This window comes from Thalassophryne amazonica, chromosome 17 (assembly GCF_902500255.1).
Source record: "Thalassophryne amazonica chromosome 17, fThaAma1.1, whole genome shotgun sequence".
NCBI lineage: Eukaryota > Metazoa > Chordata > Actinopteri > Batrachoidiformes > Batrachoididae > Thalassophryne > Thalassophryne amazonica.
In genome coordinates this window covers 69,538,330-69,607,135 of record NC_047119.1, presented here as the reverse complement: position 1 = coordinate 69,607,135, position 68,806 = coordinate 69,538,330, and the positions used below count along the sequence as shown (strand labels likewise).

General features: G+C 41.5%; 1 protein-coding gene across 1 annotated transcript; it reads right to left on the bottom strand.

Annotated features, from left to right (window-relative positions):
• Window positions 1–31,226: 31,226 nt before the first annotated feature.
• On the bottom strand, window positions 31,227–65,299 carry spra (sepiapterin reductase a). The gene is made up of 3 exons (XM_034192841.1): window positions 64,906–65,299; window positions 55,294–55,584; window positions 31,227–31,443 (listed from the first exon to the last, which is right to left on the bottom strand). The coding sequence occupies exons 1-3, from the start codon at window positions 65,222–65,224 to the stop codon at window positions 31,253–31,255; spliced, it is 801 nt and encodes a 266-aa protein (XP_034048732.1). The 5' UTR covers window positions 65,225–65,299; the 3' UTR covers window positions 31,227–31,252.
• Between the last annotated feature and the right edge of the window lie 3,507 nt (window positions 65,300–68,806).

Genomic DNA, 68,806 nt, shown 5'->3' with positions numbered 1-68,806 from the left:
GGATGACTGACCTTGAGAATATGTATGACGCCTTCTAAAGTGTTAGCTTCCGTTGCTATACTGATTAGCTCCACGTCTTCTGCATTTTTTGTATAAGTGTTACAGCGCTACATACAGGATGTTCTACGGCATTTTCATGCAGTGTCACTGGATCTGTGAAAACAGATGTATTTCTTGAATGGAACACTTCTTAAAAATGACAAAGAAAAAGACTGTAGCCACCCTTTTCAGGTTTCAAATCCCACAAAACCTTGGAGAGGTCGCTGCACTGCGAGATCTCAGTAACACTGAGAACTGCATTGATACACTCTGATCACGCTGCACTTTAACCGCAGCACACACACAACACCATTAACAGCGCAACATAAAACTATTTATATTGTGCCTAAAACTCTCATGAATATATTCTCTGGGTTTATAGACGTTGTTATTGCATTTGTTTTATGTAAACATGCGAGAATCACAGACTGTCTCTCTGTTATTTTCAATGGGAGCTGCTGTGAGCTTCGCTCGCTTCCTGATCATGTCGTTCTGGGGGAAAGTGAAGTTTGCTCTTTAACGTCTTGATTATTGTTTTTTACAACACTGTTTGTCCTCTTTGTTCCAGACTAATATATATATAATATGTCTGAAATTTGGTTTGCATTTATTAAATTCCACCTAGATTTAAACGTAACAGACATGGATTATTCGTTATAATTGTTTTAGCAAGTTTTCAGGGTAACATGCAGCAGTCTCTTATTAACGTGATGAAAAGCATAAAAAAATAACATTTATGTAGTATAATATTCATTTACAACTGTCATCATGTAGATTCTCTATGTTGTTCTGACTGCAGCGACTCTCTGGCGCGCAAGGGATTATGGGATACATGAAAACCCTGTATAGGGGAAGTTCAGTTTCAGTGTGGACAAGGCCTTAAAAACATGGGATGAAACTAAATTAAAATAATTAATGAGGAATTATTTTCTTGGGGGTACTATGGAGGTGCTATGACTAATCCAGGGGGAGCTATAGTGCTCCCCAGCACCCCCTATGCAGTCACACCACATCAAAAGCGAGAACAGCTCGATTCAGCTCTGCACCTCACCAGCTGTAGTGACCCCTGCCACCCCCCCCCCCCAAAAAATAAATCATTTTTGCAGTGATCGGGTTTGCGATAAAGATTTCCTGAAGTAATTAACCTGTAAATTACTTAAACTGAAAGAAAATATATATCATGAATCATATTCACTAGGGATGAGCGAGTACACCACTGTCTGTATCTGTATCTGTTCAACCATCTAAATGATCTGTATCTGTACTCTGAGCAGGCGGGGCCTACCCTGGAAGTGGGCGTGGTTTAACCAGAAATAGGCGTGGCTTAAATCTGTACATTATTTTAAGCCTGAAATTGATATGGATTGATCAGAAGTTGCTATATTTATTGTTTATTTGAAACCTATTTACAGAACAGTCTCAAAATTGAGAATCAAATAAATGATTTTGATCACAAAAGTAACAGAACGATTTACAGAACAAGTTTTTTTTATGAACTTAGAACATGAATATTCTTAAGTGTATGACTGAATAGTTACAGAACAGCCTCAGAATTGAGATCCAATGTTTTTGATCACAATAATAAAGGAACTATTTACTGAACAAGTTTTTTATAAACTCAACATGAATATTCTTAAGTGTATGAATGAATAACAGCTTCAGAATTGACATTCAGTGTAGTAGGAAATTATGAAACTATGCATGAACAAGAATGGTCATATTCAATACTTTTATTATTATTATTATGGCTGCTGGGATAGGCTCCAGCCCCTCGCGACCCTTAAATCGACTAAGCAGTGGAAGATGAATGAATGAATTTTTCTTCTATGATCAAACTGTGATTTTTTTTTTTAAATTATTTATTTTTTACTACTGAATGTTCTTGGCATTTTTTTTCCACACAAAGTTAAACAATGTTGATTAAGGTGTCTGTGTGCATGTGTGCATGACTGAGTGAGAGGGAGAGAAACAGACTGAGACAGAGAGAAATAAGACTGTTTATTTTTTAATGATCTGTGTAAACTTGGTGATTCATGCAAACATCCAGTGATGGCAAACAGGGAAATAGCCTTGTTTACTGTATTCTTCTCAAAAGCACATCATTCAGTACGAGCAAAGTTTTCCAACTGACTTTATATCACCAGCCAAAAAAGCAAACGAACTGTTAAAAAAAACCCGCGGAGCGGAGGCAGTGACTAGTGGTCTGAAACGAGTATCCGGCTCAACCCTAATATTCACATTTTGCGACTTAAATTTTGCGAGACCTGTGTTCCTGTTTTGTGGGATATTTTATTCACGGTTTGCAGAAAAATTGTTAATCGTTCATGAATATTCACGATTTGCGTAAATTTTCGTTAACGGTTTGTGGATAATTTTCGATTTGCATCAGATTCACATTTTGGGGGTCGACACGGTGAGTCAGCATCAAGTATTAAAATTAAAGACACCTGGTCTAAGGAGCTGGTATCATCATATCTGACAAAGTATGAGAGAATAGTCTATGTTCAATAAAGTCTAGGGCTTGTATTCACAAAGCATCCTAAGGCTAAAGGTAGCTCTTAATGATGTCATTCTAAGAAAAATGTTAGACTTCCTCAAATTCTCAGACATTTCTTAGAATTTTCCCTTGTTTAGATAAATGTGATTCACAAAGCATCTTAGGCATCAAGAGAGCTCCTCAGGTTAAAAACTGTTGAGAGGGGGGAGGAGGACTTTTAAGAAGCCTAAAAGTGTCTTAAACAGACAAGATGGCAGAACAACAGAGTGGAAGGAGAGATATTCTCTGTATGTTGAATGGCAGTGATTCAGTAACACACTACCAGTGTGATCGTACAGGGATAACGTTTGTGGTTGACATCATCATGAATGAGCTCAATTTTCCCACCCAGCGTAGTAACATAATAACGCCTGAGATGAGGGCCGTCACAGTGATACCTGGCTATGGGAAAAATGTAAATCGCATATACATGCTATAACATTCATACAAATAATATGTATATGTCACGGACATGAACAAGAAAAAGCTCTTCAGCATCTCACCATGTCATTTAGGTCCTTCAGCCTTTTTTTTTTGAGTAAATACTTCAGGGGAGCATAACCCACAGTAGATCAGTCTTCGCCCTCACCATCATCATCATCATCATCATCGTCACAGTCAGCCGGAACAAACACCCACTCTCACCGTCCTCCCTCCTTCACAGCAGACCAGGTCAGGAGAGAGCTAAGGAGACTCCACCCCAGGAAGGCAGCAGGCCCGGATAAAGTGTGTCCCAGAATGCCTAAGGCCTGCGCCAACCAACTGGGGGAGCCCCTCCAGCATGTTTTCAACCTGAGCCTGCATTTCGGCAAGGTCCCAGTCACGTGGAAGACATCCTGTGTCATTCCAGTTCCTAAGAAGGCACACCCGAAGGAGCTGAATGACTACAGCCCGGTCGCTTTGACATCCCACGAGATGAAGACCATGGAGCGACTGCTGCTGAGCGTCCTAAGACCTCAGGTCAGACATGCTGAGGACTCACTGCAGTTTGCATACAGGGAGAAGGTGGGAGTGGAGGACGCCATCCTCTACCTCCTTCACAGGGCCCACTCTCATTTGGACAGGGGTAACAGCGCTGTGAGGGTCATGTTTTTTGACTTCTCCAGTGCCTTCAATACCATCCAGCCCCTGTTACTGAGAGACAAGCTCATGGATATGGATGTGGACACTCATCTGGTCACCTGGATCACTGATTATCTAACTGGAAGACCACAATACGTTAGATTCAGTAACTGCACCTCAGACAGTGATCAGCAGCACTGGAGCACCACAAGGAACCGTGCTCTCTCCAGTTCTGTTCACTCTGTACACATCAGACTTCAATTACAACTCGGAGTCGTGCCACATGCAGAAGTTTTCGGACGACACTGCTATTGTGGGATGTGTGCGAGAGGGACAGGAAAAAGAGTACAGGGACCTGATACAGGACTTTGTGGAGTGGTGCAAATCAAACCACCTGCAGCTCAACATTACCAAAACAAAGGAGATGGTAGTGGACTTTAGAAGGTCCGGGCCCACTCTGCAGCCAGTCTCCATTGAGGGGGTAGATGTGGAGATGATCCGGTCTTACAAATATCTGGGGACACTTCTGGACGATAGAATGGACTGGTCAGCCAATACTGACACCCTCTACAGGAAGGGACAGAGCAGACTGTACTTCCTGAGGAGGTTAGGGTCCTTCAGGATCTGCCATAAACTCCTGCGAATGTTCTACCAATCTGTGGTAGCCAGTGTCTTCTTCTCTGTGGTGGTCTGCTGGGGGAGCAGCATGAAGAGGAGGGACGCCGGGCGACTGGACAGGCTGGTGAGGAAAGCTGGTTTAGTGCTGGGAACAGAGCTGGAGACACTAACATCAGTGGCAGAGAGAAGGACCCTCTGTAAACTGCTGGCCATCATGGACAATATTGAGCACCCTCTGCACAGCACCATCATCAGGCAGAGGAGCTCATTCAGTGGCAGACTGCTGTCCCAGTCCTGCCACACGGACAGATTTAGGAAGTCTTTTGTCCCTCAGGCCATCAGACTGTTTAACTCTTCCCAACACAGCAAAAAATAATCCTGTGATACATCTGATTAGACCTTTTGTTGCTTTTTCTTTGCACAACCTACACTGTTTACACTGTGTACTGTTTACATCTGCACTACCTCTTCATTACTGCATTACTACACTACATTTACTCCTCCGTCATATTCTGTGAGACTGGATGCTGTATTCGCACACAAAATTTTTATTTTTAGTTAGTGGTTTTTATTGAGTAGTCTATTTTCTTTTATTTACTTAATCTTATTTGTGTGTTTGGTGTAATGTGTGTGTCTTGTCTCATGTGTAAGCTGCTGGATGCCTTGAATTTCCCTCTGGGATCAATAAAGTATCTACCTATCCATCTATCTTAGCATGGCCTTTCAGATTCAGACCCCCTGCCTTTTAAGCATTTTTTTTTTGCTTTTCAACTTTGGTGGGGGGGGGGGGGGGCTCCACCCCCACAGACCGCCCCTAATTACAGCCCTCTTAACCCCCTGCCACTTTAAGCATTTTTTAAAAAAATGTAGATGTTAATTACTATTCAAAGTTTTCAGCTAATTGACAGTTGGGCTGTACAATATGGCAAATTATCGTATCTCAATATTGTCAAATCAATGATATACGATATGACTGATTTCACTTAAAGTGCAGCAACAGTGAAAATTAAACATTCTTAAACAAAACAGTAATAATACCATACTCATTTTGCACTCATCATAAGGTTAGGATACTGTGCCCTCCAAAAGTATTGGAACACTTGGAATTTCACACATTTTAATTTATGCCATTTCAAATACAAGAAATACAAAAGAAAATTTTTTTTTTCTAAAATTATCTTCCTCAAACTCAAACTGAAAGCAAATCTCTAAAACTTGATAATACCAGTAAATATCAGTTTTATTGCCAGTTTTCTTCAGACAAGTCAGTTGATGGAAACATGAACATGTCCAAGTCACTGAATATGTCTTGGACTTTATTTACATCAATTATGAAGAAATACAAAAGTTTCTTTCACCAAAACATCAAATCTAGGCCTTCATCTCAAATGTACTTTCTGTCAAATTGTAGCTGAACTTTCAGGTCTTTTTAAGAAAATCCTCCTCTACACCACTTCATCAGGAAGCTGCAGTTTATATTTTTAATTAATTTATATCAAGTTGTAGACATTTGCTTTCAGTTTGACTTTAACCCTCTAGGGCCCGAGATTTTTTGGACAGTTCATTTGCCTGGCATAAATGTTTTATTATTGCTCTTAAAAGCACGCTGCATCCCCCAATCAAGTGGTATGTCTCCTTTTTCAGGACAACCTGTACTTTCAGAATATAAGTGCTACAGTGCTGTTTTATAAGTGTAATAGAGGTTTACAATCAAATAAGAAAGGAAAAAATAAAGCGGAAAATAATTTTAATACACATTTATTCAAAACACAGCAAACTATAATAAACAACAATTTTGACACTTTATAAAGGTAGTTTGGGATCTTGTACAAAAGAATGTACAAAATAAAGGTTCTAACAATAAACACAAATACACATTTTGAACAATATATACAAAATGGTCTATGTGTTTTGTTTGTCTTTATGCCACATCTCAAAGCAATTTCTGTCTGCTATTACACAAAGGCTTACAACACAAACTTTTTAATTCCATGGAGTTGACTCCCTCTTGGAATGTGTTCCTGCAGATGTAAACAATCTCTCTTCACAGTTTGAGGCCCTGTTCACACACCCCCTTCATCCATATGCATAAACGGCACTTTACGAGTGAGAGCAAGAGAGGCTTATTCAACAATATTCACTGGCCAAGTAGTGAATCATTCCTTACAGTGACACTCTTTGGTCCTCCACGTGAGGTTGTATGAGGTCCTCTTACGCTGATCACTTTCATTCATATGCGCAATGCTGCGCTTTTACACATGGAGCCAGCAGCCAGAGAGCTATTCAAACAGCATTCACATGCCAAAGAGTAACACATCGCTGCTCCTAACAATCTTTGGCCTACCATGTGAGACTGCTCTGCCCTACGATTGGATAAAACCATGTGACGGTGAACTAATTCCGATTGGACACTCACATTGCGCATGTCATCACCTAGCTTCTATTAGGACTACAAGCATGGAGGACGGCTGAACCGAAGTCCGAGGAGTGTACTTTTCAGCAAAAAAAGTAAGTTTCTATCTCGTGTCATTAAAAAAACGGACAATCATTTAATAAAACTTGCACGGCATATACGACAGCACCGACCCCAGAGGGTTAAGGAAGATAAGTTTAGATTTATTTATTTGTATTTGAAATGGCATAAACAAATTAAAATGTGTGAAATACCAAGTGTTCCAATACGTTTGAGTACAGTTGAGAAACACTCCGTGGCATGTGTACTTTTAAGTAAAATGCATCATCCTGGTGTCACTCAGAGAGCAAAATTAAGAGGTTATTTAATCAACAGCTGCCTGCTCGTTTAAAAATCACTGGAGACACATGCATATATAAGACAACCTGAATTAAAGGAGAAATAGCGCGTTTAACAACCTGGACCTCATTTCTGGCAAAAAATACAGTGGTTTACTCAACAGTATAACTTTGGTGTAATTTTTAGTCCATGGTTCAAATGACATGTTCAGTTCAAATCTGAGGCAAACATTTTTCTTCTTCTACTAAGGCAGATTAGAACTTTTGTGGTACACAGCACCAACTATTGGACAGGAGGAACCTAGCAGTCTATATAACACTCATTTCAAAAAGCAGCTCTTTTCAACCAGACGTGTGGTGCCGTGACATGTCAATCATCTGTGTCCAGTCAGATTTCAGGGGAGTACAGTGCAACCCTGGCCTCTGGTCTAGCTCCACCCATGCCAGGAAGTGTTCAACATTTGACATTTCATGTTTCACTGTGGACTCAAAATTTGGCACTTCCTGTTTGAGACTTGCTGTACCATGAATGAGCTTTGCGCTTCTGCGTGATGCTTTGCTCATATAATGACCATTAATCTTTGCAAGGTAACCCAGATTAACAAAAATTTGAGACATTTTTTACTGATCTAAATTTGCCACAGCTTTCAGTTAATGATCAAGAGTTTTTGGAAGCTCCGACAAAATAGAGGAAATTTCTCACGCGATTAAGAATATGCCACTTAATAAGGATCCAGGATTAGATGGACTACCGCTAGACTTCTGTAGAACATTTGAAGATGTGTTGACCTATTTGGCTACAAATAGACAGAGGCAAACAGCGGTATCTGTCCCTGGCTGATGTTGTTTGGTCTCACCCCATAATTGTGACTGCAAACTCAATACGGTGCAAATTACACAGGGCAGGCCACTGGGACTTTATTAAGTTCTCTTTGGCACCTTTGTGGAATGATAAAAGAATTTTAATTGGACGGACACCACTTTACTGGTCACAATGGTGTAAAATTGGCATCTCCCATGCATATCACTTATTAATTTCTAAGTTTTGATCAGATTGATAAATACACTCTGCCACATAATCAGTTTTGGAGATATGCCCAAATGTGCAGCTCTTTAACTAAATGTCTAGGAAGCCCCCTTAGTTGCCCCATGGGCAGTCCTGTGGAAGCAATGCTCTCTAGGTCATCTCTTGGTGAAGGCATTACCTGTAAAATCTATAAATTTACTGCAAGAACAATTAGCTGACCCTCTTTCTAAAGCTAAGGCATATTGGGCTGAAGACCAGGCAGAGGACATATCTTCAGATGAATGGGAATTGTGACTCTATAATATTAACACCATGTACAAGGAAATAAGCAGCAGGTTTATTCAATTAAAGATAATCCACAGATGCGTTAACACCACAACTACACAAGTGGAATTTAATAACTACCAACACTTGCTGGAGATGCAAAGGTCAGGGTGCCTCAATTCTACAACTCCTGGCAATAATTATGGAATCACCGGCCTCGGAGGATGTCCATTCAGTTGTTTAATTTTGTAGAAAAAAAGAAGATCACAGACATGACACAAAACTTAAGTAATTTCAAATGGCAACTTTCTGGCTTTAAGAAACACTATAAGAAATCAGGAAAAATAATTGTGGCAGTCAGTAACAGTTACTTTTTTAGACCAAGCAGAGGGAAAAAAAATATGGACTCACTCAATTCTGAGGAATAAATTATGGAATCACTCTGTAAATTTTCATCCCCAAAACTAACACCTGCATCAAATCAGATCTGCTCGTTAGTCTGCATCTAAAAAGGAGTGATCACACCTTGGAGAGCTGTTGCACCAAGTGGACTGACATGAATCATGGCTCCAACACAAGAGATGTCAATTGAAACAAAGGAGAGGATTATCAAACTCTTAAAAGAGGGTAAATCATCACGCAATGTTGCAAAAGATGTTGGTTGTTCACAGTCAGCTGTGTCTAAACTCTGGACCAAATACAAACATGGGAAGGTTGTTAAAGGCAAACATACCGGTAGACAAAGGAACACATCAAAGACAGAAAACTTAAAGCAATATGTCTCAAAAATCTAAAATGCACAACAAAACAAATGAGGAACGAATGGGAGGAAACTGGAGTCAACGTCTGTGACCGAACTGTAAGAAACCACCTAAAGGAAATGGGATTTACATACAGAAAAGCTAAACGAAAGCCATCATTAACACCTAAACAGAAAAAAACAAGGTTACAATGGGCTAAGGAAAAGCAATCGTGGACTGTGGATGACTGGATGAAAGTCATATTCAGTGATGAATCTCGAATCTGCATTGGGCAAGGTGATGATGCTGGAACTTTTGTTTGGTGCCGTTCCAATGAGATTTATAAAGATGACTGCCTGAAGAGAACATGTAAATTTCCAGTCATTGATGATATGGGGCTGCATGTCAGGTAAAGGCACTGGGGAGATGGCTGTCATTACATCATCAATAAATGCACAAGTTTACGTTGATATTTTGGACACTTTTCTTATCCCATCAATTGAAAGGATGTTTGGCGATGATGAAATCATTTTTCAAGATGATAATGCATCTTGCCATAGAGCAAAAACTGTGAAAACATTCCTTGCAAAAAGACACATAGGGTCAATGTCATGGCCTGTAAATAGTCCGGATCTTAATCCAATTGAAAATCTTTGGTGGAAGTTGAAGAAAATGGTCCATGACAAGGCTCCAACCTACAAAGCTGATCTGGCAACAGCAATCAGAGAAAGTTGGAGCAGATTGACTGCAAGCTGTTATAAAAGCCAGAGGTGGTGCAACAAAATACTAGTGATGTGTTGGAGCGTTCTTTTGTTTTTCATGATTCCATAATTTTTCCTCAGAATTGAGTGATTCCATATTTTTTTCCCTCTGCTTGGTGTAAAAAAGTAACCGATACTGACTGCCACAATTTTTTTCCCTGATTTCTTATAGTGTTTCTTAAAGCCAGAAAGTTGCCATTTGAAATGACTTTAGTTTTGTGTCATGTCTGTGATCTGTTTTTTTTCTACAAAATTAAACAACTGAATGAACATCCTCCGAGGCCGGTGATTCCATAATTATTGCCAGGGGTTGTACATATTCTATGGAGCTGTCCAACACTTCAGGACTGATGGAAAAACATTTCAAGAGGTTGCTGTGCGCCAGTGGCGCTCTCTTAACCTGGGCTTGCTTCGCCGGGTTCCGAACAGTGAGACTGTCATCCCCACTGAGGTCCTTACCCTGGGTCTCCTGAACATCAGATCACTGTCCTCGAAATCATTGTTGATTAATGATTTAATCATGGATCATCATTTAGATGATTGGCTTGTGTGAAACCTGGCTCAAACCCACAACTCTCCTTCCTTTGAATGAGGCCTGCCCACCAGCATACACATTTAGTCACGTGTCTCGTGGTGTGAAGCAAGGCAGGGGTGTGGCTTTTATTTACAAATCTAGGTTTTCTTTATTAGCTGTTGGGGGTCACAAATATAATTTGTTTGAGCATCTGACTCTCCATTATGCTCATGATGCTAAGTACTGTCAGGGTCATAAAACTGGAGCTCAGCTATGTTATTTTGTCACTGTTTATAGGCCCCCTGGCCCATATTCTGACTTCTTAGATGAATTTGGTGCGTTCATCTCTAGTTTGTCAACTAGTGCAGATAACATTTTGATTATTGGTGACTTTAACATTCATATAAATAAGCCCTCTGATCCCCTTAGCAAATCATTTATGCAAATTGTGGATGCTTTAGGATTCCAGCAATGCATTCAGGACCCGACACACATTAGTGGAAATACCCTGGATCTGGTTCTTGGACGTGGATTTCCTGTCACAAATATTGACATTTTGCTTCTCGCATCTATAGTCTCTGACCATTCACTTATCAGGTTTACATTTACACTGCCGCGTTTAGTGGAACAACAACCTTGTCTACAACTGCAGTGTCGTATTAAACCCTCAACTATGACTGAACTTGAGGCCAGACTACCTGATATTTTAGCTTTGAATCTGGAGAATGCTAAATCAGTGGACAGCCTCGCGGATAGTCTAAATTTAACGCTTAAAACTACACTTGATAAGATTGCGCCTCCTCTTTTAAGGTCACGCCCTCCTAAGGCACAGTCACCTTGGTTCAATGATTATTTGTGTGACCTCAGGCAGAAGGCTACAGGTTTGGAACGGAAATGGCGTTATTCCAAATTAGAGGTGTTCCGCCTTGTGTGGCGGGATGCTATTTTAGATTATAAGCATGCACTACTGGCCACGAAGCGGACCTATTACTCTGATTTGATCAGTAAAAAAAACATAACTCAAAGTTTTTGTGACACGGTCGCATTTCTTATTCACGGGCAGCCACCTGTTAGTTGTTCTCCCTTTTCAGCACAGGATTTCTTGGATTATTTTGAGAAGAAAATAGAAGATATTAGGCTGAGCATATCTCAGCATGCCTCGGCTCAGCCATTAAAACCTGCTATGGAGGTGGGCGCTACCATTGAAGTGTTACCTAGATTGACAGAATTTAATAGTGTCAAGGATTTTATATAGTTCATGCTCTTATTATCATTTATTTTCTTTAGTTTATGCTTATATTATTATTATTTATTTTCTTATAGTTTATGCTTATTATTTTTCCTCTTTGTGAGAAGAGGAGGTTTTAGAAAGAAAGACTTGTCTGCATTCTTCATGATTGAGCAAACTATTTTTCATTTTGCCTTATCCTGCTTTGACGAGCGCCAAGGCTCATGTTGCAGGAATGGAAGGTTTCAGCTGTTACCTCACTTTGCTATCACCCTCTTGCAGACATGACTCATGTGTAACCTCTCCCGACTGTCCTTGTTTGTTTTTTCTCATGTTGAACTAAATAAAAGGCTGGGCCAGAGGAGGGGATTTTAGGAGAGCTTTGTAGCTGAGCACTTACAAGCTGCTTCATTGTTCTCCTCCTCTGCGCAGAGCAAAAAATATATATATTTGTCTCTCTCTGACTGGTTTCTTTTCAGTGTTTGTGCCTCTCATTTCTTTAAAAACAGGGTGCAAACCCAACAGTTTTTTCTTGGCGCCCAACGTGGGGCGTCGACAGATCTTCTCGAGCGAACGGAGGGAGACACGCCGCAGACCGTGCACGGCCGATTCCACTAGAGGGATTGAAGGAAAGTCCTGAGGAGTGAATTCTCCGTCGGGCCGGTGACTATAGACGTCCACCTCCGCTCGCTGCAGTAGATTGACGACGCCTCCGAACCAAATGAGGGGCGCAACAAATTAACGTAAGTAATTACTGCCTGCCTGTGAGGAAAATATGTTGAGGAGGGGTTAGAGTCCCCATCCAGAATAAAGTGCGGGGGAGGGAGTTAGAGTCTCCGGTCCTGCCGGCACAGGTGGCGGAGGGGTTAGAGTCCCCATCCGGAATAAAGTGCGGGGGAGGGAGTTAGAGTCTCCGGTCCTTCCGGCACAGGTGACGGAGGGGTTAGAGTCCCCATCTGGCTGAGAAATACAGGAGGAGTAAGAATAAATTTCAGGAGAAGCAGTTAGAGAGACGCGAATTAATTGATTATTTCAAAAGTGAAACTAAGTGTGTTTGTGGTATGAATGAGAGAAAATTCAGTTTTTGTTATTTTGTTGTAAGGATTTTGTTGTGTTATTTATGCATTATTATTATTATTTTTTTTTTTTAGATGAGGGCTTGTGTTGTGTGTTGGGGGGGCGTGGCTGGCTGTGTTGGTGTTCTTTTCTTTTCTTTGCTCTCCAGGTGGCATGAGGGCTGATTTGTCTGTGGAGAAAGTGCTGGCTGAAGAGTCCTCACCCTTATTAGCGTCATGTGGAACACCTGTGGCAGGGGCTCACGTGCGGCCTTGAAGACTTGCAGCTGAAGCAGATAATTGGATGGCGTTCTGCATATAAGTCATGTGTGATTTGAGCAGAACTGCCGGGAACTCAACCTTGTGACGTTCGTTTGCAGGGAAGGGTGAGGACACATGCTGTCAGCACACGCTAAAGGTAATTAAGTGATTAAGTAAGTGTTGATAGTATCTTGGTGTTTTGTTACACAGTAAACTGAGATTGTGAAGAGAATTGTGCAGCTTGCTTCTCACTGCGGTGGCGTGCACGATAAGTGATCCTCCACTTGTTGTGAGAGGCTGTGTTAAGGATTTTATATATATATATATATATGTTATCACTGTTAAACATTTGTACCTTCGTCTTCTTTCTTATGAAAACGGTGTTGTGCTGTTTGCACTTCACCCTGAGAATGTACGTGTTATTCAACCTTGTTTTAGCTTTGTCTTCTTTCTCATGAGAACGGTGTTGTGCTGTTTTGCACTTCACCCTGAGAATGTACGTGTTATTCAACCTTGTTTTAGCTTTGTCTTCTTTCTCATGAGAACGGTGTTGTGCTGTTTTGCACCTGTCTTAACCAAGCCTGAGAATTCAATTTTGTTTTAGCACTCTGGGGTCAATCTGAGCTGGGAATAAAGGGCTGGATGTACTTATTATTATAATATAACTTTGTTTTCGCAGCCTCTAACGACTGGGAGTAAGAGAACGTTTTGACTGTTGTGATGTGGTGCTTAGTGTGAAGGACAGGACACTTCAGGCAGATGCAGAACAGCTGATAACTGCAACAGACGAACGAGATGTGCTGACCTGTGTAAAAGAAAGTGTCCTTCCTTACAGCTGCACTTATTGACGTATGCGTTTATGTTACGGGAAGAAACTTGTCTTGCGTCATCACCCCCACCCTTAGGACAAGTTTTTTGTTTATGTGATGAGGGCGTCTCTTAATAAAAAGAGCGGAAAAGCAGGCCAGACTTTAGTGTAGCCTTGGTGTACAGCCTGACTGCACTCCGCGCGTAAAATTTGACTTTCTGTCTCACTGGTGTTTCTTGACTGTTTGTCTTGTTAAAGGTTTTAAAAATGTTTGGAGGAGAAAATACCCAACAGGCTGCTCATTTGCATAAAGTTAAAAAGAAACATTGACCTGAGTGTGTTGCTGATAGCGTGTGTTATGCGAAAGATAGAGTTGTATCTGCTGACTCACCTCACCTTCTCTTTGCTCCACAGAGAATCGGTTCGTCGTGTCCACCTGGGGGGTGTTTGGCGGTGGTAGTGAGTCCAGGAGCGCCGGGCTTTAATCCTTGCGGGCGCTGGTGAACGTGCCACTTATCACTCCACCAGAGGGACGCTTTTATGTTTTACATTTGTAAGCACAGGTGAAAAATAAATTGTTTCTGTTGGGAACCGCCTTCTGGTTATTTTTACCGCTGGGTTCTGTCAGACGGGTAGTCAGTCAGAGGGGAAAGTAATGTTTGTAAAACCTGAAGATAATAAGACGGCCGTGAGAGGGACATTTACAGGACGTGCTGCAAACGGCATGGTCCTGCCATACGGGAATGAGGGAATGAGGAAGATTTGGCAGTGGCGTTACAGGCTCAAATAACCGATCTAATGACCAGAGTTAAAAACAAGTTTAAACAGAAAGCGGACTATGGTAAAATAAATGCGTGTAAACAAAAGGCAGATGAGGATGTGGATGATTATAATCAGCGTTTAGGGACAGTTTTCCGTGCAAACAGCGGTATACCGCATAATGATGATCAAGCGGGAGCATATCAAAATCAGCTGAAACAAGCCCTCCTGAATGGTTTGAAGCCAGAAATTAGTGCATGGATTAGAAAGCACAATGTGACCACTGACTCAGATGATATGATTAAGATACTGGACGTAACAACAAACACACCAATAAGTGACAACATTAATGAGTTACCAGAAAAACAGATAACAATCACAGTGGATATTCATGGAGCATGGTCATTACCACTCCTGAAAGAAAGACCTGTGGTGACTCTAAAGGTAAATGGACAGGACATGGATTTTCTCTGTGACACAGGAGCATGTAGGACAGTGATAACAGACAGACCTCCCGGAACTAAATTTGCAAAAGAAGTCGTTTGGGTAAAATCTGCAAATGGACAGGTGAATTCAGAGAAAATATTGAAGTTTGTCAATTTTGAAGATCCTGAAACGAACCAAACTGCTTGTGTCTCTGTGGTTTATTCGCCCCATTGTCCAGTAAATTTACTGGGACGAGATTTGATGACTGCCTTATCTATAGGAGTCACACCAACAGTAGGTGGTATGAGAGCTGTGAGACAGCCTGCTACTGTATATACAAATTTGGCCCAGGCCTGGCAGTACTCTTTGGATCTGTCGGAGTTGAGACAAACTGAACAATTATTGGAGGAAGGTCTGATGACCTGTGAAAACAGAGAACATGTAGTAATGATGTCACCAAAAGATCTACACAACTATGCTATTCACTCCACAAAAGGATGAAAGGTATGGAGCAGGATTTCTGAAAATTCCATCAGAATTACAGACAGTAGCACACCTATACACAGACAGAAAAACCACCTCTGTGTGTAGTGTAGTGCTGACCCAAAGTGCAGACAAATGGTACAGAGGAAAACCTGAGGCTGTGCCGCATATTTCACTGACAAGGGCAGACACTCAGTCCTGGAAGGACCTTGGAGGAATTGCTAAAACAGCTGAGGAAGCAACTGATTGGCATGAAGCAGATGCAGTGTCGGTGTGAGATTTCAGTCCATCCACAGGCTTGTATCGGAAATACATGTTTGTAAGTGCTTGGACGACACCGGTGATACATGAAGTAGATCTGGACGATTGAAATTTAACATCTGTGTTGTTGACACAGGAAGATGAGACTTTATTGGCCAAACTGCCTCCTCATCTCTGAGTGAATACACCCACAGATGTAGGACTGTTGAAAAATATTCCGCCAGTCAAAATTAAGCCACGATCTGATTTGAGACCACAGATCAAACAATATCCATTAAAACCTGAAGCAGAAAAAGGAAATGATGACTTTCTTAGGTATCTGTAATTATTGCAGAGCCTGGAGTCCATGTTATGCAGAGAAGGTGCAGAAATTGCAGGATTTAATACACTCTATACCAATGGCTATGACTGACAAAATACAGTGGAATAAAGAAGCTGAAGAACAGTTTACAGCTCTTAAACAAGAACTTGTGAGTTCCACAGTATTATCTCTGCCCAATTATGCTAAGCCATTCACTCTCATGGTGGACACAAAACAGGGATTCATGTGTGCAGTCTTGCTACAACAACATGGTAATAAAAATAAACCAGTTGGCTATTATTCCACATGTTTGGATACATTCTTATCGCCTGCTAGACAGACAGCTTATACAGCAATGCTATTGTCTCAGCCACATATTACCATTGAAAGATGCAACACCTTGAATCCCGCCACGCTCCTACCTACTGAGACAGATGGTGAACCGCATGATTGTTTGGCAGACACACAGGAACAACAATTACCTCGACCAGACTTAACAGACGAACCATTTACAGATGGACTACATTACTTTGTGGATGGCTCATGTTTCAAAGATCAGAAAGGACAGACATTAACAGGCTATGCTGTTGTTCAATTACCAAATACTGTTATTGAAGCAAAACAGATTGATCATTTTAAATCAGCCCAAGCTGCAGATCAAAAAAATTTTTTGTAAAGCCTGTGTTACCTGATTGAAAGACAACCCACAGGGAAGTATAAGACCCCGGAGAGGGCAATTCCCAAAACCCCAGTATCCTTTTCAAACTGATCATATGGACTATATTGAACTAAATCGATGTGGACCTTATCAATACTGTCTAGTATTAATTGATGCCTTTTCAAAATGGGTAGAAATCGTTCCATCACAAAAAGCAGATGCTTTAACAGTAGCAAAAGCACTGTGTAAGACAATTATTCCGCATTATGGAATACCAGAGACATTGTACAGTGATAATGGAACACATTTTGTAAATGAAGTTGTACAAAGAGTAGCAGAACACATGAAAATTAAGTTAAAACATCATTGTGCTTACCACCCACAAAGTGCAGGATTAGTGGAAATGACAAATGGCACAATAAAAACAAGACTAAGGAAATGTATGGAAGAGACAAAACAAACCTGGATTGAATGTTTGGACCTAGTAAAATTGTATATGAGAATAACACCAACACCATCAGGTTTAACACCATTTGAGATACTTTATGGACGACCAATTTTTGACATGGATACTAAAACAGCAGATGAGGAACAAACATTAGCATTTTTTATGAAAAAGACATTAACACAGAAAGAGATAACTCAAACACATTTACTGCCGAATAATTTTGATCTTCCACAGGACGGCCTTCCAGTAGTCCAGCCAGGAGACTGGGTGTTCATCAGAGTGATTAAGAGGAAGAACTGGTCCAGTCCTCGTTGGGAAGGTCCATACCAAGTGCTGTTAACAACACCAACTGCAGTAAAGATAGCGGAGAGATCAACGTGGATACATCTAAGTCACTGTAAGATACAGCGTGTGTTGGCTGCCTCCACAGTGTAAGGGGAAGTCTGGCTACAAAGGGAGTCTATTTAATTAGCAATAGATTGTCTCAACGCCAGTGAAGCAGGGAGATCCTTGCACTATTAGGTGAGGTTGGTTAACAACACTGTATCCTAGCAATCATGACTGAACTACAGCAGACCCCGGAGCGGCGTGCTCAGCGCCGCCGCTGCCGGACTGTTGGTAGGGCAGCCGTTTGCATTGTGATCTTAGTGTGTTTCGTACTCCTCGGATTCCTGGCCTGGTGGTTGACCCAAGAATTGCAGCTCACTGTAGACCGAGCCAGAGAACAACGCAAGCAACGTCAGAAGAGGTTTATTCATAATGTGAATGAGACAGATGGACACCCTCATATATACCATACTAATATGTGGTACAGATATGTTCATTTATTGGCTATGGAATTACATGTTACTAATTGTTATGTTTGTTCGCAAATGCCTATATCCTCAACACACCCAGCTCTGACGGCTAAACCGTACCCTGCTAGGGTGACAGAATGTCTTATCATACGGATGCATAATCAAACTGTATTTCGGGGGCAACAGTTCTCAGCAAATCTGATAAGATGTAACACCACTTGCCTCAGTGCAACCACTTATATGATAGGGATTTCAACAGAGGACGTACAAGCGTGCCCAAGTGCTGCTCCATTGACTAGACTGAAGGGAAACGCAAAAATATCATCACGTTAAATTGTCATCACAACGGCCATTCCCGATTTGCTTTTACGGGACAAGGAATAAAACTGTAGGTAAAATTAAGAAATGTCTGTGTACCCAAACGTATGTTTTATCAAATAATTTAAGCCTAACCAAAACATATTATGAGAATGATACTTATTTTCATCGCATGGGGAACGGATGAATCATGTGCTTATGTTAGTAAGTTTTTGCTACCACCTGTAAATGGTACTCCGGTGTATGATGACATCTATTGGCTTTGTGGTTCCAGACTGTACATGAGTCTCCCACCAAATTGGGGTGGTGTGTGTGCACCTACCCAGGTGACTGACCATACATATGTGGTAGTGCCAAGGACCTCCACAGAGAAGAATGGCAGCACCAGACGGAGGAGATCGATATACCCAGATGTGTTACCACATGATCACATGTGGGGCTCGGATGTACCAAAGGACCAAAAATTGTGGTCTGTAGGAGATACAATAGCACATTCATTGTTCCCCAGGATAGGAGTGGTAAAAAATTCATTAATGATTGAAACTCTGAATTATTGATTGGGTCTGTTCATGAATGTAACTGAGAAAATAGTAGCAGCTCAAAACACTGAAATAGATGCTTTACGTACCATGGTGATGCAAAATCGCATGGTTTTAGACTTGCTTACTGGTTCACAGGGAGGAGTTTGTGTTCTGCTGAACACAACATGCTGTACTTTCATCCCAGACTCCATTCATTCAGTGGATGTGCAGGACGCATTGGAAGAGCTGACTAAACTTCATGATGCAATGCATAAAGACACCCTAGCCGTGAACCGGTGGGATCCCTGGTCCTGGTTAACTTCAGGACCATGGTGGCAGTTACTATTGAAAATTGTGACACCAGTTATTATAGTCCTAATTCTGATTGGACTTTGCATGTGTTGTGTGATCCCTTGTATCAAAACAATGGTTGGCAAAATGGTGTCAAATACATTTGTACAGTGTAATCTGGCTTTCCAACAAACTATGCCAAAATATCAAGCATTGAAACAGTCAGACCTTAGTGGAGAAAACTATAATGACTGTGTTGAGAATTATGATGATATTGAAAAGCTCACAACTCCAGTTCAAGCTTGAACTGTTGACGTGATGAGTTAACACACTCTTAGCCTATGAAGCTTTAGCTGAAAATGTAATAAGACAAGTGGTTAAAGTGGACAAATTTTCTATTGAAGTGTGTTTTGGACATGACTTATGTAAATAAACGATAAACAGGGAGGATTATGTCAAGGATTTTATATAGTTCATGCTCTTATCATTTATTTTCTTTAGTTTATGCTTATATTATTATTATTTATTTTCTTATAGTTTATGCTTATTATTTTTCCTCTTTGTGAGAGGAGGAGGTTTTAGAAAGAAAGACTTGTCTGCATTCTTCATGATTGAGCAAACTATTTTTCATTTTGCCTTATCCTGCTTTGACGAGCGCCAAGGCTCATGTTGCAGGAATGGAAGGTTTCAGCTGTTACCTTGCTTTGCTATCACCCTCTTGCAGACATGACTCATGTGTAACCTCTCCTGACTGTCCTTGTTTGTTTTTTCTCATGTTGAACTAAATAAAAGGCTGGGCCAGCGGAGGAGATTTTAGGAGAGCTTTGTAGCTGAGCACTTACAAGCTGCTTCATTGTTCTCCTCTGCGCAGAGCAAAAATATATATATTTGTCTCTCTCTGACTGGTTTCTTTTCAGTGTTTGTGCCTCTCATTTCTTTAAAAACAGGGCGCAAACCCAACAAATAGTATTTCATTGGGCGTGCTGACGAAACTTGTGGCATCTACAAAAAGCACAACCTGTTTATTTGATCCCATACCAACAAAATTGTTTAAGGACCTGTGGCCCACTCTTGGGCCGACTGTGCTGGAAATTATTAATCTGTCATTAACCTCTGGATCTGTTCCAAAATGTTTTAAATCAGCAGTGATTAAACCATTACTTAAGAAATCTAATCTTGACCCTAGTGTATTGAAAAATTACAGGCCAATATCAAATCTATCATTCTGTTCCAAAATTTTAGAAAAGGTGGTTTCACGGCAGCTCGTAGACCACCTTACTGAGAATGATCTTTTTGAGCCGCTGCAGTCTGCTTTTAGGAAATATCACTATGATCTTCTGTGAGCAATGGACTCAGACACAACTACGGTTTTGGTGTTGTTAGATCTCAGTGCTGCGTTTGATACTGTGGATCATCATATTTTGCTCAGGAAGTTGGAGAATTTTTTGGGGATTACTGGAAGTGCCTTTGCCTGGTTGATGTCATATCTGTCCAGTCGTTCTCAATGTGTCTTGTATAATGGCACTCCCTCTGACCTTGCTGACATGAGATTTGGGGTTCCACAGGGATCTGTTTTAGGCCGCTTGCTTTTCTCCCTCTATGTAGCACCCCTTGGGCGTATACTGCGGAGTTTTGGGATTGCCTTTCATTGTTAATGCTGATGATACTCAATTGTACATGCCGATAACTGTGGGAAATCTCACTCCCATAAAATCCCTGGAGGACTGTCTTCTATCAGTGAGAAGTTGGATGTCTAGTAACTTCCTACTTTTAAACTTTGATAAGACTGAAATGATGGTTCTTGGTCCAGCGAGACATCGGCATCAGTTTGACCAGCTGGCGCTCAGCCTGGGTTCCTGTGTCATACATCATACGGACAAAATGAGGAACCTTGGGGTAATTTTTGATCCCACGTTGTCTTTTGACCACATCAGGGATGTTACTAGGACTGCTTTTTTCCATCTGAGAAATATAGCGAGGATCCGCCCCATCCTGTCCATGGCTGATGCTGAGACCCTGATTCATGCTTTTGTTTCTTCTAGATTACTGTAATGTTCTATTTTCAGGGTTACTACAGTCCAGCATTAGGGGTCTTCAGCTGGTTCATAATGCTGCCGCCAGACTTCTGACACGTAGCAGAAGGTCTGAACATATCTCACCCATTTTGGCATCTTTGCACTGGCTCCCTGTCTCTGTGAGAGCAGATTTTAAGGTTTTGTTATTGACTTATAAGGTTGTTCATGGACTGGCGCCATCTTATCTGGCTGATCTGGTGGAAGGCTACATGCCGGCCCGGGCTTTGCAGTCACAGGATGCGGGACTTCTCTGTGTTCCCAGGGTGAAGAAGTCGTCAGCATGTCAAAGAGCCTTTTCTTATCGTGCACCCATCCTGTGGAACAGTCTTCCTGTGACCGTGAGGCAGTCTGAGTCCGTGGACATTTTTAAGTCAAGACTCAAAACCTTTTTTATTCTCTTTCTTATGGATAGTTTTTATTTTTATTTGTTTTATTCTTTTGCTTCTGTTTTTATTTATGTATTTGAATTTTTTATTCATTTTTTTTTATTATTATTCAATTTTATGTTGACTTGTTTTATGTAAGGCGCCTTGAGACGGCTTTTGCTGTGATTTGGCGCATTATAAGCTAATTAAATTAAATTAAAATTATTTTTAGTATTCTGGACAGAAGATTCCAAATTCCATCTAAACTGTCTGTGCTCGGCTCTACCACAGGACTTCCGGACTCTCACTTCTCTTCTCGTGAAAAGAGATGGATTGTTTTGGCTTTTACCACAGCTAAACAGATTGGCATCGTATGAGAAGGTAACATGGATTATTAGATAAACTCCAGCAGTATGATTGTTCTTAGTGTTCTACTTGCGCTTGACTTTTTGACTGAGTAGACTCCGTCAGTACATAAAAGGTGTGCTGCCAACACGTACATTCCCAACTGGAATGTAACCTCAATGGATCCCAGCATGTCCAATATTTGTCCATTAACCGTACGAGAGCTAACAGTTCTTTTTCCAAAGGCCGGTTCCTCAAAGCAGGACCGACATTCGAAAATCCGCACTAGTCAACGAGATATTAGCTCCAGAGTCCATTAATATAGGAACCTTGCAACCTTCCACTACACCCCTAACATAGGATATGAGACGGTCACAACAGTCCCCGGTAGCAGCACTCTCAGTCATGTCCATAGTCATGTCATGCTGTACAGAGCGCTCGGTCTGAGCAGTTGGCGTTTGGGCCTCAACCCCAGCTACTGTCCGTTTCCCTGGTGACTGCCTTCCACAGATGACTGTCATGGAAAGAAGCATGCACCGCTTCTCCTTGGCTCCTCCTCGCTGCGGGACCTCCAACCAGGACTGGGACTCCTGCCCCAGAACTGCTTGGCTGCTGGAGAGAAGCCTCTGTCACGTAGATAGCCATGAGGCGGGCGGCTGGGAGAGCGTCCCGAGTGTCTGTCAGACCCTCTGGATTGACATCCGGACTCCCCGCAGGCACAGCTACAGTGCCCCCAGCAGGGCTGGATCCAGAGTGAAATTCTGACAGATGCATTTTTGCCCAATGATAAAATAAAAATCGTACGCGTATTGTTACTCAATAATCTTCATCCTTTTATTCGGCTTTTTCTTATCATGCACCCGCTCTGTGGAACAGTCTTCCTGCGACCGTGAGACAGTCGGAGTCCGTGGACATTTTTAAATCAAGACAAAGTCTATTTTTATTCTCTTTCTTATGAATAGTTTTTATTTTTATCTGTGTTATTCTTTTACTTCTGTTTTTAATTATGTATTTGAATTTTTTTTATTTTATTCATTTAATTTTTTTATGTTGAACTGTTCTATGTGAGGCGCCTTGAGACGGATTTTGTTGTGACTTGGCACTTTATAAGCCAATTAAATTGAAATTGAATTGAAACGGAACAACATTTTATTGAGTCTTAAAGTAAATAAATATGAAATTGGTCACTGGATCCTTAAACTTTGGACATAAACTCTACATCGTGGATCCTTGATCTCTGGACATAAATAGGAATAAACAAAATCTGTAGTTTTTGTCAAAAGCATTTCCTTTCAGATATTACTGGCATGAATGTCTTTCCATACATCTGAGCTGAACGCTTGCAGCTGCTGTGCTGCACGTCAGGATGAAATTTGTAAAGAAATACAGCACGTCTCATTTTGGGAGGGGGAAAAAAAAAAACTTTTAGTGGATTGTAGTTTCTTGTCTGTATTACAACGTTTATAAGAGGTGTCATTTTATTTAAAGCGGCAATTCGTTTTGAAGTTAATTCCGACCAGACTCTGTCTCAGCAGAGAACCACGCAGCGTTTGGAGCTGTGCCAATGGAACGGAGGACGATTCTCGTTTCTTGACTGCAACAAAACAAGAGCCCCAGTTAGTGACTTTAATCCACACAAAAGTGACTCACAGTATTTTAATGGCTGTGAAAGGGGTTAAGAAGCGGACTTGCCGTTTCTGAAGAGCAGCGAATCAAAGAACCAAGGAGCTAGTGGATTGAAGCATTGCTTCAATGGTTCATGCTTCAAAGTGGAGTTGCACTGCAGAAACGGTTGATTACAGACCAAACCTTGAATATCCAACTTTATTTGTACTTCCGTATAACTCTGAAACATCCGTATAATTTACAGACAATCTGTATAGGTTGACATGTATGGTCGGAAAACCACTGACAATGTAATTTCAGTCACAGAATGCCTTTCAAACACACTATTGTCTGAAAACTATTTATAAACCACTCACCGTTTCTTGCTGAAATAAGCGCCCAATTTTCCTTGCACAACTTTTTTCCTGGATGCCATGATTATCGACTGGACTGACGGTATGTTTGTTTGTTCCGCTTTGAATTTTCCTGGGCATACCTGCGTGGTGTATTGTGGGATCAAATCAAAAGCTGTGTTCACCGCGGGGACATGTTCAGCACTATTAGGGATTATTTGAGATTATTATTATTTTTTTTTTTTTTTACCGATGACGAACGATGCGTAAAAAAATCTGACCGATGCAACTGCATCAGTCCAAACCAGTCTGTATCCCCGGGCCTGCCCAGATGGAGAGTGAAGACCACGATCTCTCCTGTAGCCATCTCTGGTTCTCAGCTTCTGATTCTCCCCATACAACTCCCTCATTTCCATTCTCATTGCACACATGTCCTCATTTAACTGAATGCCACCCGTAACAGACACAGACTGGACAGCTGCACTCTGACCCAGGTACACACCCGTGAATGAACCCACGCTGTCTCTCTGTAGGGCCTCTCTGGCGCTCTCACAGTGCTCAGGCACAGCCAGGGTCTCTTCAACGTCTGTCGCGCCCTGTTCCAGGCACTTAGCTTTCAACGCTGGGTCTAGGCCGGCCAGAAAACGTCAAAACCTCTCCTCTCACTGTGCATTGCCACCGTAGTCCAGGAATGCCTCAACCACCAGCTGGCTCACGTCAGCTACATATACCTCCAGGCTCTCCCCCGGGCTCCCCCGGGGCACGCACACGAGCCGAAAGGCTGTCCCTGAAGCGGTCCACGAGCTGGCAACCTCCAGCTGCTGCACCCAGCTGTGAAAGCTCTGGCTCCCATCACCAGCAAAAGGAGCTGGCAGGTCAACTCTAACTTCTCCACCAAGTGAGTTCCTGGTGGTCCACACCGTGTAAGGCTTCAACGGGTCCTTGCCCCCACGCCACATGTCGCTGAAGCACCGCGCCTGTTAGCAGGGTAGCTAAACTGAAACAGCTAAGCTAACACGGTCACAACTCAAAATAACCGTTCAGCACAAACGTCAAAACATGCGACACCCTACACAAGCGAGCACCGCTGCCACCAATTTAGCCGTTTCACTGAGGGTTCTTGGCAGGCGTGCAATATTAAAAAGGAGACAGGATGACTGTGGACCGTTCGAGCGCAGCAACAGCGTGGCTCCTATATTGCGCGTTCCCGCGCGCACACACACGGGAGCCCACCGCTCCTCACCTCCTGTTCTACAGCAACACCAGTGTCAAAATTAACCCTGTGCATCCTCCCAGTAAATAAAGCAAATAAATAAACATAAAGCCAAGACATCAGAAAGTCTGTTACAATACCACAGACATGCTAATGCGTTAGCACCACTCCGGTTTTAAGTTCTAAAATACAACTATCAACTGTTTCAGAAGACCATAACAGGTCAGTTTAACATAAAAAGGTAAAATATTACTCACAGACATATGCTCTTTAAGGTTTAGCAGGGAAAAAGTAAAAAAAAAAGTAGCCGGTTTGCTTCAAGACTGCAGCGCAGCACAGTCAACATTCCCCCAAGTCTTAAAGCAGCAGTCCAAGAAGCACTCTGCTCACACTTTGTCTTATGCATTAAGAACAAATTAATAATCATTAACAGACCATTATAACTCACCTTTATCAGAAATGCCGATAGTCAGTGGAACGAAAGCGCACCAACAGCTCAACATTTGTTGGGCACCCCTTAGCTGCCCAACAAAGTGCCTGATGTAAAAACACTAAATTCAACACTGAACGCTTCCTACTGAAGACTGATCTAAAAAATGACCCAGGCAACTGGCAAAAAAGCAGAAATCCACCAAAAAGTGGAGATTTTTCATCCCTGATACTGTACGCTAATGGAAGAATAGAGTGCCACAGCCCTCCCCCCACTCGGCAAATCAGACCATATCCTGGTTTATTTAGAGCCAGTCTACATTCTTGCGGTTCAACGACAACCTGTGATCACCAGAGTGGCACAGAAGTGGTCACAGGAGGCTGAAGACTGTCTTCGTGGATGTTTTGAGGTGACCAATTGGGGATTGCTCTTTGATGCACAGAGGAAGCATCACAGACTGCATAACGGATTATATCAACTTCTGTACAGACAATATTATCCCAACCAAGACTGTGTGCCATTACAATAACAAACTGTGGGTGACCAAGGACATCAAGGCGACACTAATCAGGAAAAAGGATGCATTCAGGAGTGGAGACAGGGAGGCGATAAAGAGGGTACAGCAAGAACTGAGGAAGAAGATTGCAGAGGGGAAGGACAGTTACAGGAGGAATCTGGAGAACAAGCTTCAGCAGAACTTGAGGGAGGCGGACCAGATGATGGAAGGAGACCTTCATGAAGCCAACATGTTAAACCTGTTCTTCAGCTGGTTTGACAACATGGTCTCTGCCACCCGTCCCCCAGCTCCTCACTGCACACCGCAATTATTATCACCCACCAACCTGCCTCCATTCCCATCCCTCCACCACTCCCTCATCTCCCGCAACATCTCCCATCACCATGACTGCGGAGGAAGTGAGAAGAGAATTTAGTAACCTGTGTCCAGGAAAGGCTGTGGGTCCTGATGACCTCAGTCTCAGAGTACTGAAGAGATGTACTTTTCAGCTGTGTGGGATTTTCTAACACATCTTCAACTTGAGCCTGAGCCAGATGCTTGTTCCTGGGCAGTGGAAAGCCTCATGTCTGGCTCCTGTGCCTAAGAAGAAGAACCCCAACACACTTAATGACTACAGACCTATGACCTTAACATCACATGTTGTGAAGTCACTTCAGAGGCTCATGCTGAGGCACCTCAGCACAGTCATGGAACCATCGCTGGACCTCCTGCAGTTCGCATACCAGCCCAACAGAGGTAGTGGAAGATGCCATCATCGTCATGCTGAACAAAGCTTACTCTCACCTGGAGGAGGCAGGCAGCACTGTGAAAGTCACGTTCTTCAACTTCTCCAGTACGTTCAACACCATCCGGCCTGACTTGCTCTGCGATAAGCTATGTGACATGAAGGTGGAGGCTCCATTGGTGGCCTGGATTACCAACTACCTCACGGGCTGCCCACAGTATGTGAGGTTTCGAGACATTACATCCAACACCATCAGGAGTAGCACGGGGGCACCACAGGGGATGGTCCTGTTTCCCTTCCTGTTCACACTCTACACCTCAGACGTCAGTCCTGCCACCTGCAGACATTTTGGATGACTCTGCCATTGTGGGCTGCATCAGCAGTGACCAGGAGGCTGAGTCCAGGAGTGTGGTGGACAGGTTTGTGGAGTGGTATGAACTCAACCACCTGCATCTCAACGTAACTAAGACGAAGGAGCTGGTGGTGGACTCCAGAAGATGAAAGACCCGTCTGAACCCAGTTACCATTAACGGAACTGAGGTGGACATCGTGGACTACTGCAAGTACCTGGGTGTCCACATAGACAGCAAACTGGACTGCACTGTAAACATAGATGCTGTGTATAAGAAAGGTCAGAGCCGACTGCACTTCCTCAGGGGGCTCAGATCTTTTAATGTCTGCAGAAATATGTTTCAGATGTTTTATCACTTAGTGGTCTCCAGTTTTATCTTCTACACCGTAGTGTGCTGGGGCAGCAGGCTGAAGGCAGCTGACATGACCAAACTCAACAAGCTCATCAGGAGAGCTGGCTCTGTCCTGAGGGTGGAACTGGAGTGTGTGATGGAGGTATCAGAGAGGAGGATGTTGAGAAAACTGCTCACCATCTGTGACAACACCTCCCTCCCCCTGCATGCCACACTTATCTCCTGTCAGAGTACCTTCAGCAAAAGACTGAGGCCACCAAGGTGCTCCACAGAATGCCACAGGAGGTCTTTCCTACCTGTGGCAATCAGATTGTATAACTCCTCCCCCTTCTGCAAAATGAAAACATAATCAGTTACTCAGAGCTATGTGCAATACTGTCAACATCTTGTGCAAGTGTCTTCAGTCATTTTGCATAAACATGTTGTACATGAAAATTCAGTAAGGTATATCTTATATATTATATTCCAATTCTAAGGTGGAACTATGCCAGTATACAAAGATATATCTAAATATCTAAAAAGGAAGAGTAAAATAGGAGAGTAGAAAAGAATAGAGTAGAGCCACTTAGGTGCCTGGTCTTGAGAACCAGGGATGGTAGGTTAAAAAGCTTTGCTATCCCATGGGAATTCTCTCCCTACCCACCCAAGCAGCTCAAGACAAACATATATATAATATAATAAGTAATAAGACATAAGAAGGATAAGACATTACAGGAGGAAATTGCAGTAAAGGCAATTAGTATGTAGACTAGTAGTGAAATCAAATATAGTTAGTAGGCTAAGCTGTAGAAGCAGAAGCTGTGAGTGTGTGAGTGTACTGGTATCTAAAGTAACTCTGTTAGCATACGATAGGAAAATAACAAGTATAATCATTATGCTATCAAACGGAAACCTAAGAACTTAGGTCCTATATGTTGATGCCTTTAGAGGTACACATAAACTGATGAATCATTAAAAATCTACACCATGTAAAATAGAATTGTAAATGGTAAAAATAATCTAGTTATGGTAGAAGAGCTAAATTAGCCGTGAATAAGCCAACCATACCCAGCAAGCTAACATGATAAACAAAAATGGTAATTAGTGTATAAAGTATAATAGCGTAGTTAAACCTATAACGGTATTAACAAATACATATAAAATAAATGTGGGCAAAAGTATGAATTAATGTGGGTTATCAAACACAAAAGAACCAACTATTTTGTAAGCTACAATGAATGTTGCTAAGGCCGGCTAGATAAGCTAACGTTAGATGTTAGGTATGACTAATTGTACTAATTGTATGTTGTTGTATTGTTCTCACTGCAAGCAAAAAAAAAAAAAAAAAAAAAGCAATGTTTACTGTTTTGGCACTCTGGCAAAACAATTTCCTTCGTGATTAATAAAGTTCTGCTTATTCTTAGTCCAAAGGTTCATGTCAATAAATGAATATATTTTCACACCAAGTTTCAGTAGGTGGCACATGTGCTTTTTGTTTCAATTAAAAGACATTTCTTTCATCTGTGATGCGAGAGTGAATGTTACTTTAATAAAAAACAAAAACGCGTCACTTTATTTTTAAATTTGCTGGTTATAAAGATGCACCATACAATGTAAATGTCATACACAATATTTTGTCATTAAGACTTTGGCATTTAATTCAAATGGCAAATATCCAACCTTCACGGGTGTCTCTGTGAACTGCAATGTTTGGCTTAATTTGGAGTAAATACACACAGAATACTGAACCTTCGGACTAGTGAACCCTCTAAATGAGTTTTGAGGATTTTCCGGGAATGTTTGGTGAAAGAACCGGTCCAGAAGGCCTTTAACTCAATTGTGGAAACAACCTTGACGTCTGCTTTTGTCTTACCCAATGTTAGCGAGCCAATATTAGATAAGGCTTTAATATACAGTAGTGTTGAGAATAATAGTAGTGCTATGTGACTAAAAACATTAATCCAGGTTTTGAGTATATTTCCTATCGTTACATGGGAAACAAGGTACCAGTAGATACAGTAGATTCTCACAAATCCAACAAGACTAAGCATTCATGATATGCACACTTTTAAGGCTATGAAATTGGGCTGTTGGTAAAAAAAAAGTAGAAAAGGGGGTGTTCACAATAATAGTAGCATCTGCTGTTGATGCTACAGACTCAAAACTACAATGTTCAAACTGCTTTTTTAGCAATCCTGTGAATCACTAAACTAGTATTTCGTTGTATGACCACAGTTTTTCATGATTTCTTAACATCTGCGAGGTTTGGAACCAGATTTTGCTCGTTTACTAGTGTGCTTGGGGTCATTGTCTTGTTGAAACACCCATTTCAAGGGCATGTCCTCCTCAGCATAAGGCAACATGACCTCAAGTGTTTTGACATATCCAAACTGATCCATGATATCTGGTATGCGATATATAGGCCCAACACCATAGTAGGAGAAACATGCCCATATCATGATGCTTGCACCACCATGCTTCACTGTCTTCACTGTGAACTGTGGCTTGAATTCATTGTTTGGGGGTCGTCTCACCCAAAAAGAACAATTTTACTCTCATCAGTCCACAAAATATTCCATTTCTCGTTATGCCACTTGATGTGTTCTTTGGCAAATTGTAACCTCTTCTGCACGTCTTTTATTTAACAGAGGGACTTTGCGGGGGATTCTTGCAAATAAATTAGCTTCACACAGGCGTCTTCTGTCACAGCACTTACAGGTAACTCCAGACTGTCTTTGATCATCCTGGAGATGATCAATGGGTGAGCCTTTGCCATTCTGGTTATTCTTCTATTGATTTTGATGGTTGTTTTCCATTTTCTTCCACGCGTCTGTTTTTTTTGTCCATTTTAAAGCATTGGAGATCATTGAAGATGAACAGCCTATAATTTTTTGCACCTGCGTATAGGTTTTCCCCTGTCCAATCAACTTTTTAATCAAACTACGCTGATCTTCTGTACAATGTCTTGAACACCCCATGTTCAACAGGTGCTGGCTTCATCCTTAAATAAGGGACACCTGATTCACACCTGTTTGTGCCACAAAACTGATGTACTCACTGACTGAATGCCACACTACTATTATTGTGAACACCCCCTTTCCTACTTTTTTTTTTTACTAATAGCCCAATTTCATAGCTTTAAGAGTGTGCATATCATGAATGCTTGGTCTTGTTGGATTTGTGAGAATCTCCTGAATCTACTGGTACCTTGTTTCCCATGTAACAATAAGAAATATACTCAAAACCTGGATTAATCTTTTTAGTCACATAGCACTACTATTATTCTGAACACTACTGTAGATAAGGGTTTCAAGAGACCTCGGAATGAAACGGCTCCAGGACCAGTGATCTTTGAACCACTACACAAAACTTATGAATTTTGTTTTTCATTTTTAACTTTATTTCTAACACTGAATGGCGTGTACTCTTGAACCTGTCTTAAAGTCCACTACAGAAAACATGCTGTGTTTTGTAGTGGTTCCAGAATGTAGTGGCTCTGAGATCATACCAGTACTGCTGTTACAGAGGTCATCCGAGGTCTCCCGTTAATGTCAATTTTTCATTTTGGTTTGTTATCAAACATTAATGTTTCCCAAGAAAGCCCAAGAAGAAGAGTTGAGGACTTTTTAAGCACTCACTCAATAAGAGTGTTTTTTTTTTAATTCAGAAACTATAATGTCTACAATTTAGACCATATTAAACGATTACATCCATAACATTTTCTCAGAATTAAAAAGCCATCATGGGAAAACCGACGATATACGACACACACGTCATAACTTTTCAAGCCATATCCTCCATTATTACATCCTTCTGCTTCCCATTAAATTTCCGGAGAAAGTCCACACACGTCAAGCTCATATAGACGCAACGAGACGGGAGTTCTGGTGGATATCATTTTGTGCAAATTTGACAAATCATACAATCATACAGTTTAAATCAAAATACATAAACTCATATAGATTTAAATCAAGGCACAGATTGTACATGTGTGGCCCAGTGCTGAATGGCCGGTCTACTCGTCAAAGAAGTCTACGTGAGCTCCTGAGGTGTAGCCATCGTCCAGCAGCAGCTTCAGTAGCTTGGAGCAGGACGTGTCACACGTCAGCACCTGACCGTTAGCGTACAGGTCTGAGATCAACCTCTGAAGGTCGGGATCAGCTGTTCTCTCTTTGGCCTGCGACAGCATGTCTGTGTCCAGAGGCCCTGCACAAATACACAAAGGACACAAAGAAACCAGTAAAGAAAAACATCTGTGTGCACAAGTGGACAAACAAACACCAACCTCAGAGTGGACACAGTACCCCACACAGCCAGCGTCATGGAATTAAGCAGTTAAGTCTTACTTTAAGTATTGTTAGCGATCACTGAGGCAATGTCGAGGTTTGTTAGAACTGTAATCACATTAGTTGTCTGTAGGGGTCAAAGTCCAACCTGTCGTCCGCATAGCGACACTCTGGTAACGGGTCAACGGATCAAGCAGGGGATTGCCTGGTGGGGTGAAATACAGTGGGGAGCTGACCTTGTGTGCCCCGTGGTGGCTACGGTAGCCATCAAGGACCAACAGGAACCCTGAACACGAGACAGACAGCTAAGGGGGCTCAACGGTGGATCAGGCTGTGATGGCAGTTGAAGGTTACAGCAGGTCCTCAGACCCTGATCATTTGTGATTTCCCAGCTATCAAACCAGCCTGAGGTTCTGTCAAGGATTATGTGCTTGTTGACGTGGAAGGAAATTGTAACTTTAAACAAACCCACACACAGCCATCTCTAGACTCCCAGCTGAGAGAAGGAAAATGGTCCAGAGGAGGGCAGAAGAAACACGACAAGGACCTCCTGAAGCACAACCTCAAGAGCTGCTCCATCAACTGGAAGACCTGGGAAGAACATGTGAGAGGTCGAGCCAGCTACTGAGCAATGATCCACAAGGGAGTGGAAGCCCTCGAAAAATTGTGTACGAACAAACCGAAGAGAACAGCAGCAAGAGGAAAAGAGAAAGCAAGATCCTGACCGGAACAAGCATAATGTAGCAACCGTGTGCAGCGTCTGTAAGAAACAGTGCACATAAAGACCGGGTCTGTTCAGTCATCTCCGGGGCACCGACTCCATCTGAGAATTGACTAAGAGAACATCTTCGTTGACACTGAGGGATTGCCACAATTATGATTTGTCTGTAACGCAGTTATAAAGTCAGTAATTGTACAACAGTTCCAAGAGAATACAGGCAACAGAAATCATTGGATTCCCTTAAATGTGACACATCATGAACTTGACTGGTGAGCCATGACTTTATTTACTCTCACCATGGTGCCCCAGAATGGGTGAAGAAAGGGAAGTCCATCTGTCAACGACCATTCTCATGGAATGTTCACGGGGATGGTGCAAATAAGACTAATTGGAGGCAAACAGTGTGGATTAAAGAGCTTTGTTCTTTATCCTGTTGCCTGCTGAAAACAAGCCTCCGAGGAGCAGGGCGCCTCAATTATTTTCTTCAAAGAAATAACTTGAGTTCATAATTGTCATAGAAATATGTAAAAATGTGTGTGTGTGTGTGTATGCAGGGATGCACAATTATACTGAGAAAACATCTGCATCGGCCAATAAAGCACAAAAAGTTAATTATTTGTATCTGCAAACGTGAAAATTTGTGCCGTTAAAATTTTCCAAAAATGCTACACTGTGACTCAGACTACAGCATGTGTGACTCTACCTTTAGGAGACCGTCCACCGTCAGGGTTAGCACTAACGCTGACGGATACACAGGTACAAAACTTGATGGCATCTCGAGATGCCATCAAGTTTTGTACCTGTGTGTGCCACAAGTCTGATTTGTTGGATTGATTTTTTTCTTTTCCCCTTGAATCTGAGCAGCGGTATTCAGATTTAAGGCAGATTATTTTCTTTTTGTGCCAGATTTGTCGAGGTCTGAACACAAATGTGGCTTGAATTCAGCTAGCTCTGGGATCATAATGTACCTCTGGGTTCATGGTGGACAGTTTTTGGGTCATGTGGGCAAACTCCACCTAAATGTTGACGTAAACTTTGCCCAAACTTTGTAGAGCACCTTGTTTGTCTTTGGTAGTAGTTGGTGACGGCCACAAACGAATCCACTTAGAGTTTGTTCTGGTTGATGGAGGAGACAAAACTCATATTGTTTTGAATCCAGGAAAAGCAAAAGAAGTTGGGCAGAATGAATTTGAATCAAAAACTCTTTGAGGACACTGCTGCTGCACTAACAACGCATGGATATGAGAAGCTGGCAAGCCAGTGCCGTGGCAAGATCAAGAACCGCAAGGCCTTCCCCCTGTCAAAATGCATAGAACAGCACTGCCCTCTGCTGGATGGGAGTGTGAATCGCGATGTACATATTCGTGTACCTCTGCGCAGTTTTGCGCTCAGAATGTCTCAATATTGCGTAACTCGGCAAAACGATGAATCCATGGTGATCCACAAATGCTGAATCACACTTGACAAACAGAATTTTCAGTTTTGTAAATGCCTGTTTTAAAAATGAAAAAAATGATCCATTTACAAATACACATTTATTTGTAAAAAAAAACAACACAGAAGTTACAAATTGGAAATTTGTGTTTGGGGATGACAAAACACGTGTGCAAATCAAGGACTATTTGTAGATCACCCTCTGTGCATTTGCAGGTATTAATGAGACAAATCTAACTCCATATAGATGTGAATACAGTAGTTATTGATAATGTGAGGCAGGGTCATTTAGGTTTGTTGTGAAATGTGTGGACTGATTAATAACTACTGTGTTTTCATATATTTTGGTTTTTAGCAAGGACACTGTAGGGAGTTGAACCCCATCCCATTAATGTAAAAGTACCACTACTGGTGCCTTTTGCTTTTTTGGCCAATGGGGGAAAGAAAAAACAGTAGTGCAACAGCATGACTTTTAAGTGTTTTGAAGAAGGCTCAATCTGGTTAGATTTATTGTTTTGAGGCAAACTATGGTGGAATATTGTAATAAGTATGAATTTGTTTAGGTGATCTGCAGACAGTTTTAGCCATAAGGTCAAGTGTGTGTGTGTGTGTGTGTGGGGGGGGGGGGGGGGGGGGGATTTTTAAATACTTGAACACACTGGACTCATCAAGCGGATTTAGTACTGCTATAACGGATTGTTGCAGAAGGTGGCAGCAATGCAACGATAAGGATGCAGACTGCCGTTATCTAACATAGAAAAAGAGAGGTGCACTTGATTTGTTCACAGGGGCACGATGGAGCGCATTTTGGTATTTACAAAAAGCCACAAAAAAACAATTAAATAATTAAAATGAAATAAAAGTACTTAATTTACTCCTATTTGCAGTCAGTCTGGGTAAATTGTGGGACCCACTGATTGGTCTGCTAAGGCTAAGCTAACATTAGCTGATTAAGCTGCTGCACTAAACACCATAGAAGAAGAGAGGGTGCGCTTGATTTTATTCATAGGCATGTCTGGAGAAGCAATGCATTTCCCGAGCAGGCTAAACTTGTAATGAAATAAAGGTTTTGAAAATTAACCACAAAATTTTCATAACTAGAAGCACTCAGAGAGTGCAAACCTCCGCCAAGGCCATGGGGTCACTGACGCCATAACATCTACACGCCGTGGAATCACTGGGCCTCATGTATCAATGTTGCGCACTTGTGGCGTAGATTTACGGCGTAAACTTAAAATACACCAAAGTTGCCATGACATGTATCAAGCAGTGCGCACCTGCCCATTTCTGGAGTATGCCTGACGTGATCTTGATAAATGCGGCGGGTGGAAACGATCGTAATTATAATAAACACGCCTATAAATATTCAGACTCTGCTTCAGACACACCCTTATTTTACGACATGGAAGCCGGAAAGACGGCAATGAAAAAGAACTCCACCAATCACGACGCGTGCCAATAGAGCATCAAAAGCGGCTGTCGTATCAATTGTTTTGTAGTATATAATCAATAAAGTGTTACAGTGGTCCCTCATTAATCGCTGGAGTTACGCTCTAAAAAATAGCCCGTAATACGTGAAACCGCGACGTAGTCAGCGTTATTTTTTACAATTATTATAGACATTTTAAAGCTGTAAAAACCCTGTAAAACCACTTTATACACTTTCTCAATCAGGCATAAACATTTTCTCACTTTTCTCTCATGTGTAAACACTCTCAAAGTTCAAACCTTAGTAGGAAAATAATACCAAACTGTTTTCAGGCCCAAACATTTGTTTGAGAAATAAAAATAGAACGTTTTCCTATAAATAATTATGATGGCATTTAGAACTAACGAATTGATTTTAACGATCAACGAACGAGGTCGGACACATAAGAAATTATTAATAGTTACTTATGAGTAGTTGTTGGCACTCTTTTCTCTTCTGGGCGACAAGATTCTTATAAACAGATACGCAGAACACAGAACACTGTAAAAAAAAAAAAAAAAAGAAAAAAAAAAAGGCATGCAAAATTGGACTAAATACTCCGCGAGACTCCGAGGCCACGACAGGTGAACGGCGTTATAGCGAGGGACCACTGTATTCTCTTTTCACATGTCAATAATTCTTGACATGTGGATATTTGCTCGCTCAATTAATAAGACACGCCTAATCTGTCAGATTTCTTTATTTTTTAAATGTATTTCTGTATTTATTTTATTGTGACAACCGAATGGAGACGACAAAACCTGGTTCCAGCACGGGTGAATTAAGGGAATGACAAAACTGCAGTTGTTATTATCAATTTCATTGTCTAAAACGATCACACCACATGAAGTTAAGCTCAGCGCTGCTCTGGTTCCAGGCTCGAAGTCTGGAGAAAAAGGCGAGCAGCGCTTTCTTTGCAGTCAGCGCTGTGACCACGGATCGTGCTCCATAACAATCCCGCAAAGGCGGGATTTGTATTGATTATTATGTAGTATAATCAGGAAAGTGTTATTTATGTAACATATGCATTGATTTGTATAATGGCACTGTTTATCATGTTGATCATCTTCATCTTTATGTGGATTCCAGCGCTGGTTCATTTTAGTGTATAATTTACGCCACCTCTCGACCTGGTGTATATTTTCAGCGCAGCGTACGCCAACGACCACATTGATAAATGCCAAGTAGCAGCCGTTTTGGCGTACACCCCATATACGCTCAAATATCGCCGTACGCAACGTTGATACATGAGGCCCAGTGAACCTAAAAAAGTCTAACAATGATGTTTGCTCAGTAGTAAAAAAAAGTTTCATCTGCTGTGACTGGATAGCATGTATCCTTAGCGCTTGGCATCACAGTTTATTGCAACTTGCACTTTTCCCAGAAGCTACTGTCATCTGAGCACTGATATTGATATTGCCTGTGCTTATAGACAAAAACAAATGAGACAAAATTCAATTTATTATTCAACTAAACTGCAAATATGATTTTTTTTTAACATTTATGAAACACTTCTCTAAACAAGGCCATAGGGTCACTGACCCTAAAGAGATTCCCCTCCTTGGCACAGTGATCTGTTTCTTTTTGACTCTCTCTAAAATTGTATATAATAATCATTAGATTATTAATATATAAACAATCGATGCGGCCGCTCGTAGCTGTGGTCGCAAGGTCTCTGGTGCCTGTCGCAGCGGCAATCCCCGAACCCGGTGGTGGACACCGGAAGTAAGGGATGCCGTCAAGCTGAAGAAGGAGTCCTACTTATCTTTGTTGGTAGGTGGGACCCCGGAGGCAGCTGACGGGTACCGGCAGGCCAAGCGTGCCGCAGCCTGTGCGGTTGCAGGGGTAAAAACTCGGGTCTGGGAGGAGTTCAGGAAGGCCATGGAGGAGGACTATTGGTCGGCCTCGAAAAGATTCTGGCAAACCGTCCGACGCCTTGGGAGGCGAAAGCAGCTCTCCACCAGCACTGTTTACGGTGCGGGTAGGGAGCTGTTGACCCTGACTGGGGATGTTGTTGGGCGGTGGAAGGAGTACTTCAAGGATCTCCTCAATCCCATTGTCACGTCTTCCGAAGAGGAAGCAGAGACTGGGGACTCAGAGGTGGACTCATCCATTACCCAGGCCAAAGTCACCGAGGTGGTTAGAAAGCTCCTCGGTGGCAAGGCTCCTGGGGTGGATGAAATCCGTCCTGAGTACCTTAAGTCTCTGGATGTTGTGGGACTGTCTTGGCTGACACGCCTCTGCAACATTGCGTGGCGATCGGGGACAGTGCCTCTAGATTGGCAGACCGGGGTGGTGGTCCCTTTGTTTAAGAAAGGGGGCCGGAGAGTGTGTTCCAACTATAGGGGGATCACACTCCTCAGCCTCCCCAGTAAGGTCTATTCCAGAGTACTGGAGAGGAGAATTCAACCGATGGTCGAACCTCGGATTCAGGAGGAGCAGTGTGGTTTTCGTCCTGGTCGCGGCACACTGGACCAGCTGTACACGCCCCATCGGGTGCTCGAGGGTTCATGGGAGTTCGCCCAACCAGTCCACATGTGTTTTGTGGATCTGGAGAAGGCGTTCAACCGTGTCCCTCAGGGCGCCCTGTGGGGGGTGCTCCGGGAGTACGGGCTCCGGGGTCCTTTGCTAAGGGCTATCCGGTCCCTGTACGACTGCAGCAGGAGCTTGGTTCGCATTGCCGGTAGTAAGTCAAGCCTGTTTCCAGTGCACGTTGGCCTCTGCCAGGGCTGCCCTTTGTCACCGGTTCTGTTCATTATTTTTATGGACAGAATTTCTAGGTGCAGCCAGGGTGTAGAGGGGGTCTGGTTTGTGAACCACAGAATCTCGTCTCTGCTGTTTGTGGACGATATGGTTCTGTTGGCTTTGTCAAATCAGGACCTTCAGCGTGCACTGGGGTGGTTTGCAGCCGAGTGTGAAGCATCCGGGATGAAAATCAGCACCTCCAAATCCGAGGCCATGGTTCTCGAATCTTATCAATACCCATTCCAGATGACATTCCAGTGGAGGCATGGAAATGTCTAGGAGAGATGGCAGTAGAGTTTCTAACCAGATTGTTTAATAAATCTTGGAAAGTGAGAGGATGCCTGAAGAGTGGAGACGAAGTGTGCTGGTTCCTATTTTCAAGAACAAGGGTGATGTGCAGAGCTGCAGTAACTATAGAGGCATAAAGCTGATCAGCCACAGCATGAAGTTATGGGAAAGAGTAGTAGAAGCTAGGCTTAGAAAACAGGTGAAGATCTGTGAGCAGCAATATGGTTTCATGCCGAGAAAGAGCACTACAGATGCAATGTTTGCTCTGAGAATACTGTTGGAAAAGTACAGAGAAGGACAGAAAGAGTTACATTGTGTGTTTGTGGACTTAGAAAAAGCTTATGATAGGGTGCCAAGAGAAGAGTTGTGGCATTGTATAAGGAAGTCTGGAGTGGCAGAGAAGTATGTTAGGGTAGTGCAGGACATGTACAAGAATAGTGTGACAGCAGTGAGATGCGCAGTCGGAATGACAGACTCAGTCAAGGCGGTGGTGGGATTACACCAAGGATCAGCTTTGAGTCCTTTCTTGTTTGCAGCGGTGATGGACAGGTTGACAGATGAGATCAGACAGGAGTCCCCATGGACTATGATGTTTGCAGATGACATTGTGATCTGTAGTGAGAGTAGAGAGCAAGCTGAGTCTAGTCTGGAGAAGTGGAGATATGCTTTGGAGAGAAGGGGAATGAAAGTCAGTAGAAGCAAGACTGAGTACATGTGTGTGAATGAGAGGGAGCCCAGTGGAATAGTGCAGTTACAAGGAGTAGAAGTGGTGAAAGTAGATGAGTTTAAATATTTGGGGTCAACTGTTCAAAGTAATGGAGAGTGTGGTAGAGAGGTGAAGAAGAGAGTGCAGGCAGGGTGGAGCGGGTGGAGAAAGGTGGCAGGAGTGATTTGTGACCGAAGAATATCAGCAAGAGTGAAGGGGAAAGTTTACAAAACAGTAGTGAGACCAGCTATGTTGTATGGTTTAGAGACAGTGGCACTAACAAAAAGACAGGAGGCAGAGCTGGAGGTGGCAGAGCTTAAGATGTTGAGATTCTCTTTTGGAGTGACAAGAATGGACAAGATTAGGAATGAACATATCAGAGGGACAGCTCAGGTGGGACGGTTTGGAGACAAAGTCAGAGAGGCGAGATTGAGATGCTTTGGACATGTGCAGAGGAGGGACCCAGGGTATATAGGGAGAAGGATGCTGAGGATGGAGCCACCAGGCAGCAGGAGAAGAGGGAGACCAAAGAGGAGGTTCATGGATGTGCTGAGACAGGACATGCAGGTGGTTGGTGTGACTGAGGAAGATACAGAGGACAGGGTGAGATGGAAACGATTGATCTGCTGTGGCGACCCCTAACGGGAACAGCCGAAAGACAAAGAAGAAGAAGAATCAATACCCATTCCTATACACTGCGCTCGTAGAGCACAAACTTCCACCAACACAAGTTTCCAACTTTTAATAAAAACATTCATGTACCGACATGAAACTTAAGTCACTCATGGTAATAGCAACATGAGACTTATCTAAAGTGACTAAACCGACTGAGCTACAAAAACACAAATCGATAAACACTAACAACACTGTTCAACTAACATAAACCACAATAACATCTAAAACCTCAAAACCCCAAAATTCCATGGTGCATTGCAGCACAGCATCCATTGTTTATTGGTTCACTAAAATTGCTAATTTCTCCAAAAATATTTGTCCTATAGGGATGCACCGATCCACAATTTGTCACTTCCGATCTGATCCCGATACCTAAATTGGGATATCTGCCAATAACGATACTATTCTGATACCAGAGCTGGCTGCTTTAATATTATTATCATTATTGTTGATTTTATATGAGGATTTTCCTAAAAAGGAGACCTGAAAGTTCAGCTACAATTTGCCAGAAGGTGTATCGAAGATGCAAGCCTAGATTTGATGTTTTGGTGAAAGAATTAAGTACTTTTATGGCCTTATTTTTATAGACTTAAAGAGAAAAGACAGCTCTCTCTCTCTCTGTCTGTCTGTCTACCTGCCTGCCTGTCTCTCCTCAATTTTCAATTTCAGTGGAGCTTTATCGACATGGGAAACATACTGTTGCTAGTCATATAATTAGAATATCATGAAAAAGTTGATTTATTTCAGTAAAGGCCTTTAACTGGTCTCTCAGTCTAGTTCTGTAGGCTACACAATCATGGGGAAGACTGCTGACTTGACGTCTTGCCTGCGCTAAAGACAAAAAGGACTGGACTGCTGCTGAATGGTCCAAAGTTATGTTCTCTGATGAAAATAAATTTTGCATTTCCTTTGGAAATCAAGGTCCCAGAGTAGAGTGCACAACGGATCAATGCAGCTGCTGAAGTGGCACGATAGAAGGAGGTCTGTGTGTGCACAACAATCCACAGTGCCAATTTCATCACTGTATCTAGCAGGACTGACCGATCTACGGGGAGCCAATACAGCGTCTAGCTTGTATTATCGATTACCACAAGTAACTAGTCACGACTATGTTGACTATTGAAACCATCAACAAATAATTTAGTAGTTGAGGAGTCATTTGCTTTGAACCTTGAACGAATGAGGCAGTGCTTCGAGCCACTGTTGGATCTTTGCTTCGCTGTTCTTCAGAAGCGGCAACTCCACTTCTTATCCCCTCTCAAAGCCATTAAAATATGTTAATCGTGAGTCACTTTTGTGCGGATTAAAGTGGCTAACTGGGAGAAAGAAACAAGAATCGTCCTCTGTTCCACTGCTCCAAACGCTGTGCCGCCGAGTCAAGTTAGAAAGAGTCTGCTCGCAATTAATAACTTCAAAGCGACTCGCCATTGAAATCAAAGGACACCTCTTTCCAAATGTAATACAAACAATAAACTGCAATTGATCAAAATGGTTTTGTTTTTCCTCCCAAAATGAGACGTCCTGGCTGACGTGCAGCAGCCCAAGACTGTATGGCTGCAGACCTGCAGACTCCAGCAGCCGGCTGAGCTCAGCTCAGACGTATTGAGTGACATCCATGCCGTTAATATCTGAAAGGAAATGTTTTTTTGACAAAATCTACAGATTTTTTTCTATCAATGTCCAGAGATCAAGGATCCACCATGTAGAATTCATTTATGTCCAGAGATCAAGGATCCACCATGTAGAATTCATTTATGTCCAGAGATCAAGGATCCACCATGTAGAATTCATTTATGTCCAGAGATCAAGGATCCACCATGTAGAATTTATTTATGTCCAGAGATCAAGGATACACCATGTAGAGCAGGGATGGGCTCTTTCTGGGTTCCAGAAAGGGCCAAGAGGGTGCAGGTTTTCTTTGCATCCACTGATTCCACCAGGTGATTTCAGTGATTAATATCACTTTGAGCAAATAGAATCAGAAGCAAAAGAATGTAGAGTTTATTTATGTCCAGAGATCAAGGATCCAGTGACCAATTTCATATTTATTTACTTTAAGACTCAATAAAATGTTGTTGACATAGAGAACCTGTAAAGTCTACTTGTAGCACACAGAAAATTCACAGTAGGTATCGATAAGGAATTGGATTGATAAGCAGAATCGATAATGGTATCGATAAAATGCGATAAGCTGCAATTTATGTATGATCCGACGAGTTGACTAATCGCAAAAATAATCGTTGACTGGTCGACTATCAAAATAGTCCTTTGTGGCAGCTCTACTGTCCTATCCTATCAAGAGGAGGACCCTCAAGTATTGGAAGAAGGTCTTTTTGCACCTCTTGATGATGACAGTGCTGAATGCATACCTGTTGTATAAGGAGCACAGCAAGAAGCCTGTCCTCCATTGGGTCTTCTGTCGAGAGGTGGTGAAGACACTGATGCGGGACAGTGATTCTACACCAATTCATCCTCGTGGTGCTTCGAATCCAAGATATGCGTAATGTCTGACAGGTCACCATTTTCCAGAGAAGATCAAATTCAGGGAGGGTCAGAAAACCAAGAACCCTCAGCGGACATGTGTTACGTGTTCCACAACAACTGGGAAGAGGAAAGTTGCTGGACCAACAACTCACAGATCCAGTTATGAGTGTGTTCCATGTAATGTTGGGCTGTGCACTGATCCATGCTTCAGGTTGTTCCACTCAAACAAGGAATATAAAATGTCCTACCAGAGGCTTATGGAGAGGAGTGCTGCCGGAGACGACAACACTGAACGGTTTGGATGTAATTCCAGACACCCAACAGCCCTTTTCAGGGCCACCCAAATCCACAAAGGTATGGCAAACTCCTTTCACATTAGACAGATGGTTGGAGCACGACATCAGTCATACTCTGATGGGGTGAGTCATTATACAAATAATAAATGTTTATGAGTTCACTGGTATGAATATTTCATGAGGTGAAAGCTGGAACATTCCTTTCATTGAGGTGAAGCCGAGTTGAATGGTATGTTCCAGTTTTCACCTCATGAAATATTCGTACCATTGAAAGAATGTACAAACATTCATTATTTGTTTTATAAAACGGCTAAAATAGAGGATCTATCTATCTATCTATTTTAGCCATTTGACATTTTATTCATTTATAAACAACAGAAAAGGGACTTAGATTTTGGTGTTCCACTGCTGCTTAATAGTCCAACATGAACTTTAAAGAGTAGTCCAAACTGTGACGATGTAGTCGTTGATGCTGTGCACTGACTACTTCCAAAAAAAGAGACTTCGTGTAGTTCCTCAGTCCAGCAAAAAAAAAAAAAAAAAACACCAGAGAGGATTTGTTTTTTTGTGTTAGAAGAATTAGCACTGTCAATTAGCTCCTTCAAATCATCATCCGTCAGCAAAACAAAGTCCACAATGTTTAGCTAAACGCTGCCCCCACTAGTGGGTGGGGTTCGCAGTGTGCAGTGGCACAAAATGTATGGATGATGCAGAGAAGACACACACATCCAAAACACATAAACAGCGTGCTGGATCAAAAAAAATTTATACCAAAAAATCAGAGGTGTCAAGTAACAAAGTACAAATACTTCGTTACTGTACTTAAGTACACTTTTTAGGTATCTATACTTTACTCCATTACTTATTTTTCTGCCTACTTCTGACTTCTACTCATTACATTTTCACACAAGTATCTGTACTTTCTATTCCTTACATTTTTAAAACAAACAGCCTCGTTACTCTTGGCTTCAGTTTAATGTTTATTATATATATATATATATATATATATATATATATATATATATATATATATATATATATATATATATATATATATATATATATATATATATATATATATATATATTTCACGTCATGTGCGCCTGTAATCAACTTTTCTGCAGCGCGGCTTTGCTTTGAACCATGAACCAATCGAAGCAGTGGTTCGCAGATTGAAGCAATGCTTCGACCTATTGCTTCGTTTATTCTTTTTTCTTTCGCTTAATTTTCCCCCGCTAAAACCCTAAAGAGCCTACTTCTGTGAGTATTATTTACCTTTTCTATGTTAAACCGATCTGTTATGGTCTTCTGAAACAGTTGATAGATGTATTTTATAACTTAAAAACGGGAGTGACACTAACGCGTTAGCATGTCTATGGCATTTTCAATGTTAAAACTTAGCATTAAGCAATTGCAGCTCTCATCACTTTCGGGTGCATTTGTTTTCAAGTTGTAATATTTCTTAAATTTATTTTTGTTTATATATTAATAATCTAATGATTATTATATACAATTTTAGAGAAAGAGGCAAAAAGAACCTGAATAGAAACACAACAGAAAATATAAAAGCAACTAACAATGAACATACATATATAAATACATTCATACATAAATAAATGTTTCCTGTGAACACCTAGTGACTCTTACACCTCCACTTCATCCCTGTCTTATTTAATGACAGTTTGTTTCAGTCAAACCATATTTTCAGTTTGTTAATTTCTTCAGTGATTTCCTCCAGAACTATCTGACAAACTAGAAAACTGCTGCATCCTAGTAAGAGCAGAATACTACTGGAATGAATTTGAATAAGTTGGGTTTTTTGTTTTTCCTTCACTAAATGGATGCTGCACTCACTGCAGTTTATTGTCTGGAATAGTCCCAGATTGCATTTCAGAGCTTCTAGAATTGAAACATTTTCGTGCAGGTGGTGTTGGGGGTAATTTTGGGTTTTGGGTCTTGGGCCACATGTAGAATGAATCAGTTTTTAAATTAAGCTTTCAATTCATATAGTGGCATCTACCTTTTTTTTTAAGGTTACTTTATACTTTTATACTTTAAGTAGGTTTTGGAGCACATACTTTTTCACTTTTACTTGAGTAAAGAGGTCAAGTTGATACTTCAACTTTTACCAGAGTGTTTTTAAACTGCAGTATCTATACTTCTACTTAAGTAACAAATGTGTGTACTTTTGACACCACTGCAAAAAATAGAATCATCCGCACCATGTTTCGGGCAAGCTGTCCTTCCTCAGAGGTTTGTTTGCCCGAAACGTCACATCTTTACTAATAAAAGTTTTTTTTTCCATGGGAGCGTTGTGGTGGTGCGGACCATTCTCTTTTTTTGACAAAATGTATGGAACCAAATTGCACACTAAATGCAATGCAACACAAAAGGGACAAACAATCCATGTCATGTGACATACAGTAGTGTTCAGAATATCTATCTTAGCTAATTACAGGCCAATCTCCAACCTTCCTTTTCTCTCAAAAATTCTTGAAAGGGTAGTTGTAAAACAGCTAACTGATCATCTGCAGAGGAATGGTCTATTTGAAGAGTTTCAGTCAGGGTTTAGAATTCATCATAGTACAGAAACAGCATTAGTGAAGGTTACAAATGATCTTCTTATGGCCTCAGACAGTGGACTCATCTCTGTGCCTGTCCTGTTAGACCTCAGTGCTGCTTTTGATACTGTTGACCATAAAATTTTATTACAGAGATTAGAGCATGTCATAGGTATTAAAGGCACTGCGGTGGTTTGAATCATATTTATCTAATAGATTACAATTTGTTCATGTAAATGGGGAATCTTCTTCACAGACTAAGGTTAATTATGGAGTTCCACAAGGTTCTGTGCTAGGACCAATTTTATTCACTTTACACATGTTTCCCTTAGGCAGTATTATTAGACGGTATTGCTTAAATTTTCATTGTTACGCAGATGATACCCAGCTTTATCTATCCATGAAGCCAGAGGACACACACCAATTAGCTAAACTGCAGGATTGTCTTACAGACATAAAGACATGGATGACCTCTAATTTCCTGCTTTTAAACTCAGATAAAACTGAAGTTATTGTACTTGGCCCCACAAATCTTAGAAACATGGTGTCTAACCAGATCTTTACTCTGGATGGCATTGTCTTGTCTTGTCTCAGAGTGATGCTGAAAAACTAATTCATGCATTTATTTCCTCTAGGCTGGACTATTGTAATTCATTATTATCAGGTTGTCCTAAAAGTTCCCTGAAAAGCCTTCAGTTAATTCAAAATGCTGCAGCTAGAGTACTGACAGGGACTAAAAGGAGAGAGCATATCTCACCCATATTGGCCTCTCTTCATTGGCTTCCTGTTAATTCTAGAATAGAATTTAAAATTCTTCTTCTTACTTATAAGGTTTTGAATAATCAGGTCCCATCTTATCTTAGGGACCTCCATAGTACCATATCACCCCAATAGAGCGCTTCGCTCTCAGACTGCAGGCTTACTTGTAGTTCCTAGGGTTTGTAAGAGTAGAATGGGAGGCAGAGCCTTCAGCTTTCAGGCTCCTCTCCTGTGGAACCAGCTCCCAATTCAGATCAGGGAGACAGACACCCTCTCTACTTTTAAGATTAGGCTTAAAACTTTCCTTTTTGCTAAAGCTTATAGTTAGGGCTGGATCAGGTGACCCTGAACCATCCCTTAGTTATGCTGCTATAGACTTAGACTGCTGGGGGGTTCCCATGATGCACTGAGTGTTTCTTTCTCTTTTTGCTCTGTATGCACCACTCTGCATTTAATCATTAGTGATTGATCTCTGCTCCCCTCCACAGCATGTCTTTTTCCTGGTTCTCTCCCTCAGCCCCAACCAGTCCCAGCAGAAGACTGCCCCTCCCTGAGCCTGGTTCCGCTGGAGGTTTCTTCCTGTTAAAAGGGAGTTTTTCCTTCCCACTGTCGCCAAGTGCTTGCTCACAGGGGGTCGTTTTGACAGTTGGGGTTTTTACGTAATTATTGTATGGCTTTGCCTTACAACATAAAGCGCCTTGGGGCAACTGTTTGTTGTGATTTGGCGCTATATAAATAAAATTGATTGATTGATTGATTGAATAATAGTAGTGCTATGTGACTAAAAAGATTAATCCAGGTTTTGAGTATATTTCACATTACATGGGAAACAAGGTACCAGTAGATTCAGTAGATTCTCACAAATCCAACAAGACCAAGCATTCATGATATGCACACTCTTAAGGCTATGAAATTTGACTATTAGTAAAAAAAAAAAAAAAAAAAGTAGAAAAGGGGGTGTTCACAATAATAGTAATGTGGCATTCAGTCAGTGAGTTCGTCAACTTTGTGGAACAAACAGGTGTGAATCAGGTGTCCCCTATTTAAGGATGAAGCCAGCACCTGTTGAACATGCTTTTCTCTTTGAAAGCCTGAGGAAAATGGGACGTTCAAGACACTGTTCAGAAGAACAGCGTAGTTTCATTAAAAAGTTGATTGGAGAGGGAAAAACTTATACGCAGGTGCAAAAAATTATAGACTGTTCATCTACAATGATCTCCAGTGCTTTAAAATGGACAAAAAAAAAAAAAACAGACGTGTGGAAGAAAACGGAAAACAATCATCAAAATGGATAGAAGAATAACCAGAATGGCAAAGGCTCACCCATTGATCAGCTCCAGGATGATCAAAGACAGTCTGGAGTTACCTGTAAGTGCTGTGACAGTTAGAAGACGCCTGTGTGAAGCTAATTTGTTTGCAAGAATCCCCCACAAAGTCCCTCTGTTAAATAAAAGACGTGCAGAAGAGGTTACAATTTGCCAAAGAACACATCAACTGGCCTAAAGAGAAATGGAGGAATATTTTGTGGACTGATGAGAGTAAAATTGTTCTTTTTGGGTCCAAGGGCTGCAGACAGTTTGTGAGACGACCCCCAAACTCTGAATTCAAGCAACAGTTCACAGTGAAGACAGTGAAGCATGGTGGTGCAAGCATCATGATATGGGCATGTTTCTCCTACTATGGTGTTGGGCCTATATATCACATACCAGGTATCATGGATCAGTTTGGATATGTCAAAATACTTGAAGAGGTCATGTTGCCTTATGCTGAAGAGGACATGCCCTTGAAATGGGTGTTTCAACAAGACAATGACCCCAAGCACACTAGTAAATGAGCAAAATCCTGGTTCCATTTGTGTTGCATTGCATTCAGAGTGCAGCTTGATTCCATTTAGAGTGCAAATTTGGTTCCATACGTTTGGCACCATTGCACTCATGTGCACATGCACATGCAAGTGCGCATGCACATGCACATGCAAGTGCGCATGTCCCCGTGCACATGTGATCACACATGCACATGTGCGTCCACGTCATCATGCGCGCACATACTTGTGCACACGCACGTTGGCACACACACGCTCATGCACACAGATGAAGCTCATGCATGCACACCACATATGTGCACACACACAAAACCAATACACTGTGCTGCCTGGAGGTTGTTAGCAGGAAGAAAGAACAAAAGCTGGACTAATTTCTGACGTGATTTTTTTTTCGCTGCACTGAGGACGTACACAGTCTTATTTTTGTTGTTCACGCACGCACAAGCATCAAGCAGGTTGCGTGTGTGCGCGCGCGCGCGGGGGACACGACTCTCCTGAGACATAATTTGAGCTAACTGACACTGCTAATTCTTGTAAGACACACACACACACACACACAAAATCCACTCCGCTGTAAGCCGTCTGGATGCATGAAGAGCTGCTAACATGAAAAGCTGATGTGATTTTTGGCTGAACTGAGGAACTACACAAATTTCTTTTTTTTTATTTTTTTTTTTTAAATGGAAGTCCGAAGTCAGTGCACAGCATCACTGGACTACATGTCACAGTGGAACACCAAAATGTAAGACCCTGACGGGTCACCGCTTGCTGGGGTGAAGGCATTCAAATTTCAGCGACAGATCGACCACGGGTGAAAAGGGACTTATAGACTGGGAGCCCACAGGGGTCAGCCAAGCTGGAAAGGTAACAAAATTTGGTGTGCCCAGCAAGGATCTATGTACTTGGACAAAAAGAAACGGAAGTCTGTCGGTCCCTTGCTGGTGGGTGTGGTCCTCAGGGGCAGGACAATACATGGAAAAAATGTGAGCTAGCTCAGCTCTTATAAGTAAAGAAAAGCAAGTAAAAATGTAATAAACATAATAAAGTGTAGTAGAAATGACCAGTGTTGTATTGGAACAAAGTAAAAATACTTCACTACTGTACTTAAGTACGTTTTGGGAGACTTTGTACTTTACTTGAGTTTTTTTTAATTCAGCTTACTTTCACTTTTACTTCACTACATTTCTGACCTTAATTGCGTACTTTTACTCCGATACATTTTCTATGCGCCATGCCGTTACTTGTTACAAAAACACACACACAAAAAAAGTCGTGTTTTCATCCAGAGACACCACTGATTACTAGTGACTGCAACGAAGTCAGGCTGATTTGTCATGAGACATGTCCGGTAGACTTTTTAGCAGTTGCGCACTTGGGGGGTGTTTGTCAGGAAAATGATCATTTCTCTACATTGACTTTTCTGCAGCACGGCTTTGCTTTGAACCTTGAACCAATCGAAGCAGTGATTTGCAGGTCGAAGTAGTGCTTCGATCTACGATTTATTTCGTGTTATCCTAATTTTTCCCCGCTAAAACCCAGAAGAGCATATGTCTGTGAGTAATATTTAATATTTTTATGTTAAACTGACCTGTTATGGTCTTCTGAAACAGTTGATAGATGTATTTATAACTTAAAAATGGGACCGATGCTAACGCGTTAGCATGTCTATAGCGTTTCCTGTGTTAAAGTTAGCATTAAGCTGTTCGCATTAGCATGTTTGTGTTGATTTGTTTTCTGTATAATTAATGGCTCAGTGTTCATTGTCGTTAAAGAGTCAAATTGTAATTTTAATTTATTTTTATTCATATATTATAGCAAAAACAGTCTACATAATAGACAATAATAGTAGACTAATAATGCTACAATACAATTTTAGAGAAAGAGACAAAAATAACCTAATGAAACAAAACAACAGAAAAGATAAAACCATGTAACAATGAAAATAAATAAACACATATACAACCCCTGGCAAAAATTATGGAATCACCGGCCTCGGAGGATGTTCATTCAGTTGTTTAATTTTGTAGAAAAAAAGCAGATCACAGACATGACACAAAACTAAAGTCATTTCAAATGGCAACTTTCTGGCTTTAAGAAACACTATAAGAAATCAAGAAAAAACGATTGTGGCAGTCAGTAACTGTTACTTTTTTAGACCAAGCAGAAGAAAAAAATATGGAATCACTCAATTCTGAGGAAAAAAATTATGGAATCACCCTGTAAATTTTCATCCCCAAAACTAACACCTGCATCATATCAGATCTGCTCGTTAGTCTGCATCTAAAAAGGAGTGAACACACCTTGGAGAGCTGTTTCACCAAGTGGACTGACATGAATCATGGCTCCAACACGAGAGATGTCAATTGAAACAAAGGAGAGGATTATCAAACTCTTAAAAGAGAGTAAATCATTACGCAATGTTGCAAAAGATGTTGGTTGTTCACAGTCAGCTGTGTCTAAACTCTGGACCAAATACAAACAACATGGGAAGGTTGTTAAAGGCAAACATACTGGTAGACCAAGGAAGACATCAAAGCGTCAAGACAGAAAACTTAAAGCAATATGTCTCAAAAATCGAAAAATGTACAACAAAACAAATGAGGAACGAATGGGAGGAAACTGGAGTCAACGTCTGTGACTGAACTGTAAGAAACCGCCTAAAGGAAATGGGATTTACATACAGAAAAGCTAAACGAAAGGCATCATTAACACCTAAACAGAAAAAACAAGGTTACAATGGGCTAAGGAAAAGCAATCGTGGACTGTGGATGACTGGATGAAAGCCATTCAGTGATGAATCTCGAATCTACATTGGGCAAGGTGATGTTGCTGGAACTTTTGTTTGGTGCCTTTCCAATGAGATTTATAAAGATGACTGCCTGAAGAGAACATGTAAATTTCCACAGTCATTGATGATATGGGGCTGCATGTCAGGTAAAGGCACTGGGGAGATGGCTGTCGTTACATCATCAATAAATGCACAAGTTTATGTTGATATTTTGGACAATTGAAAGGATGTTTGGGGATGATGAAATCATTTTTCAAGATGATAATGCATCTTGCCATAGAGCAAAATCTGCAAAAACATTCCTTGCAAAAAGACACATAGGGTCAATGTCAATGAGCAGATCTGATTTGATGCAGGTGTTAATTTGGGGGATGAAATTTTACAGGGTGATTCTATAATTTATTCCTCAGAATTGAGTGATTCCATATTTTTTTCCTCTGCTTGGTCTAAAAAAGTAACCGTTACTGACTGCCACAATCTTTTGTTTCTTGATTTCTTATAGTGTTTCTTAAAGCCAGAAAGTTGCCATTTGAAATGACTTTAGTTTTGTGTCATGTCTGTGATCTGCTTTTTTTCTACAAAATTAAACAACTGAATGAACATCCTCTAAGGCCGGTGATTCCATAATTTTTGCCAGGGGTGGTAGAAATAACTGTTTCCTGTGAACACCTAGTGAGTAGCCTACTCTTGTTTAGGTTTTGAAACCTTGTTTCTGAAGTGTTTTTGTGTGATATGCATAATTTTCAGTACTTTGAATCATACTACCAGTCATTTACAAGCCTAGATAAACTTTTATATAAAAAATAAAAAAAATCAGTCCGTTTTTGATTATTAACATTTACTTGTACTTTTACTTTCAATACTTGAGTACATTTAGTTGTACATTACTTGCCATACTTAAGTACAATAAATACTAGATACTTTAAGACTTTTACTTGAGTAGCATTTCAATCGGTTACTTGAACTTCTACCAAAGTCATTTTTTTTAATGGGTATCTGTACTTTTACTTAAGTGTGATTTTCCGGTACTTTATACAACACTGGAAATGACCAAAAGTACTACGCCCTGCAGCTGAACTAGATCAGCTTATGGGGTGACAACTTCAAACCAGCTTCAAATTTATCAGTACGGACCACTTTATCAGAAATGAGCAGTGACAGACATTTTCAGTGGCCAACTGATGGATTGCCTACTCCGGCTAGGGAATGAGGTCTTGCCCCAAGTGAAGGAGATCAAGTACCTCTGGGTCTTGGTCACGAGTGAGGGGACAATGGAGCCTGAGAGCCAGACACCCAAAAGTAAAGTGCCTTGACAGAGAGAGTGGTGACATGAGGAGTTAAAAAAAAAAATTGATCACATGACTCATGATGCCACCTTGGGTTCAAAATAGTGTTTGCTGTTAATGTGTCTGCATGTAGATGCAGTATTTTATTTATTTATTCCCTGAAAATGGCGGGTTGTTGCGCATTTGGCGGCACAAATAGACACAACAAGGGCTTCAAGATGTACAGATTCCCTTCAGATCCAAACAGAAGAATAATTTGAGAAAATAAAGACAGTTTTGTGGGATGGAAGCCGATATCATCATCAAAGCTTTGAGAGGTAAATTTATTGTTCAGTCCCATGTACAGTAAAACGCACCTAAACTGTCATCATATAAACCAGATATTCGCAGTCACCAGACAAAAAAGTCCCAAAATTTTAGTATTGTTTTCCAATAAACATCGTGTATAACGGATTCTGTACAGCAGATTTTTCGCTCACATCAGATAAAATGTCCTGTCTGATCGCAATGTATTTCCATTAAAGCCCTCGCATGTGGGACTAGAGTGAATCATTTACGTGATTAAAGGCCCATCACTTTCCAAAATGTGATTTGGAGTAACCCTTTACTAAGCCTGGCTCCATATAGTTGCAACATATTGCGGCAGTCCACCATCAAAGATCTGTGCATATTCCTGTGGAAGGTCCTTTTCTGTAAACAGAACCCTCTGCATGGACTCCAGCTTGTTGAGCAGCGCTGCCTTGTCCGTCTTCACACGCGACCCATCACAGTGTGCAACTGACAGGGGATACAAGATGATCGTGAAGGAAAGGACATTGCAAAGGTCGAAGGCTGTTTCCTCTGCGAGTGCCACTGTCAGATGGATGAAAGCATCTCAGAGGCTCTCAGCATTGGTAATGTCTTTCTGCAGAGCTGGTACTTTGACCTTCCTCTTGACATTTTCAGCAGCGAAGTTCTGTACCTTGGTCCTTTTGACTGGCTGGAGAAAACGTCCACTGTTACTTTTCCACTCTTCTTTGAATTTTTCCCTGGCATCCGATCCCTGTTGGAGAGTTGTCAGCAGTTAGTCCTCAGTGGTCTTGGACGCTGCATACCCAGTCGCAACATTAACTAAGCTTGTCGGAGCATCCACCGTAAAAGGACGGCAAGACTCATCAATCTTCTCACTGAGGGATTTCATTTGGTCGTTGTCCTTTATGATGCCTGAAGGCCGGGCATTGTGCAGTTGCCTCTTCACTAATTTCATGTCAGGTGAGTGCTTAAAGTTCACAACCAAAGCTTTTTGTGTCATTGTGATTGACCAACGTCGCAATGCAGTTTCAGAGTTCTAGAAAGAAACAACGCCCCTCATACTTGATGCCGAGTCCCTATTGATGGATTGCTCCACAGAGAGATTTACTGCAGATCTGCTGTATTTCTTTGAGGTTCTCCGGACAGAAAAAGCTCGTTTTTGAAGAACGTCTCACAAGGCTGGGTCTGCAGTCAACAATCTTTGAATGAAGACAGTCCCCCATCTGACATAATTTGGACAGTGTAGGAGAAAGAGCACATCTAACACTGCTGGAAAGACACTGATGTAGCCATCCATATCATACATCTTTGCAGCTCTCTGTGGATGCGATTGATGAGGAACATGTATATTCCCCAAAACTGCACTGTTGCGCACCTCCAGAAAGAAGTCCTTGAACTTTCTTAAATGTTCCAAGATGACTGGATGTTCAAGGTGTCCTTCTTCCATCTCAGCAGGACTGGTGGGGACATTCTTCATCACTTCCTGCAATCCTTCATACTCCTCGAATGGCACTTCAAATCAAATGTATTAATTTATATAGTGCCAATTCAGGATGAACTCATCTCAAGGCGCTTCACACATAGTACAAGAGTACTGTTTGTCACTCATTAAGTCCATGCCTCAGAGACTGCAAGCTGTTATAAAAGCCAGAGGTGGTGCAACAAAATACTAGTGATGTGTTGGAGCGTTCTTTTGTTTTTCATGATTCCATAATTTTTTCCTCAGAATTGAGTGATTCCATATTTTTTATAACAGCTTCTATAGCTTTTATAACAACTTGCAGTCTCTGAGGCATGGACTTAATGAGTGACAAACAGTACTCTTCATCAATCTGGCTCCAACTTTCTCTGATTGCTGTTGCCAGATCAGCTTTGCAGGTTGGAGCCTTGTCATGGACCATTTTCTTCAACTTCCACCAAAGATTTTCAATTGGATTAAGATCCGGACTATTTGCAGGCCATGACATTGACCCTATGTGTCTTTTTGCAAGGAATGTTTTCACAGTTTTTGCTCTATGGCAAGATGCATTATCATCTTGAAAAATGATTTCATCATCCCCAAACATCCTTTCAATTGTCCAAAATATCAACAAACTTGTGCATTTATTGATGATGTAATGACAGCCATCTCCCCAGTGCCTTTACCTGACATGCAGCCCATATCAATGACTGTGGAAATTTACATGTTCTCTTCAGGCAGTCATCTTTATAAATCTCATTGGAACAGCACCAAACAAAAGTTCCAGCATCATCACCTTGCCCAATGCAGATTCGAGATTCATCACTGAATATGACTTTCATCCAGTCATCCACAGTCCACAATTGCTTTTCCTTAGCCCATTGTAATCTTGTTTTTTTCTGTTTAGGTGTTAATGGTGGCTTTCGTTTAGCTTTTCTGTATGTAAATCCCATTTCCTTTAGGCGGTTTCTTACAGTTCGGTCACAGACGTTGATTCCAGTTTCCTCCCATTCGTTCCTCATTTGTTTTGTTGTGCATTTTCGATTTTTGAGACATACTGCTTTAAGTTTTCTGTCTTGACACTTTGATGTCTTCCTTGGTCTACCAGTATGTTTGCCTTTAACAACCTTCCCATGTTGTTTGTATTTGGTCCAGAGTTTAGACACAGCTGACTGTGAACAACCAACATCTTTTGCAACATTGCGTGATGATTTACCCTCTTTTAAGAGTTTGATAATCCTCTCCTTTGTTTCAATTGATATATCTCGTGTTGGAGCCATGATTCATGTCAGTCCACTTGGTGCAACAGCTCTCCAAGGTGTGATCACTCTTTTTTAGATGCAGACTAACGAGCAGATCTGATTTGATGCAGGTGAAGTTTTGGGGATGGAAATTTACAGGGTGATTCCATAATTTATTCCTCAGAATTGAGTGAGTCCATATTTTTTTCCCTCTGCTTGGTCTAAAAAAGTAACCGTTACTGACTGCCACAATTTTTTTTCCTGATTTCTTACAGTGTTTCTTAAAGCCAGAAAGTTGGCATTTGAAATGACTTTAGTTTTGTGTCATGTCTGTGATCTACAAAATTAAACAACTGAATGAACATCCTCCGAGGCCGGTGATTCCATAATTATTACCAGGGGTTGTATTATTGTCAACACCCCCTTTTCTACTTTTTTTTTTACTAATAGCCCAATTTCATAGCCTTAAGAGTGTACATATCATGAATGCTTGGTCTTGTTGGATTTGTGAGAATCTACTGAATCTACTGGTACCTTGTTTCCCATGTAGCAATAAGAAATATACTCAAAACCTGGATTAATCTTTTTAATCACATAGCACTACTGTTATTCTGAACACTACTGTAGTTAAATGGTCACACACAGACGCACTTCTCTCATCATCACTTTATGCCATAAAAATTCAACATATTTGGTCTCACGCTGATGTCCTGAGACTTGACTTCAGTGTCAGGATGGTTCCTTACCTGGAGCGTAGTTCAACACCCGGACGTTGGGCTGCTCCTCTGCCAGCACCCTGAACATCATCTCGCGGGCAGCCTTGGCAGTGCAGTAAAGCACCCAGGTGCGGTAAGGACTTATTCCACAAATCGAGGTGACGTTGACCACGGTGCGCCGCAGACCTGGACGCTGTGGAAAAGCCTGCAACACGCCGGCGGTGAGGCAAAGGCAGGAGCTGATGTTCAACGACAGAAAGGAGTCCACTTCAGCCATGTTGGTAAAGCCTATGAAGTAGCGTGACACGTCACCCAGACTCCCTAGGAGGAGACATAAGGAGAAGATAAGTCTACATACCAAAACAATAAAGAGGCAACAAGAGTTCAGAACGTAACCCCTGATCACATCCCATCACTGAAGTATCACAACAGGTTAGTCAGGGGCCTGATGGGAAGGTTTGTGGGGTTTGTTTTGAGCAACAAAATCATATTTCTTCAACCCAGATCCTTTTGGACATATTGGTGTTGCCCATACATTATTAAATACCATTTGACGTCTCCATCTGCTGAGCAGGGTTTAGTGGGACAGAAGGTGGACAACTGACCTAGGTTTGGTTCAGCTCAGAGTCCAGGGAGATGTGATAAGATAGACCAATATGTAGAGTCAACACACAGGCTGGACATGGACGTAAATGTTACACAACAGCTGTTGTCTTTTCAAACAGGGTTTGGGGGGTTTTATCCGTCAAAAATCTATTTCATTATTGGTCCCTGGAAGCTTTAATTAAAGGAGACACTTAAATAAAATCTCAGAACAAGAAGAAAAACATCATTAAAGAAACTTTTGCCTGTGGTCCTTCAAACCCCTCCCTGACTTACAGTTTCAGTAACAAAATCTCAAGGACAAACAAGAATCATGCTTCAAATGCATACTGTCTGAATCTGGATCAGTGGGTAAAACTATGTATTTATCTTGAAAGGGTTATAAATTAAATTATTATTGTTCCCCTCTCACCAGACAATGAAGACAACATCATCTTTTTGAAAAAGAATTTGAACTCATGAACTTAGATCACATTTGCCCCATTTCTTATTTTTTTTCTTCCATTCATTCATTCATTCATTTTCTGCTTCTTATTTGGGTCAGGTTTGAGGTGGCAGGTGACCAAGCAGCTCACCCCGCACTTCCCTATTCTATGCCAAGTTCTCAAACTCTTCTCAGGGGATCCCAAGGCATTCCCAATCCATGGCATTTTGACAGTGGCTTATTTTTTTAAAAGTCACTGATACTGTTAACTAGAGATGGGACTGATCCAATACCGACAATTCACGAATTGGAAAATACCGATCCAACCCGCAACATTTTCTAATATTGAAGAAGAGCCACTGTGAATCCTCTCAACTGCTATTGTTTGCTCTCTGCTTGTTTGCTGACGAGCAGGAGGAGGGGAGGTTTCTGAAGTCAGGCTGTTTGAGAGAGCTCTCTCCCGCAGAGTTCAGCTCAGAGGTATGGAGTGACATTCATGCCAAAATGTCTGAAAGGAAATGCTTTTGACAAAAACTACATATTTTGTTTATTTCAGTTTATGTCCATAGATCAAGGATCCAGTGACCAATTTCATATTTATTTACTTTAAGACTCAATAAAATGTTGTTGACATAGAAAACCTGTAAAGCCTACTTTTAGTACACAGAAAATTCACAAGAGGTATTGATAAGAGAACTGATAAGGAATTGGATCAATAAGCAGAATCAATAATAGCATTGATAAATAAAATCCTATCAATACCCATCCCATATCCGACAGTTGCAGGACAGAAGAGCTTCTTAAAAAACAAATTAGGTCTGTGAGAGCCAGATATCTTGCTTGTTTGTGGGTGACCAAATACATATTTTCCACCATAACTTACAAATAAATTCTTTAAAAATCCTACAATGTGATTTCCTGGAATTTTTTTCTCATTTTGTCTCTCATAGTTGAAGTGTAGCTATGTTGAAAATTACAGACCTCTCTCATCTTTCTAAGTAGGAGAACTTGCACAATCAGGGACTGACTAAATACTTTTTTACCTCACTGTATAGAGGTATGTGGCACAGTTTGTTATTTGGGGTGACCTGCCACAGTAATTAAGCAATCAACACAAAACCTGATACAGTGACTGGAGGTACGGGGGGGGGGGGGGGGGGGTCACTGGGGCAATTAGGTTGAAAGCGCACGTGCGCGGACACACATACACACGGTCAGCCTTATATATTAGATCACAACCCGCTCACTGGAGACCTTATTTTCACAGTTCACATGGTACTCAGGTCAGGTATCAGCATCACACTTTACTTACTACGTAGTAGCGGCTGGTGAGGGTGGACTTTAATTAGAGGTCCGAATGGGCCAGTGCGCACTGCATGCGAGTTAAGGTGTGCGTTTTTTACTTAAAATGTACCTGCTATGTACAGCATGCAGACTGTTGATATGCCTCCCAAGAATCAGGGGGCATTAGGTCGTAAAACCCCAAGTGCTAAACGGATGAAATGTAATAGAGCTGGAAACATCTGCAGAGACACTAAGAACATCATATATCCCACAGCACCGCTGTGATATGACATGCTATCAGCTTTTTATCGTCATTCACTTGAGTCTCATGAATGTCACAAACTACTCTCTGAAAATTAACGATGACAACATACACACGGTACAATGCAACTTACTACACCGTAACTTCTTCTTGTTTGTCCTTCGGGGTCAAAGATGACCACGACTTCAATGAAAAAAAAGAAGAAAAAAAAAACAAAAAAAAAAAACATTCTGACAGATGAACATTAGCAGTGCATCCGGAGGTGGCTGATGAGGCCGATCCGGGCGTGAAAGGCTTGCCCCCAATTGGGACACACATGGGTGGGTACTGCAGTGGAGGTGGAGATGGCTCGGGCCTTGCGTGCAGATTGCTTTGTTTGAGCTTCTGTGATCCATCTGGTCTCTGCTCTGTGGGCGCCATCGGTGATCTTGCTGCACCATTGGGGACGGTCGAGGGCAAGCGACTCCCAGAAAGTGAGTGCAAAGCCCAGGTTTTTGAGGGATGCTTTGAGACAGTGGGGCTGCAATTTTTGGCCTTTTCAAACCTGTCTGGAAAGCTCTGAGGAACACCCAATGTTAAAGATTTTAAACAATCATTACCATCTTTGAAGTCAAGTGGTTTGTGTTTTACAATGCAGTTTTCTAAAGTAAAAATAAAATAACCACAAACAAAAATTGGGCATAAGTTCCCCTAACATCTGCAGGTTTTGACACTGTTGCTGCTGGGTTCATATTTTAGGGGCAATTATTTTATAGTTTATTCAACAGACCAGTCCAAGCGAACAACAGTGTGGAAAGAAAAGCAAGGCAGAAAATGAAAAGGGTTGGGTTCACATCTACTCTGAGTTTCAACTATGTGAAAAATAATTATTATTTCAATAAATGAATGGTTATTAACTTACAACATGAGCTAAGCATTTTGTTTTCGAAATGCCAAAATTTGTAAGCAATTTCAATTTTGAAATTTATTCAACACTTGTCATGGATGCTTAATCCTTTCACTAAGACCTCTTCAAACTACATAGATAAAAAACATAAAATACTACTTATGGCAATCAGCTGTACGGGTCAAAATCATATCCACTAAATAATCTCTTTCTTCAATTGGATCACTTTGTCTAACAGGCGCCTGCAAAATGCTAAGAAAAGATTTTTGTTCTGATACAGATCGAGCCACATTAAAACACGTTCAATGATTGGTTATCACATCGAGCTAGACCAATGAAAAATTGTGTTATTAACAAAGAACAGGGTATATCTCGCGGCTCTTATTAAACAAAGAACCGGTATATTTCCCGGCACTAAACGTCATTCGCGGACCATCCCCTCAAACTCTGTCATAATTGTGTTATAAACCAGTCACCATTTGTTTTATTATACATCTGTGTAATTAATAAAATTATCTTCACGGACAATTCGTTTGCGCGCACGCACGAGAACAAAAAATAAAAAACACCGGCTGCTGCTCCCCTCAAACTCTGTCATAATTGTGTTAAATAAAAGTGTAATTGCGTTAAATAAAAGACGAAAGGGACATAAGTCCTGCTCACAAGCTGATTGCCAGAGACAGGACATGTCCACGTCAAGTGTAAACTCCAGACAGACATCTCCACGTCACTACATATCCACAACATCCATAGGGATTACATGGCAACCTGTCGCCTCTGCTGCATTAAATCCGGCACAGGCTGGAAAAATACCAGGCCTGCTTATGACTTAGGGCGCATGGAGAAATCACTGTGTGAAAAAGTGGTAAATTTGCATTTTGGTGGCAAAAAGCGCCCCTATACATGAGTGGCCAAAGTCAGCCACCAAAATTTTCACTGAACTCAAAGTAAGAGGTCCTAATCTATCATTACATGCATAAAAGACCTTGGCCACACTGCCCCTGTGAAAATGTGCACAATTACAAAAAATAGTGATTTGCAGCGCCACCTATGGTCAGCCGCCAAAGTTTTCATGTTTTTGTAGAGTCCATACCCGACAGACGAACACAAATGAAAATTAATTTGGCTCACGCAGGGTGCACGCTAATATGAGCATTCGAAAACCTAAATTTGGTGATTTTGCCATATTTGCTCATTTTGACCCCAAATTTTCAGGACCCCCTAAAAAAGCGGACGCTATCAAGAACAAAATGTGATTGTTGTTCCTTTATAACATAATCTACCCATAAAAAAATTCTGGGACAAATCTGAAGGGGTCATGAATCACCTGAAACCTGCCTGATTCTTATAAAAACTGGCTCTTAAAAATATAAAGCAAAGTGGTATGTCATTTTTTTATTTTTTTGCTGATCTGAGAAAAAAAAAGAATGCTTAAAATGTGTATCGATCTGAACTGTGGGTTTTGTGATCCATGACCAGTGATGCCGGTAACGCGTTACTCTAATCTAACTACTTTTTTTAGTAACGAGTAATCTTCTTCTTTGTCTTTCGGCTATTCCCGTTAGGGGTCACCACAGGAGCTCAATCGTTTCCATCTCACCCTGTCCTCTGTATCTTCCTCTGTCACACCAACCACCTGCATGTCCTCCTTCAACACATCCATAAACCTCCTCTTTGGCCTCCCAATTCTCCTCCTGCCTGGTCGCTCCATCCTCAGCATCCTTCTCCCTATATACCCTGTGTCCCTCCTCTGCGCATGTCCAAACCATCTAAATCGCGCCTCTCTGACTTTGTCTCCAAACCGTCCCACCTGAGCTGTCCCTATGATATGTTCATTCCTAATCTTGTCCATTCTTGTTACTCCCAAAGAGAATCTCAACATCTTCAGCTCTGCCACCTCCAGCTCTGCCTCCTGTCTTTTTGTTAGTGCCACTGTCTCTAAACCATACAACATAGCTGGTCTCACTACTGTTTTGTAAACTTTCCCCTTCACTCTTGCTGATATTCTTTGGTCGCAAATCACTCCTGCCACTTTTCTCCACCCACTCCACCCTGCCTGCACTCTCTTCTTCACCTCTCTACCACACTCTACATTACTTTGAACAGTTGACCCCAAATATTTAAACTCATCTACTTTCACCACTTCTACTGTATTCCTTGTAACTGCACTATTCCACTGGGCTCCCTCCCATTCATATACATGTACTCAGTCTTGCTTCTATTGACTTTCATTCCCCTTCTCTCCAAAGCATATCTCCACTTCTGCAGACTAGACTCAACTTGCTCTCTACTCTCACTACAGATCACAATGTCATCTGCAAACATCATAGTCCATGGGGACTCCTGTCTGATCTCATCTGTCAACCTGTCCATCACCACTGCAAACAAGAAAGGACTCAGAGCTGATCCTTGGTGTAATCCCACTTCCACCTTGAATGAGTCTGTCATTCTGACTGCGCATCTCAACGCTGTCACACCATTCTTGTACATGTCCTGCATTACCCTAACGTACTTCTCTGCCACTCCAGACTTCCTCATACAATACCACAACTCTTCTCTTGTCACCCTGTCATAAGCTTTTTCTAAGTCCACAAACACACAATGTAACTCTTTCTGTCCTTCTCTGTACTTCTCCAACAGTATTCTCAGAGCAAACATTGCATCTGTAGTGCTCTTTCTCGGCATGAAACCATATTGCTGCTCACAGATCTTCACGTTTTCTAAGCCTAGCTTCTACTACTCTTTCCCATAACTTCATACTGTGGCTGATCAACTTTATGCCTCTGCAGTTACTGCAGCTCTGCACATCACCCTTGTTCTTGAAAATAGGAACCAGTACACTTCGTCTCCACTCCTCAGGCATCCTCTCACTTTCCAAGATTTTATTAAACAATCTGGTTAGAAACTCTACTACCATCTCTCTGAGACATTTCCATGCCTCCACTGGAATGTCATCTGGACCAACTGCCTTTCCACTCTTCATCCTCTTCATAGCAGCCCTCACGTCTTCCTTGCTAATCTCTTGTACTTCCTGATTTACTCTCACCACATCATCCAGCCTTTTCTCTCGCTAATTTTCTTTATTCATCAGCTCTTCAAAATATTCCCTCCACCTTCTCAGCACACACTCCTCACTTGTCAGCACATTACCATGTGCATCTTTTACCACCCTAACCTGCTGCACATCCTTTCCAGCTCTGTCCCTTTGTCTGGCCAATTGGTACAAGTCCTTTTCTCCTTCCTTACTATTCAACTTCTTGTACAGCTCGCAATATGCCTTTTCCTTCACTTTTGCCACTTCTCTTTTCACCTTACACCGCATCTCCTTGTACTCCCATCTACTTTCTTCATCTCTACGACTATCCCAAAACTTTTTCGCCAGCCTCTTTCTCCTTATGCTTTCCTGGACCTTTTCATTCCACCACCAAGTCTCCTTGTCTTCCTTCCACTGTCCAGATGTCATACCCAGTACTGCCCTAGCTGTCTCCCTCACCACATTCATTCATCTTCTACCGCTTTGTCCAATCAAGGGTCACGGGGTCCCTCACATCTGCAGTACTTTTCCAGTTGTCCAAAATTGCTTCCCCTTCAACCAGTGCTTCTCTCACCCGCTCGCTAAATTTCACACGACAGTGTTCCTCCTTCAGCTTCCACCATCTGATCCTTTGTTGAGCTCTCACTCTCTCCTCCTTCTTTACCTCTAAATTCATTCTACAAACAACCACCCTATGCTGTCTAATGACACTCTCTCCTGCTACCACCTTACAGTCTCTGATTTCTTTTATCTTGCATCTCCTATAAAGAATGTAGTCCACCTGTGTGCACCTTCCTCCACTCTTATATGTTACCCTGTGCTCCTCCCTTTTCTTAAAGTAGGTATTCACCACAGCCATTTCCATCCTTTTTGCAAAATCAACTACCATCTGTCCTTCCCCATTCCTATCCTTGATACCATATCTACCCATTACTTCCTCATCACCTCTGTTCCCTTCACCAACAAGCCCATTGACGTCTGCTCCTATCACCACTCTTTCATGCTTGGGCACACTCTCCACCACCTCATCTAACACACTCCAGAAATCTTCTTTCTCCTTCATCTCACAACCTACCTGTGAGGCATATGCACTGATGATATTCATCATCACCTCTTCAATTTCCAACTTCACACTCATCACCCTGTCAGACACTCGCTTAACCTCCAGCACACTTTTAACATACTCTTCCTTTAAAATGACCCCAACACCATTTCTCTTTCTGTCCTCACCATGGTCAACTTGTACCCACCGCTGATGCTCCTACTCTTACTTCCCTTCCACTTGGTCTCTTGCACACACAATATGTCTACCTTTCTCCTCTCCATCATATCAGCCAGCTCTCTCCCTTTACCAGTCATACTACCAACATTCAAAGTCCCTACTCTCATTTCCACCCTTCTAGTTTTCGTCTTCTCCCACTGTTTGTGGAAACGCTCTCTTCCTCTTCCTCATCGTCTTCGCCCAGCAGTAGCCCAATTTCCACCGGCACCCTGTTGGTTAACAGCACCGGTGGCGGACGTTGTTAACCCGTGCCGCGACCGATCCGGTATAGAAATTTGATTCTTAGTCTGCATAGTTGGGTTGGCTTGTTTTACGCCGGATGCCCTTCCTGACGCAACCCTCCTCATTTATCCAGGCTTGGGACCGGCACTCAGAATGTACTGGCTGCACACCCCATGTGGATGAGTTTTTTAGTAACGAGTAATGTAACGCATTAATCTTTCCAAATCAGTAATCAGATTAAAGTTATTTCTCCAAGTCACTGTGCGTTACTATTACTTTTGCATTGTGGGTCGATAGTAGCATTAAACTTGGTCCGTGGGCAGGAGGTCGAGGTTCGACTGAACTGCCCACTTTAAGCGAGCTTTGAGCTTTTCATCTGCAGTTTTCTGCAGCAGCTATGACTCGTCCTCACCTCTTAAAGCGCGGTGACAACAGCACACCTGCACTGAGCTTTACAAAGACATTTTTATGCTTTTTTTCCTCCTTTACTTAGAATTCTGAGCTGAGCCACCTTGTATCTGCTCGTTAAAAACAGCTGATCCTCTGCAACGCATCAACAACTAACACTATTTTCCACTCAAATGCAACTACACTCTCTTTCTGAGGACCACATGATGTGAAAATGCAATAAAACTTTCTTACCTGTAAATCTGGTCATGTTTTCTGCATAAATAAATGTTATCCATTCTTTGTGCTCAAACGCCAAAGCAGGGGCGAATCCAGATGGAATGGGGGCGTGGGGCAAGGATGTGCCCCCCCCACAACACCCCTAGATTAAAGGTCCAGTTTTGAAGCCTTTTTTTTTTTACTACTACAACTACTAATACTACTTATAATAATAATTTCAACAAGTAAAATGTTTAGAGAGAATTTAAACGTTAGAAAAATGCTAGAATGAATTTAATAGTTACATTTATAAACAATGTAGGTTAGAAATTGCAAGTTTTACTGTTACAGTGCTGTCAACAGTTAAATATGAGGTCAAGAAAGAGGTCTTTATTTTACTTTTTATAAAACAAGTATTTATTTTCATTGAAGTCAAGAAAGGGTGACTATAAAGTGAGTTTTGGCAAAACAGGTATCATTGTCATGTTGAGGTGGCAGAGGATTGTTGTCGGCAGCTGAGGAAAGTAACCAAAAAAGTAACTAGTAATCTAACTTAGTTACTTTTTCACTTGAGTAATCAGTAAAGTTAGTTATTTTTTCAAGGAGTGATCAGTAATCAGTAATTGGATTACCTTTTCAAAGCAACTGTGGCAACACTGTCCGTGACAGCCCTATTATTGAATATTTAACTAATGGGGAAAAAATGATGCAAAATTCCATTTTTCCAAATTGAGTGCTGTGGTATAACCAACAAGACAACACTGGTGTGTTAATTTGGTGATACTGCACCTTATAACAGTGAAGTTACTGAATTTATTTATTTTTTCGTTTTTTGCACTTTGCTCCCTGCACGTGTCATTCAGGTTCAGCTGAGGTTCGAAACCAGTTTTGTTTGTTTTTCGACGTTTCCCTGATGAACTCTGATCCATGAATGTCTTTCTAACTTGCACAGATTTTTCATTAGATACTGTAAATATATCATAATTCTACTGTCTTTTTTAACTATTAAATAAGACGACTCCGATTAGTGTCTTCTTACCAGCGTTGTTGATCAGAATAATGTGATCGATATCCTCAGCTGACACCTCTCTGCACGTTTTGACGACCTTTTCCACTCCCTCCTCCAGCCCCAGGTCCGCCGGTACACAGCGCACCTCCAGGCCGGCGCCGGGCACCTCTGAGGCGGCCAGCTCCGCCTGAACCGCCCGCAGGTTCTCGGCGCTCCGAGCTGCCAGCACGAGCACCGAGCCGGGCTTCAACAACCTGCTAACCTGCCGCGACACGGTCCGGCCGAAGCCTCTGGAGGCCCCGGTGATGATGCACAGCGCTCGGCCCAGGTCTGCAGCGGCGGACTGCATGGTGCTCCGACACGGCACTCGGCGTGGAAAAGTCACTAACGTGCCGTGAAAACCACTGGAACCCGCAACCAATCAATTCTGATTCTTCTTCTTCTTCTATGGCGTCCTTATTATTGCTTTGGTGGCACCTTCTGTTGGGCATATCCGTTATAGCAGCACGAAATCATCTCGATCAGTCAAGCAGTGGCGGCGTCAGGAAATGTTTGTTGGGGGGGTAAAAGTTGGAGGAGCTCCACAAAATGTCGTTGAAATGAACAATATATAGTAAATTGCTTTATAAATACCAAGGTATATGTTTTAGTCACCCGTGCTCCTCTAAAATGTGGTATCAATGCACACACACATCACTTAGAATGATTGCAAGTTTAGTAAACTTGTACATAGGTATACAAACTGAAGTAGTTCCCAGATAATTGTGATATATTCCTGTGTGATAATAAGTATATCTCATCTAAATCAATTCTAAAATTTACCAGTAATAAAATTATAAAGTGAAGTTTTAAGAGTGGCCGTAATAAATATTTAGGAAACCTAAATTTTTGGAGTATGAAGTTAAATTTGTCTCATTAATACTTGCAAATGCACAGAGGGTGATTTACAAATATCCTTTTATTTGTACACGTGCTTTGTGATCCACAAACACAAATTTCTGATTTGTAACATGTGTAGGTTTTTACAAATAAATGTTTATTTGCAAAACTGAAACTTCTGTTTGAGAAGGGTGATTCAGCATTGGTGGATCATTGAACACACACATTCATCACTTTGCTCAGTTACGCAATATTGAGACATTCTCAGCATAAAACTGCAGTTGAGATCCACAAATATGTCAGTCGCTATTCACATTATTGGCTGGCTCATTATTGGGGGGGGGGGGGGGCTTAAGCCCCCCAAGCTCCCTCTTTGAGCCGCCACTGCTTTCAAGCATTTAAAACACAGCAGTTCCCTCTCCCACTTGACTATGTCTAAAATACTTCCTACAGAAACTTATTTCAGGACTATCCTAAATTCTGAGAGATGCTCTTGCCTTTCTCTGGAATATTTATTGCAATGGGTTGACGCAGACTTTACACCAAGCGCCCTCTGGTGGCCATTTTTGGCCAAAGAAAACGTTGCCGAGCTCAATACAAGTCCATGTAATTTGATCACTTTTCAAATGGGTCGGACTCATCAATAAAGTCAATTTAAAGTAATTTTGATTTTCAATTTATTTTCATTTATATAGTGCCAAATCACAACAAGGTTGACTCAAGGCACTTCACACAAGTAAGATCCAACCTTACCAACCCCCAGATCAACAGTGGTAAGGAAAAACTCCCTCTGAGGAAGAAACCTCAAGCAGACCAGACTCAAAGGGGTGACACTCTGCTTGGGCCATGCTACAGACATAAATTACAGAACATTTCACAAAACGAATATACAGGAAATGCCGGTGCACAGGACAGTTTCTGGAACAGATACCACACCCATCTCTGGTTGGAGCCACACCTCAAACAGAGAGAAAACAAAAAAAGCAGAATCAAGCATCAGAAACACAACAAATACAGTGTAATTTGTCAGTATTAAGCAACAAGAAAAATAGAAGAAATACTAAGGTGCACAGCAACTCGTCATTTTCAGCAAATACAGTGGGGCAAAAAAGTATTTAGTCAGTCCCTGATTGTGCTAGTTCTCTGACTTAGAAATATGAGAAAGGTCTGTAGTTTTCATCATAGGTACACTTCAACTGTGAGACAAAATGAGAAAAGAATTCTAGAAAATCACATTGTAGGATTTTTAAATCATTTATTTGTACATTATGGTGGAAAATAAGTATTTGGTCACCCACAAGCAAGCAACATTTCTGGCTCTCACAGACCTGTAACATCTTCTTTAAGAAGCTCTTCTGTCCTCCACCTGTTACCTGTATTAATGGCATCTGTTGGAACTCGTTATCTGTATAAAAGACACCTGTCCACAGCCTCAAACAGTCAGACTACAAACTCAACCATGGCCAAGACCACAGAGCTGTTGAAGGACACCAGGAAGAAAATTGTAAATGTGCACCAGACTGGGAAGAGTGAATCTACAATAAGAAAGCAGGTTGGTTTGAATAAATCAACTGTGGGAGCAACTGTAAGAAAATGGAAGACATACAAGACCATTGATAATTTCCCTTGATCTGGGGCTCCACGCAAGATGTCATCCCGTGGGGTCAAAATGATCATGAGAACAGTGAACAAAAATCCCAGAACTACACGGATGGACCTGATGAATGACTTGCAGAGAGCTGGGACCAAAGTAACAAAGGCTACACACTATGCAGAGAGGGACTATTCAAAGCGCATATTAAACAAATATGTAGGACTGCTTTTTTGCATTTACGCAATATCTCTAAAATCAGAAAGGTCTTGTCTCAGAGTGATGCTGAAAAACTAATTCATGCATTTATTTCCTCTAGGCTGGACTATTGTAATTCATTATTATCAGGTTGTCCTAAAAGTTCCCTAAAAAGCCTTCAGTTAATTCAAAATGCTGCAGCTAGAGTACTGACGGGGACTAGAAAGAGAGAGCATATCTCACCCATATTGGCCTCTCTTCATTGGCTTCCTGTTAATTCTAGAATAGAATTTAAAATTCTTCTTCTTACTTATAAGGTTTTGAATAATCAGGTCCCATCTTATCTTTGGGACCTCATAGTACCATATCACCCCAATAGAGCGCTTCGCTCTCAGACTGCAGGCTTACTTGTAGTTCCTAGGGTTTGTAAGAGTAGAATGGGAGGCAGAGCCTTCAGCTTTCAGGCTCCTCTCCTGTGGAACCAGCTCCCAATTCAGATCAGGGAGACAGACACCCTCTCTACTTTTAAGATTAGGCTTAAAACTTTCCTTTTTGCTAAAGCTTATAGTTAGGGCTGGATCAGGTGACCCTGAACCATCCCTTAGTTATGCTGCTATAGACGTAGACTGCTGGGGGGTTCCCATGATGCACTGTTTCTTTCTCTTTTTGCTCTGTATGCACCACTCTGCATTTAATCATTAGTGATTGATCTCTGCTCCCCTCCACAGCATGTCTTTTTCCTGGTTCTCTCCCTCAGCCCCAACCAGTCCCAGCAGAAGACTGCCCCTCCCTGAGCCTGGTTCTGCTGGAGGTTTCTTCCTGTTAAAAGGGAGTTTTTCCTTCCCACTGTAGCCAAGTGCTTGCTCACAGGGGGTCGTTTTGACCGTTGGGGTTTTACATAATTATTGTATGGCCTTGCCTTACAATATAAAGCACCTTGGGGCAACTGTTTGTTGTGATTTGGCGCTATATAAAAAAAAATTGATTAATTGATTGACTCAAATCCTGGAGTGCCAGGCGTGTCCCCCTGCTTCAGTCAGTATGTGTCCAGGCCTGTCTGAAGTTTGCCAGAGAATATATGGATGATCCAGAAGAGGATTGGGAGAATATCATGTGGTTAGATGAAACCAAACTGGAACTTTTTGGTAAAAACTCAACTCGTTGTGTTTGGAGGAAGAAGAATGCTGAGTTGCATTCCAAGAACAACACATACTGTTAAGCATGGGGGTGGAAACATCATGCTTTGGACCTGTTTTTCTGCAA

Bases quoted from the DNA above. Each gene is read 5' to 3' on its own strand.
- spra (XM_034192841.1), bottom strand. From the start codon at position 65,224: ATGCAGTCCGCCGCTGCAGACCTGGGCCGAGCGCTGTGCATCATCACC. The intron at 55,585-64,905 runs GTAAGAAGACAC...GTCTCCTCCTAG, and splicing joins TATTCTGATCAACAACGCTG to GGAGTCTGGGTGACGTGTCA. The intron at 31,444-55,293 runs GTAAGGAACCAT...GTATTTGTGCAG, and splicing joins GGTGTTGAACTACGCTCCAG to GGCCTCTGGACACAGACATG.